This window comes from Narcine bancroftii, chromosome 1 (assembly GCF_036971445.1).
Source record: "Narcine bancroftii isolate sNarBan1 chromosome 1, sNarBan1.hap1, whole genome shotgun sequence".
Lineage (NCBI taxonomy): Eukaryota > Metazoa > Chordata > Chondrichthyes > Torpediniformes > Narcinidae > Narcine > Narcine bancroftii.
The window spans coordinates 437,951,456-438,023,544 of record NC_091469.1 but is presented as its reverse complement, the minus strand read 5'-3'; positions in this window follow the sequence as shown (position 1 = coordinate 438,023,544).

Genomic DNA, 72,089 nt, shown 5'->3' with positions numbered 1-72,089 from the left:
GTTACAAAGGAAAAAAAATGGAGTGGAGGAATAGATCCACAGGTTTAGATCTGTAGGACTAAAATTAACAACACATCACATGGATAGATTTTACCTAACGGCACGAACATTGATTTTTAAATTGAAATGGATGGCCTCTGGGAGATCCACATTATTATGGAGTCAGAGCCAGGGTGCTCATCGAACTGATCTCCCAGTCTGCGTCCAGTCTCTTTGATGTAGATGAGGTCACAACGGGAGCACCGGATGCAGGAGATGACTCCTTCAGATTCACAAAAACAATGTTGCTTCACTTGAAAGGACTGTTTAGGGGCCTGAATAGTGGTGAGGAAGGAGGAAGGAGGTGTGGAGTACCCATTCAAATGCTGATATGTCTGTCCATGGTCTCATGCACTGCCAACAACCCATTTTAATTCCCAGCCCCATTTCCTTACTGACATTTCTGTCTATGGTCTCATGCACTGCCAGCCTAAGACCACCTGCAAATTGGAGGAACAACAACTTGAATACCATCTGAGCATCCTCCAACTGTACAGCACTAACTTCGACTTCTCCGGTTTCCATTAGACCCCCCCCCCCCCACCATCACCCCCATCCTGATTTCGTCTTTGCCTCTGTCTCTTTTTCTCCAGCTCTGCATTCACAAAAACATCTCCTGCCCTGATCAATTCTCTCCTGTCCTGCCCTTATCCATGCCTAGTTATTACCTTTTTTTCTGTTGGTCTGTGCTCTTCCCTTCCTTCTCCCCAGCCTTTTAATTGAAGCACCTACCTCCTTTTCATTCATACCTTGAAGAAGGGTTCAGGCCCAAAACGGTGGTTATATAACATTACCTCCTATGAACGCTGTGAGACATGCTGAATCCCTCCAGCATTTTTGTGTTTTTATTACAATCACAGTGACTGCAGACTTCTGTATTTCACACTTTGGAGGGAAATGCTCAGTTTTAAAATTCTACCCCTCATTTTCATATTTCTCTAAAGACTGTCTTTTCCTACATCTTCAGCCAAATAACTTTCTGAAGTGTGCACCCTTTTCCAGTTTTGGAATTGCCAAATTAAATTATCCTTCCACTGGCAGGTTTGCCTTTAACAATTAAGTTTCAAAATCCTGGAATTTCTTTCCTAAAAATCTCTACTTTTCTACCTTCCCTACCTTTCTTTGAAGACATTATTTAACATCTATCCCTTCAGCCAAGCCTTAAAACAACTTCCAATATATTTCCTTTGATGCATAATTACCAAAGTTTTCCAACATTTTTGTGAAAAATTGCATTGAGAAGCACTCCATAAAATATGAGTTATTTTTTTTTTACTGCTGTGTCCTTTCAGTGAAATTGTAAAAGGGAAATAATCACAGGAACAAATGGAAATTTGGGATAAATTCATCTGCCTCTATTATTATTTTCATTTGCATAGCAAAGCCATCAAAGCTGATGTTACCCGTGACAGATTTGAAGACCAGGAGGAAGTGAACAATGAACCTTCACCAATAATTTAACAAGCCACTTCATTATTTCCTGGCAAGTTATTACCATGTATTGTGACCATCTTTTTGCAAATGGTAGTTATTCCTGGATTGTAGCAGATTAAAAAAAAATCTGTTAATGAAGGTTTGCTTTCTGTTAGACTCCTGTCTTCTGCAGATACTTATGAAACGTTCAACATGTAGTATCTGAGCATCTTACAATCATGGCTGTGTTACCCCTCTGTACATTAAGATGTATTACAATGAAATTGAAGTTGATGTAGCTTTAATGTTTTTTTTTCATGCATGAAATCTGTCTAAGTGATTGTGTGGATAGTATGTGGATGTGAGGTTGGGAATAATTCTTAAATTGTGGTCTTATTTTGTGTTAATGAGAATATACATGTGATAGATCTCCTGCCAATAATAGCTCATTAAGACTGCTTGGTAATATTATATTAAGGCTGCATTTCTCCCAGTAGAACTTTTAAACAGCAATATGTTTTCAAAGCGTGCAGAAATGCAGTAGCTTTCTGTTCTGCTCGCAACTATTCACAGACTCCTTAGCATCAACCCTATCCATACCTTATAGTTAATTTCTACTGAAAATAATGGCACAGAGCGATACCACTGAACAAGGTTCACTTACAAGTACCTATCATGACATAAGAATGGGACCTCTGTACTCCAAAATGCTTATCGCCTTGAATTGGAAAATGCTGCAAACATGATTTTCTTTATTTGTTGGAGTTGAGATTACCACGTGGAGGAAATGTCCCTTCTGTGTTTGTGAAGGAAAGTATTAGCATCCTGAACAATGTAAAGAAACTGGATGTTTTGTAATAAACATACCATTGATTACACATAGAATGAAACGAGAAAGTCTGCATACACTGTGATTGTAGTGCAATACCCAAAGATGCTGGACAAACTCTGCGGGTAATGCAGCATCCAGAGGAAATAAAGGGGAAACACTGTTTAGGGCCTGAGCCATTTGTCAAGGTATAAGCAAAAAGCAGGCAGGTGTCCAACTAAAAATGTAGGGGGAGGAGAGGAGGGAGGAAGGGGCAGGAGGAGGAGTGCAGGCTAACAGGTATAAGGTGGATGTGGAAGGGTAGAAGAGAAAAATGTTGCAAAGTGATGGGGAAGAAAGAGAAGGGGTTAGGGAACTGGAAGAAAAGAGACAGAGGGATAGGGAAAGAGAGATAGTTGTGGCAGGGGATAACAGAAGCTGGAGAAGACTGTGTTAATGCCGTCTGATTGGAGATTGCTCAGATAAGTGTTTGTGATAGGGAACTGAGCAAAGGCGAGGCTGTCAGTAGGTTAACTTCGATTTTTGATTGTTCACTGGAATCTCAGTTTTGCAACTATACCCTTCATAGCCAGCTTAAACAATACTGTTTAGCAAAACACAAAATAATGGACTTTGAAGATTTAGTGTCTTTTTGCTTTCAGGAAGTGTTTGACATTGAAGAGAATCATTTTTATTTTGAGTATTTTAGAAATTTTCATCCATGTAATTATAATTATACAGAGTCAGTACTTAATTAAATTTAAAAATTACATTGTTTGCATAGTATTAACCCCTCCCGCTTACCCACCCTCCCTTCCCTCTAACCCCCAACTATTATAAAAGTTATAATAATAACAATAGATACAATATATGGTTATATAAAAAAAAGAAAAGTATAAAAAGAAAATAATATCAATCTGGATTGCTCAAAAGGTTGGCTCACACATTGGAATCTTACAGTATTTATATTAAACAACTTTAGGAAAGAAGATTGTACAGGCTGAAAGAACATACTACACATTTAACCCTAAACTTTGTATATATTGGCTCTATATTTGTACAAAAGTTTAATATTTATTTCTCAAATTATATGTAATTTTCTCCAAGGATATAAAACTTTGAATTTCTGAGAGCCAAATTTCCATGCCCAAATGCACATCTCGGCACTGCAATATTCTTCCTCGCCTCCCTTTAAGCTATTTTAATACATTTAGTGATAAAATGATAGTTTTCAATCGGGTCTTGTTCTTTCTACATTTCCCAACAAATATAAATGTGGATTTTGTGGAATTACACTTCCAATAATCTGTTTCAAATAATTTCCTAAATCCGTCCAAAAAGTTCTAACTTTAGAACATGACCAAGTAGAATGCAAAATGTTCCTACTTCTTCATCAGATCTAAAACATTTATCTGATAATTCCAATTTTTTTTTGTGGTGTTAAATATAATTGATGTTGGAGGAGACGGCATCCAGTGGAGGAGGGGTGTGCAGAGAGTGAATGGATTAATTGGTCGAGGGCCAATAAAAGAGAGGGTAAGGTAAAAGAACAGCCCAGCGAATGAGTGGCACAGCGAAAGAGTGGGGTATTGAGGCTTTGGCTCGAAAGGCTTCGGCGAGCCGAGGCTGAGGTCGAGTTCGTCCGGATTAAGGTAGGCCTGAATATTTGTCTCTTTATTCTCTTATTTTATTTTTTTCTCATTTTGAGGTGAGGGGGGGTGAGAGGAAATGAACATTTTACTGTTCTCAGTGCCAGATGTGAGAGGTCCTGGAGTCTTCTAGCTTCCCGGATGTCCATGTCTGCACTAAGTGTGATGAGCTGCAGCTTCTCAGGGACCGTGTTAGAGAACTGGAGCTGCAGCTCGACGACCTCACCCTGGTCAGAGAGAGTGAAGAAGTCATAGACGGGAGTTGTAGCCAGGTGGTCACACCAGGGCCACGGGAGGAAGATGAGTGGGTTATGGTTAGGAAGGGGAAAGAGAAGAATAAGATGTTAGAGAGGATTCCTGTGACTGTAACCCTCAACAGTAGGTACTCCTCCTTCAGTACTTTTTGAGGGGGGGGGAACAGTCATACTGGGTAAAGCATCAGTGGCTTTATCTCTGGCATGAGGTCAGCCTCTGTAGCTTAGAAGGGTAGGGAAAGGAAAAGGAGGGCAGTAGTTATAGGAGATTCAATAGTTAGGAGGACAGATAGGAGATTCTGTGGACACGCTCCCTGGTGGTCTGCCTCCCTGGTGCCAGGATCGGGATGTAGCTTCCTGTGTCAAAGACATCCTAAGGGGAAAGGAAATGAGCCAGAGGTTGTGGTACATGTTAGTACCAATGACATAGGGAGGAAGGAGGAAATGGTCCTAAAAAATGAGTGTAGGGAGTTAGGTAAGGAGCTAAATGATGGAGTACATAGGGAGTAATCTCTGGATTACTACCGGTGCCAAGCGACAGTGAGGACAGGAATAGTGTAAGGTGGAGGATGAATGCATTGCTGAAGCAGTGGGCAGGGATTTTTTGGGGGAGGTGGGAACTGTACGAAATGAATGGGTTGCATCTGAATCGCAGAGGGACCAGGATCCTGGTGGGGGCATTTGCTAGGGTTACTCAGGTGGCTTTAAACTAGAATGCTTGGGGGAAGGGAACCAAATAAAGGAGAACAACAGGGAGAAGGTTAGACTGAAAACAGAGAAGGCTTGTAGACAATGTTTGGAGGTGGATAGACAGGAAAATGATCAGTACAGTGATGGAGAAGATCAAAGTAATAGATTTGACTGTAAAGATAAGGACAAACATGTGAGAGAGAAAGATATGAGAAATCTTTGAAATGCATTTACTTTACTGTTAGGACTGAAGCTGAAGGAGTGGATAGACATTTGGCAGTATGAGGTGGTATTGATTAGTGAGACATGGTTGCAGGAGGGTTGTGACCGGCAGCTAAATATTCCTGGATTTCTCTGCTTTAGGTGTGATAGAATTGGAGGGGTAAGAGGGGGTGATATAGCTTTGCTTATCAGGGAAAATGTTACAGCGGGGCTTAGGCGAGATAGATTGGAGGGCTCGTCTTGGAAGGATGTTTGGGTGGAATTGAGAAATGGGACAAGGGTAGTTACACTTATAGGTGTGTTTCATCTTGTTAGTACTTAGACAACACATGGATGAAGGAAAAGGTTCTTTACTTTAACGTTGATGCAAACAGCACATGAGGCATGTCATGAGTCTGCTAGCTTCCATTACAAATCGGAATACCTTGTGTCTCCTGCTCTGTGCCAGCCCCTGGTGGCAACCAGGTCTAATCAAATGGTAAGCATTGCTAGTTGCATTGCAACCACGATCTCTATCATTACATCTCCCTTTCTTAAAACAAGAGGAACTAACATGTTTTCTTTATATAACTCTGCAATTTTAACTTTAATACCAAGACATTTTCATTATTATCAACATTGTTAACATTTTTTAAATGTTTTGTGTGTTCACATTTACATACACTAAAACTTGAAGAGTGAATAAGATAGCACTACCTCATTCTATAACAGGAGCCTTTAAATTTGCTCAATGAGTCTCTTATGAGGATTCACATGAGTTGTTGCCTCAGATGGTGCACATCCAGGTTGTTCAACAGTATCTGTCTTTCCATCTACTGTGTCTGGTCCCATTTGAATGTCTCGACGATTTCTTCACAGAACATCACCTTCATCTGTCTGAAAGGTGTATATGATCTTGGTTGGACTTCACTAAGGCCAGTTCCTTCTGAGTCCATAAGTTTGTTTTGGTTTTTTTTAGCCTTACTTGGTCACCAGTGTTGAGTTCCGGTAGTTTTTTTTTGTTCCTCTGTCAAAGTAATACTTTTGATTTTCTCTCTGTTGTTCTTTGAATTTCTCCACATCCTCCCCTTCTTTTGTTTTTAGGAGGTTCTCCTGAATGGGTAGGTTTGATCTTAGCCTATGTCCCATAAGGAGTTGTGCTTGTGACATACCACACTTGAGCGGTGTTGTGCAGTTTACTAGCATGCTCTGGTAGAAGTCCGTTCCACTGTCTTTTACCTTGTTCATCAGTCTTTTCACTGTCTGTACTGATTTTTCCATTAGACTATTGGACTGTGGAGAATGAGGACCTGACATGGTGTGTACAAAGTCTCACTCTTTGACAAACTGTCAGAAATTTAAATTGCAAAACTGGTGTCCTATGTCTGTAAAGACATTGCTTGCCATGCCTTGACTGGAGAATATGGTTTTCATACCTGTTATTACCATGTCTGTAGTGGTGGTGTTCAGTTTACACACCCCTGGATACAGAGAGTAATAGTATGTAACATTTGAATAAGTCAACACCCACCTTCTGGTAAGGTCTATATGGTGCTGGGTGTGGCTTTAGTGGTTCTGCAGGATTGCTTGCTTGATATTTCCAGCATATTTTACAGTTTTACACTTCATTTGTTGTATCTTTGTTGATTCTTGGCCAGTACATCACCTCTTGTGCTCTTTTCTACACTTTTTGATTCTAAGATATCCTCCATGGATCCTTTTCATTATCTCTTTCCTCAGACTCTTTGGGATAAGGATTTTACTTCCTTTGTAGATTATGTCTTCAACCACTAATTCCAGTACTCTGCAATGTCAGGTGAGCAGATCTGCTTCATGTTGGGCCATCCATCCAAGATGTTTTTTTCTCAGTTGTCTCAGTGTTTCATCTTTGTTTGTATCTGACTTTGAGCTCCATTTTTGCATCTGATATGGACAGTGAACTTGTGATCGTATCCACGAAAGCGTTCATGTCTTCATCCACTTTGGTGTTTGTGGGCTCTCTTGTCTCAACAGCTCTAGACAACGTGTCTGCTGTGTACATGAGCTTAGCCAGCGTGTACACTACATTCAGTGTATAGAATTGCTGCCTAATCATCATTCTTTGTATTTTAAATGGACATTCATTTAATGGTTTTTGGAACAATGCAATCAAGGGTTTATGGTCAGTCCCTACACTGATTGTTTGTCCTGACACAAACTGATTAAATCTTGCACAGGCGTATGTGATGCTGAGCAGCTCCTTTTCAATTTGAGCGTATCGCGTCTCCGTGTCTGTCATTGAGCGTGATGCATACGCAGTGGGTTGCCAATCATTATATTTCTGCAGAAGAACTGCACCGAGCCCACTATATGATGCAACTGATGATTTCTTGATGGGTCTCGCTGGGTCGTAAAACCTCAGAACTGGTTCCTCTGTGAGCAGTTTCTTTAGTTCCCTCCATGACTTTTCATGCTTGTGATTCCACTCCCATTCAATGTTCTTTTCTGTTAGTCTTCTCAATGGAGCCATCTTTTCTGAGAGGTTGGATATGAAGGTACCCACATAGTTGACTATTCCATTAAACCTCTACATATCCTTTTTGCATTGTGGCCTTGGCATGTCCCCAATGGTGGACACCTTTCTGGGATCTGGCCTTGTTCCCTCACTGCCAATAATATCTCCTACAAATGTTAGTTCTGTCTCCCCAAGCTGGCATTTCTCTCTATTCAGCTTCAGGTTTGCTTTCCTTGTCACTTCCATCACTTTCCTTAGTCTCTCATGTTCCATTCTCATGATTCCCCATACTATGATGTCATCCATTGAGGTATCAACTCTGTCCAGGTGCTCATAGACCTTATGGATAGTTTTGTGATACACTTCAGGAACTGAGGCCAAAACCATGATGATACATCTACCTTGCTGAAAAACGTTGCATTTGCAAACTGTGAATTGATTTCTTCACACTTTGGAAGCTTAAAGTGTTCTCTTTTTATTGTTCTGTTTAGATCTCTTGGATCCAAGAAAATTCTAAGCTTTTCATTTTTTTTTGTCCATAACAATGAGTGAACTCACCCACTCCATTGGCTCATCTATCTTCTAAATAATGTTCAGGCTTTCAATCCTGTCCAACTCTGCCTTTAGTTGCTTTTGAAGTGCAAATGGAAATTTTCTGTATGGGTGTATTATCAGTGGCACTCGTTTATCTACTCTGATCGGGTGTTCTCCGAGAAGGCAGCCTAGACCCTGAAATAGGTCATTGTACTATTTCATGATTTCATAACAGATTGTTTCTCCTTCGCTTTCCACAATGAGGACTCTTTTTACCAGGTTATTTCTCACAGGCTGTTAAACCTAGTCTGACTTTTACATCCTTTGGTACTGTGACAAAATATAGAATAGAGAGAAATGCCAGCTTGGAGAGACAGAACTAACATTTGTAGGAGAAATTATTGGCAGTGAAGGAACAAGGCCAGATCCCAGAAAGGTGTCCACAAAATATAGATATGTTTCTAAGAGATAAATTGGGGCAGTGTTTGTAGTTTGTAGCAAACACTTTAAAACAGATCTTATTTAAAATACTGGAGCTCTGCTCATGCTAGACATGTCGGGGCCGATAGTCTCTGCAAAAGCTTTGGAGAGTGCCAAAGAGTCCACAAATGATTTGTTGCTTACAAGAAGGCAACAGATGAAAGAACTTGTCAGAGCTGCAGACTGTCTGGAGTTGAACTTGCTGTCAAAGAGGGTCATGTGATTTTACAAGCAGAGAGACACAAACTGGCTGTGTGTGTGTGTGTGTGTGTGTGTGAGAGAGAGGGAGATCAGTTCTGCAGTTCCACGGTCAACAGCAGCAGCTGGTACTGGAACAGGACAAGCTGGCAAGCTTGTGGAAACCCCCATTTTGAAGATTCAGCCTCATCAAACCCTTTGTGGTCCAATCGAGTGAAGATGACTGGCTGCATAATGTTCACTTGAAATAAGGGAAGCAAAAAGGAATTCTGTGGTGACCTGAAAGAAAGAGGTTTTCATCTGGAAAACTCTGATGTGGCAAGTTTGTTCGGCAAGACACTAATGTGGCTCAGTAAAGGGATAATTTTTGTGTCCAGGAACAACAAATCTCTCTCTGAAAACTGACAAGGACCTTCTTGAGCTGTAACCATTTACCTTTCAAACACCAAAGCCTGGTGAATTTCATAAATGTTAAATTCCGTGCACAGTATAAGAATTGCCTGCAACCAGTGAACTTGGAGGAATGAGAAGTGAGATTGGACTGTGAATTAAAGAACTTTTCTGAACTTACACACACATTATATGCATGTGTGCTTAGAATTAGAAAGGGGTTAAGTCAATATTGGTAAGTTAAAGTTTGATCCTGTTTTCATGTTTAAAGATGATTAAAAGCAATTTTTGTTTAAATAACCATTTGTCTTGGTGAATATCTATTGCTGTTGGGTTTGGGGTCCTCTGGGCTTGTAACAGATATTACATTAATTTGTGCTCCAGTATCCAATTTAACTGAAATGTGTATGTCATTCACTTTTAATCTCAACATCCAATCTCTGTTTTCTTTCTTGTTTTCAGTCTCCCTTGTTTCTTGTTTTCTATCTCCCTTTCATCTCCTGCATGGACCTTGCTTTGTTGCACTTGGTTCCTGTAGCAACGGGCAGAATGGTTGCTTTTGTTGCACATATAGCATGTTTTACCATATGCTGGACACTTATTGGGTTGGTGTTGTGCCTTTCGATTGTCCCTTTCATTTTTGTTTATTGGCCACGCCTCTCTTTCCACTTTGTGGCATTTTTTGTGAAACGGTTTATGTCTTTTCTTGCTCACTGCATCCACGTTGCAGCTGGTTTCAGCTGGTTTCACTGAATAGTTCTATTCCCTGCATTTTTACAGTTTCTGTAGCCCTACAGAGTGGTATGGCTTTTTCCAGGTCTAGATTTTGCTCTCTTAGCAGTCTTTCCCTTGGACTATTATCTGGAATACCACACATTAGTCTGTCCTTTATCAGCGAGTCAGTTAGTCCACCAAATTTACATGTTTTGCTTCTGTTTCTCAATTCAGTCACATACTGATCAATACTTCTGTTTTTTTGTATAAATGTGAAAAAAATCTGTGCCTCTCAAATGTCATGTTATGTTTAATGCCTCAATCTGTTCCATTATTTTTTCCAGTTTCATTTTGTCTCCTTCAGCAGCAAATGTGAAGTTATAATACACCTTCAGGGCTTCTAAATACAATCCAAAATGCTATTTAAATCTGTTTCAATTTTCAGCCACATTACCTGTCAGCTGAAGTTTCGCTGTTGGGTGTAATGCTTGCATTTTTCACTGTGTTAGCTTCTCTTCACTGATCAGTTGCTGACTTTAGATTTTACCTTTTTAAAATTTTTTATTTTTTTTAAATTTTTCACACTGTGAACCATGTCAATCAAAATACTTACAAACATTTCCTTCTTAAATCTACACAGTGGCATTTTCTTCCCTTTTCCCCCCCTATCTTCCCTCCCTCCTTCCCACCACCCTCCAAACCCATTAAACGTTCAACATATACAATGCAATAGAACCATTAAACCATGTTATCACACAATGAAAATAAACAAGAAAATTGTGTCCTCTACTTTTACACACTGGATCAAGACATTTTGTCTTCTTATCATTTTATCATTTTAGGGGGTGGAGGTCCGAGGCAAGCCCTCTCTGTTGTGTTCCATGTACAGTTCCCAAATTTGTTCAAATAAAGTGACTTTATTTTTTAAATTATATGTTATTTTTTCCAATGGAATACATTTATTCATTTCCATGTACCATTGCTGTACTCTCAGGCTCTCTTCTGATTTCCAAGTTGACATTATACATTTTTTTGCTACAGCAAAGGCTATCATAATAAATCTTTTTTGCACTTCAAGATTTTACCTTTTAAAGTATTTCTTTCTAATTTCCTTCATCCCACTTCTGACACCATATTTCATCTTGTATTCATATGTGTGAGTTCTTAGACAACATATGGATGAAGGAAAACGTTCTTTACTTTGAATTTGTTGTAAACAGCACATGAGGCTGGCCATGAGGCTGCAAGTCTCCATTACAGATCTGCATACTGAGTGTCTCCTGCTTTGTTTCAGCCCCTGATAGCAGCCACGTCTAATCAAACAGTCTTCTTCTTTGGCTTGGCTTCGCGGACGAAGATTTATGGAGGGGGTAAAAAGTCCACGTCAGCTGCAGGCTCGTTTGTGGCTGACAAGTCCGATGCGGGACAGGCAGACACGATTGCAGCGGTTGCAAGGGAATATTGGTTGGTTGGGGTTGGGTGTTGGGTTTTTCCTCCTTTGCCTTTTGTCAGTGAGGTGGGCTCTGCGGTCTTCTTCAAAGGAGGTTGCTGCCCGCCAAACTGTGAGGCGCCAAGATGCACGGTTTGAGGCGTTATCAGCCCACTGGCGGTGGTCAATGTGGCAGGCACCAAGAGATTTCTTTAGGCAGTCCTTGTACCTTTTCTTTGGTGCACCTCTGTCACGGTGGCCAGTGGAGAGCTCGCCATATAACACGATCTTGGGAAGGCGATGGTCCTCCATTCTGGAGATGTGACCCACCCAGCGCAGCTGGATCTTCAGCAGCGTGGACTCGATGCTGTCGACCTCTGCCATCTCGAGTACTTCGACGTTAGGGATGAAAGCGCTCCAATGGATGTTGAGGATGGAGCGGAGACAACGCTGGTGGAAGCGTTCTAGGAGCCGTAGGTGGTGCCGGTAGAGGACCCATGATTCGGAGCCGAACAGGAGTGTGGGTATGACAACGGCTCTGTATACGCTGATCTTTGTGTGTTTCTTCAGGTGGTTGTTTTTCCAGACTCTTTTGTGTAGTCTTCCAAAGGCGCTATTTGCCTTGGCGAGTCTGTTGTCTATCTCATTGTCGATCCTTGCATCTGATGAAATGGTGCAGCCGAGATAGGTAAACTGGTTGACCGTTTTGAGTTTTGTGTGCCCGATGGAGATGTGGGGGGGCTGGTAGTCATGGTGGGGAGCTGGCTGATGGAGGACCTCAGTTTTCTTCAGGCTGACTTCCAGGCCAAACATTTTGGCAGTTTCCGCAAAGCAGGACGTCAAGCGCTGAAGAGCTGGCTCTGAATGGCTATTTGCATTGCAACCACAATCTCTATCATTACAGGGGTTATTTCACACCACCTTGTGGGGAGCGGGAAATAGAGGAGTAAATTTGTAAGGAAAAAAGCAGATATATTTGTATTCAGCACAGGGATGTGTTAGTGGGGGATTTTAATTTTCCTAATATAGATTGAGAAACATGTTCTGTGAAAGGGCTGGATTGATTAGAATTTGTAAAATGTCTGCAGGATAGTTTTTTTGCAGCAATATGTTGAGGTACCAACTAGAGAAAGGGCAGTATTGAATCTACTGTTGGGGAATGAGGTAGGGCAGGTGATGGAGGCATGTGTTGGGGAGGACTTTGGATCCAGTGATCATATTAGCATTGGTTTCAATATAATTTTGGAAAGGGATAGGTCTCGTACAAAGATTGACGTTTTTGAGTGGGGATAAGAAAGGACTTGGAAGGAATGGTTTGGGATAATTTGTTTTATGGGAAGGATGTAGAGAAGAATTTGAGGTCTTTTAACGGTGAGATTTTGAGAGTACAGAATCTTTATGTTCCTCTTAGGGTAAAAGGCAGAGCCAAAAGTTCGAGAGAATCTTGATTTTCAAGGAATATTAGAAATTTGGTTCGAATCAAAAGCGAAGTCTATATGAAATATAAGAAACAAGGTGTAAATGAGTTGCTTGGAAAATACATTGAATGTAAAAAGAATCTTAAGATAGATATTATGAAAGCGTAAAGAAGGTACGAAGTGGCTATAGCAAACAGGGTGAAAATAAATCCAAAGGGATTTTACAAATATGTAAATAGAAAAATGGAGTGAAGGATAAAATTGGTCCCTTAGAGTATCAGACCGGACAACTGAATGCAGAGTCAAATGAGATGGGGGAGATATTGAAAAAGTTATTTTCTTCGGTGTTCATTTGAGAAAAGGATATTGAATTGTGAAGGTTAGGGGAAACAAAAGAGGTAATTAAGGAAACTGTAGGGATTAGGAAAGAGGGGGCATTGGGGCTTTTTAAGCATAGATAAATGAGGATAAGTCTCTGGGACCCGATGTGATTTTCCCTAGGACCTTTTTTTTTAAACTTTATTTAAGATTTTATAACATGAATAAAATATAAGATTACATTTAAAAAAATTAAGAATAAGATAATGAAATTACAATACAGCACCAGTAATCTAAATAAACTATACCCCCCCCATAATTATTACACAACATTAATAACCCAACTCAAATTAGTCCAACCCATCCCCCTTCCCCCCAAAATAAAGAGTGAAGAATTAATAAAGTTAGTAATATATGTAAGAAAAAAACCCACTTACAAAAAAAACAAAAACATAACAGATTAAAATACTAATAAAAGCAAAAGTAATTAATACTAAGACTAAGATATCACACTTAAAAAACATATTTAAATCAAACTTAAATGCATATATTTAACAAACGGAGTCAAGATAAAACATAACAAATAAAAATACTAACAAAATGAAAAGTTATCAATACTAAGATATCAAAAAAATAACAAATAAAAATACTAATAAAAAAATTATCCAATCTAAAATATCACACTTAAGAAACGTATTTAACTCAAACTTAATATAAAAAATTAGTAAAATTAATAATATTATCTATCAAAAATTCTTAAACAATAATCAATTCTTAAAAAAAGAATTGCAGCATGAAAAAAAACTTTCTCTATAGAAATGAACCTTCACCAAATATCACATCTATCATCATATTAGTCACATAAACCACCATCTTAAAACAAAATTCAAACCTCATTAAGCATTGTACAATTCAATTTTAGTACTCTTCCACCATTTTTCCCTTTTACTCTTAAATACTTATCCAATAAAAGCTCCAATACCACATTTAAATATCCCCAATCATTACATTAAAATTCACATATCCAAATAATAAAAACATATCTACAACAAAAACTATATCTTCAACAAATGGAGCATAAACCACAAACAAGATTCAAGCCTCATTAAGAATTGTACAATTCAATTTATAACTTTCACCATTATTCCCTTCGTTCTATAACTAAAATAATAAAATAATATACACCAGAATTACCACTCCTTTCACCTTGAAGTTGAAGAAAAAATAAAAAGCTTATCCATTCCATTCACATTTAAATTTCAAATATTCCTTATCTACTAAATAAACTTTACAAAAAAAAGCACGTCAACTTTTAATTTTTTAAACAATCAAATACTTTCTTATGCTTAATAAAGTTATTAAAACCGTAAATATTAAAAAAAAACAAATTTAAATTTAAACATTACTTAAAAGAACACAAAAAAAGGAGAAAAAGAAGGAAAAAGAGAGATAAAAAAACACCCTCCCCTTATCCCCTCCTAGAACTACAAAAAAGAAAAAAAAATATTAAAAAAATTTTAAAAATAGAAAAAACCCTTCACTCCTCAATCCAAAAATTAATAAGAAAAAAAAACTAGGCAGGAGGCAACTGCTACCTCCTCCTGGGTCAACCGCTCATTGCGGTAAGTCCCACAAAATATTGGGTGTGAGATAACTCACACGTAGCTGATGACTTCTGGAAAATAGTGCCCACCCAGCTCCCTCTCCCAACTCACGTTTCACTTAAACTATCATCATTATTTAAAATTTTCTCAAAGAAAAAAAAATATTTTTATTATTATTTTTTTTAATCAACTTTATCACTTCGACCACCATTATTTCCATTTCTCCTTGGAATTTGATTCCCATCTTGTGTCTTCACTCTCTTTGGGGACCGTGGAGGACTACGTCTTTCCTGAAATTGTGTAATTGGTAACGATTGAGCAAAATCCATGGCTTCCTTAGGATCATCAAAAAATTTTGGTTGGTAACCATCTTGAAAAATCTTCAATATCGCAGGATATCTAAATGTTGCTTTATAACCTTTTTTCCACAACACTTCTTTCACAAAATTAAATTCACGTCATTGAGACATAACTTCTTGACTCAAATCCGGATAAAAAAAAAACATGATTATTCTGAACCATCAAAGGAGATCTTCTTTGTTGTGCACTTCTTATGGCCACACCCAAATTGTCTCTCTATCATAATAATATAAAAAACGAACCAAAACAGGTCGTGGCTTTTGTCCAAAAGAAGGTTTTCTTCTCAAATCTCTATGAGCACGTTCCAGTATTAAGCCTTCCGGGAACTTATCTTGTCCTAATACTTGTGGAATCCACTCAGTAAAAAATTTTCTTGGATCTGATCCTTCCATATCTTCTGGTAAACCAACAATTTTTATATTATTTCGTCTGGATTGATTCTTCAAATAATCAACCTTTTTCACTAAATTTTTATTCTGAATTTGTAAAGTTTCAATTGTTTTATTGACATCTTGTAATTTATCTTGTACCTCAACTAAACCTTGGTCACAAAAATCAAGTCTTTCACTCGTTTTAAGCTTAAAAGCTCCATAATCAGCCATCTGTTGAGTATTAATATCCACCAAGGTATTAAGTTTAGTATCAAGTTGATCTAAAGTTTTAGCGAATTCTTTCAATGTAACAGCTAACTTAGATTCAAGACTCTTAAGAAACTTATCCACTGAAGTAGATACAGACACAATAGGGTCCTGTTGTTTCTGAATAGCCAAAGGATCTTGTATTCCCTCCCTTAATTTAACTGCTTTTCTTGCAGTGTGACTTCGTGTAGAAACCCTTGCCATAATCTCCCCAGTAATATCTGGAGGTTGATGGCGTGGGTTATCCCCAAGCTATATTCTGTCAAGCATCTCCGACACATTGAAGTCTGTAGAAATCTTCATTACAGGTGATGCACTTCGCAGCGCCACCGCTACATCAGTCAATGGACATCCCTTTAACTCCAAGCCTTCAGCTGGCGGCTTCCCAGCTGATTCAGCTGTCAAAGGCTCTGTAACAGCGCTCAAAGTGGGCGTTGATTGAAATACACGTGCCCAGCTAGCCCTTTGTTTTAAGGGCTGCCGGGTGCCATTTTTAAAGAGCCCTACCGGCAAAGAACAGAGCTCCACTGCTGATTCCTGTGCTTCTCCTCCAGGATCCATTCCACGCTGAGTCCTGGCTTCTTGTAAACAGGTAGGCTCTGATATCTTTGGAAAATGTAATTTCTGAACGATCTGTTGCCGTTTTTTCTTGCTCTTTTTTAACAATTGTACCATTTGAAACTAGTTTAACAGCTCTAACTATATCTAACCTTTAAAAGGTTTTAACGGGCATTTAAAGACAAAACAATACCAAAGAGTCGGGAGAGGGCTGGAAGGCACGTCTATTCCTTACACCATCTTGCCACGCCCCTTCCCTAGGACCTTGAAGGAAGTCAGGGAAAATAGCAGAGGCTCTGACAGTGATTTTTCAAAAGTCATTAAGGAGGGGCATAGTGCCGGAGGATTGGTGTATCACACATGTGGTTCCCTTCTTTAAAAAGGGTTCAAAGAGTAAGACTCACATTTATAGGCCTGTATGTTTGATGTTGGTGGTTGGTAAGTATTCTTAGAGATAATATATACATGTATCTAGAGAGATGAGGTCCGATCAGGAATACGAAAAATGGGTTTGTGTGGGAAAGGTCATGTTTGCAAATCTTGTTGAATTTTTTGATGAGGTGACTAGGAATGTTGATGAGGGTAGAGCAGTAGATGTTGCCTATATGGATTTCAGTGAGGTCTTGATAAGGTTCCACCTTGATAAGGTTGGTGAGGAAGGCTCAGGCGCTAGATATTAATTTTGAGATAGTCAAATGGGTTAAACAGTGGTTAGAAGGTAGATGCCAGAGAGTCATGCTGGTTAACTGTCTGTCAGAATGGAGGCCGATATCAAGCGGTGTATCTCAGGGATCAGTATTGTTATTTGTCATTTACATTAATGATTTGGATGATGGAGTGGTAAACTGGATTAGTAAATATGCAGATGATACAGAAGTAGGTGGAGTAATGGAGAGTTAAGAAGGTTTTCAGAGATGGCAGAGGGACTTGAGCTGAAAGGTGGCAGATGGAATTTAATACTGAAAAGTTTGAAATGCTTCATTTTGGGAAGAATAATCAAAACAGGACATAGGCAGTAAAGGGGAGGACATTGAAGAATGCAGAAGAAAAGAAAGATCTAAGAATAATGGTTCATCATTCTTTGAAGGTGGAATCTCATGTGGATAGAGTGGTGAAGAAAGCTTTTGGTATGCTGGCCTTTATAAATCAAAGCATAGAATATAGGAGTTGGGAAGTGATGTTGAGACTATTCAAGGCATTGGTGAGGCCAAATTTAGAATACTGTGTACAGTTCTGGTCACCAAATTAAAGGAAGGATGTTAATAAGGTAGAGAGGGTGCAGAGAAGATTTACTAAAATGCTACCTGGATTTCAGAATCTAGATTTCAAAGAAAGTTTGAGTAGATGAGGAGCGTTATTCATTGGAGCTTAGAAGGTTGAGGGGGGGATTTGATAGAGGCATTTAAAATTATGGGAGGGATAGATAGGGTAGATGTGAATAGGCTCTTTTCCTTGAGGATGGGTGCGATTCAAACAAGAGATCACGAGTTAAGAGTTAGGGGGCAAACATTTAGAAGTAACATGAGGGGGAACTTCTTCACTCAGAGAGTGGTGGCTGAGTGGAATGACATTCCGGAAGAGGTGGTCGCAGCAATGTTAATTTTGTCAGTTAAGGTAAAGTTGGATAGGTATATGGATTGGAGGGTTATGGGCAAAGTACAGGTGTGGGACTAGAGGAGATCACTTTGATCAGTATGGAGTAGAGGGGCAGAGATGGCCTGTTTCTGACCTGTAATTGTTATATGGTTTTAAATTGTCTCTGATATTTATAATATTTCTCATACAATCTTGAGAGAGTTCTGCCTATCTTTTCTCACCAATTGTCATACTTAAATCAACCTCCCATTTCTGTCTAGATTTATATATTCCCTTTTTAATAGTACCTGAATGTTATAAAAGGTGCATTGCAGTAATAAATTTCATATGGTAACCTCTCCTAATAAGAACCTCCAAATCACTACAAGCCAGCAAATACATTGTTGGACCAAATTCTTCCTGCAGGTGCCCTCTCAGTTGATGATAGCAAAAATGTATGTTATGAGTCATTCCATATTTATTTCTTAACTGTTGAAATGACATCAGTTGACCTTGTTCATAGCAATCTTCTATATTTTTAATACCATTATGAAACCAATGGTTTAAAAAGGGTTATTTATAGTAAAGCGTACAAGTTATTTTGAATCAAAAATGTTTTAGGTGATAAACTTCCTTTTGCTCCTATTTCATTATATATCTTATTTCATATAGTAATCAGATGTTAAGCAAAGGTGCTTCCTTCACACCAGTTATTAAGTTTGAAACCCATTAATAAATAAATCCCTCTGCTAATTTCTCACCTATTTTATCCTTCTCTATTTTGACCCATGCTAGTTTTCCTGATCCCTCAAATAAAGAAGTAGCCTTAAATGAGCCACTTGATTATAATTCTAAAATTTGGAAGTTGCAAACCTCCTAATTCATTTTCCATGTTAGTTTTTCTTGAGAAACTCTTGACCTTTTACCTTTCCAAAGAAATGTTCTTTTATGTTTATTTAATTATTGAAAGAATTTTTGTGGTTAACCCTGTAAGTAAAATTTGAAAAAGATATTGTATTCGTGGAAATAATACTAATTTTAATACAATTTATCTACTGATGTTATCGGCAAAATCATCCACTTTTTCAAATCTTCAACTTATTTAAGCAAAGATAAGTAATTCAATTCATTTAAATTGAATATTTCTTCAGCAAACAGTTTAATCTCCTTGTATGAGGGACATAACTTCATTTTTATTCTAATATTCTTTATAACCTGAAATCTTACCATATTCTTCAAAATTTAAATATAATTGATGTAAAGAAGTCTCTGGCTCAGTCAAATAGATCAAAACATCATTTGGAAATAATATCTCAGCCAATGGTTCTATAGCTAAAATAAACAAAGCTAGAGATGAAAGACCACCTTGTCTGCTAGATCTCAGCAAATAGAATAAATCTGAGATATTTTCCTTAGTTACTACATTTTTATATAATGACTTGATTCAATTTATAAAATTAGATCAATTTCCAAACCCAAGTTTACCTTTTACTTTAAATAAAAAGTTCCATTCCAATCTATCAAAGGCCTTTTCGGCTTCACTTAAATCTTTCCTCTTTTGTGCAAGATGAATGATTCTGATTAATTTGGCTACATTATCTCCTGATGGTCTCTTTTTAACAAATTCTGTCTAATCCATGTTTATACAATAATTTGTAGCTCTATTCACCAAAATTTTAGCCAATATAATCTGCATTCAATAATGAAATGGGTTTCAAAGGATTTCTTTTTTTTTGGTATGACAGTATTACTGCTGTTGAAAAAGAATCTGGAAGAGTATAAATTCTTGATGCTTGATCCAACATTTCCATAAAGATAGGAATCAATTGATCTTTAAATTCTTTCTAATTTTCAGCTGGAAACCATCTTCTCCCATAGATTTATTATTTTGTAATGAACATTGCTTCCTTTACCTTTGACTGTATAATTTTTTGCACGTATTTCTATTTGTTCTTCCAAATCCAAGGTGTGTAAATTTATTCTTGATAAATATCTATCTATTTTATTATTGTCTTTTAAAGATTCTGGGCTATATAATTCAGAATAAAAAATTTTGAAAGTTTTATTTGTTTCTCGAGGCTTGTAGCTAATAATATTCAAATGATTTTTAACTGCATTAATTGTTCTTGAGGCCTGCTCAGATTTCAATTGCCATGCAAGTATTTTATGTGTTAATTCACCCCATTCATAATATGTCTGTTCAGTTCTTGTAATAATTTTTTAGGTACTATATGTTTGTAATATATTATACTGTAATTTTTTATTAATCAATTGCCTACGATGAGCAAGGTAGCCTTCACGAGGGCATCTTTCATGGCTTCGAATGCCCTGCTGGCCTCTGGAGTCCAGGCGAGTGTCTTGTCTTTGGCCGCGATGAGAGCGAAGAGCAGCTGCATGATGTGTGCAGCACCTGGAATGAAATTGACTATACCCGCGAACTCCTGTAGCCCCTTGAGGTTGTCTGAGTGTAGGAACTCCCTGACTGCAGCGACCTTCTTAGCAGCAGGTGTAGCTCCTTCGGCCATGATGGTATGGCCCAGGAACTGCATGGACTCTTTCCCGAACTGGCATTTGGCCAGATTGATCATTGGTCCAAAGTTGGCCAGTTGGGAGAAGTGTGTGCGCAGGTAAAAATTGTGTTGTACCTGGTCTCTGCTGGCGACAAGGATGTCATCCAGGTAAATGAATATGAAATTCAGATCCCTGCCCACTCTGTTCATGAGGTGCTGAAAGGTCTGGGCTGCATTCTTGAGCCTGAACGGCATGCGTAGGAACTCTAACAAGCCAAAGGGGGTGATGATAACTGTTTTGGGTATGTCCTCGGGGTGCACCAGGATTTGGTGATACCCGCACACCAGGTGGTCCTTGGAGAATACCCTCGTGCCATGCAGGTTGGCGATAAAGTCCTGGATGTGAAGGCTCGGGTAACGGTCAGGTACTGTTGCGTTGTTAGGCTGTTGATAGTCTCCGCAGGGGTGCCAGCCGCCTGAGGCTTTCGGGACCAGGTGGAGTGGTAAGGCCCAAGGACTGTTGGAGTGATCCCCAGCTCCTGCAGATGCGAGAACTCTTCTTTCCCTATCTGGAGCTTATCCAGTGGGAGCCGACGTGCCTTGGTGTGAACCGGTGGGCTTTGGGTGGGGATGTAATGAAACACCCCATGGCGTGGTGAGGCAGCGGAGAACTGCGGCTTGAGGAGGGATGGGAACTCATCCAGGATACGCTGAAACTCGTCCTTGGGCGTGCTGACCGTGGCCATCTGCGGCTGCTCTGTGTGGGAGGTGTTGAGGTGAATGGATTGGAAGGTACGGGCATTTACCAGTCACCTACCTCGAATGTCGACCAGGAGTCCATGGGCGAGGAAGAAGTCGACACCCAGGTTGGCGGATGGTTGGAACGAAATGGTGAACCTCCACAAGAACTTCTGCTGGTCGATCTGGAAGTGGACGGTCTTGTCTCCATACGTTCGGATCTCCGTTGAATTGGGAGGCCCTCGAGGCCGGTACCGGGTCTCGATGGCTGTGACCAGGATGATGCTGATTTGGGCCTCAATGTCGATGAGGAAGCATCGGCCGCTGACTGAATCCCTCAGGTAGAGAATGCTGTGTTGTTGGCCAGCTGCTGCAGCTATTAACAGCGGCCAGCCTGCTCGTTTTCCTGCAACGGCCAGCCTGCTCGTTTTCCTCTAATGAGCAGGGCTGACGACATTTCTGAGTCTTGGCTCCCCAGTGCTGGTGGAAGAAGCAGAGGCCTGAAGTGGATGGCTTGCTTCTGGCTATTCAGGAGCCGGGTGTTCCACCACAGTGATAGAGGAAGGCTTGGCGTGGTCATGCCTGTGACTCGTAACCTGCTGGACTGCTGAGCCCTCCGGGAATTGTTCGAGCCATAGCTCCTGAGCCTTTTGAGTGACCTTCCTTGGGACAACTAAGTTCTCCTGGGACACCAATGGCCGGATGTCTTCAGGCAGATGGTCAAGGAAGATGCGCTCGAAGAGTGGGCAGTTGATGTGATCACCCATGAGTGCCAGCATCTCGTCCATTAACTCGATTGGAGTTCTGTCCCCCAAGGCGTTGAGGCACAGCATCCGAGTGGCACGCTGGCGCCTGGAGAGGCCGAGGGAGCCGGTGAGCATCCGCTTGATGGTCCCGTACTTATCTTCTGCGGGTGGGTGCTGAACGAGGTGCAGCACTCATTTGGCGGTGGCCTGGTCCAGGGCAGCGACCACATGGTAGAACTTGGTCGAATCCGATGAAATCTGGCCGAGGTGAAACTGAGCCTCTGTGTGGCTGAACCAGGTCTCCAGCTCCTGAACCCAGAAGTCAGGAAGCTTGATGGCTATAGCGTTGATCGAAGGGTCATTCATGTCAGGTTCAAAGATGTTTGAACCTGTTGGGGTCACCAATTGTAGTGGCGGCTGCATCGCTAACTGAAGGATCGCACAACCAGACAGGTTGAGTTCAGTGAGCAAAACTGATTTATTGCAGGCTGCCTGGCTGGTCTTATACTCCCAGCCCGGACCTGGCTGAGAACCATGCTGGGGTCCCCGACATCACTGGGGCATCACATGGGTAGCCAAGCACGGGCTTCTGAGCCCAGTGCTGTGGGCGGTAGGAAACCCCCGACAGCGCCATTTTGGCCCACTGCCCCGCCGTGTGCATGACAAGCAGGGCCAGTTTGCCTGCCTAATGGCGTACCGCCACAAGACAAACTTTATCAATGCCCATTCCATCACCAATTTTGCTATCATTCGCAAACTAATTATAACTCCTCAATTCTCATATAAATCATTCATATATATGACAAACAACAGGGGATACCAGTGGCTAGAGGTTTCCAATCTGAAAAGCATCTGTCCATAGCCACACTATGATTCCAATTAAATTTACCCTGGATCTCATTTTATATGATGACCTACTGCTCTTATGAACTAGAGTTTGACATCAAGGCACATCAGAAGTAATTGACAGAGCTTTGCATCCTCATTAGTGAACTCCCAGAGGACAAGAGAGCCGCTAATGTCACATCTTTGTCAAGAAGGGAAAAATAGATAATCTGGGAAATTATAGGCCATTAAGGCTCACCTCTGTGGGAGGGAAAGTATTTAGAAAAATACACACTTTTTTTCCTCCCTTCATTTTTTCTTTAATGTTGGTCATATATAGCACCTGGCAATACTGTTAGGGAGGGGTATTGATTTTTTTTGCCTCTCCTTTTTGTTATTTTCCTTTTTTATCTTTTTCTTTTTTTCTTTTTTTATTTCCTTTTTTCTATTATTAGTTTTCTTTTTTTTAAATATTATTTGTTCTGTGAATTATGGGTATGTTTTACAATTTACATTTGCTTTTGATATACTGATCATTTTATTAATTACATGTAACTATCCATATTTTATTGTATTAGTATTATAATTTATTTATTAAAATTAATAAAAATATTTTAAAAAGAAAAGAAAGGAATAGGATTTATCCACATTTGGAAAATCATGGTGAGGTAAGGGACAGCCAACATGACCTTGTGAGGGTACTTCATGTCTTACCAATTTGATTGAGTTTTTTGAGGAGCTGACAAAGGTGGTTGATGAGGCTGATGTAGTGGATATTGTGGACATGAACTTTACTAAGGCATATGACAAGATCCTTTTTAGTAGGCTGATTCAGAAGGTGCAGATGAATGGGATTCATGGTGAGCTGATTTGGAAATAAAATTGGGTTTCCTATAAAAAGAAAGAGGGTAGTGATGGCAAGGTGTTATTTGGGCTGAAGACCGGTGACTTGTCGTGTTTTGAAGGGATTGGTGTTGGGACTCAAATTTGTGAATATTAATTACCTGGATGAAAAAGTAGGTGGGTGGGTTAGTAGGTATGTGCATGACACTAAGATTGCTGGAATTATGGACAGTGCAGAGGGATATCAAAGGATACAATAGGATATAGATCAATTGTAGAGAAAGGCAGAGAAATGGCAGATGGTGTTTAATATGGTCAAGTATGAGTGTTGCATTTTTGGAGATCAAATGTCAGATTTGGACATCCTGTTGTCACAGACACGTGGGCTGATGGGCCTGTTCTTGTGCTCTACTGTTCTATATGTGTTCTGTGTTTGAGTCAAATGTTTGTGTGAAGGAGAAGACTGCAGTGAACTGGGATTCACTGATAGGGTGTTGTGCAAATGGTTGGCCCCGCCTCCCAGCTCAACCCCCATCTGTTCACTTATAACCCTGGTTTCCCGCCTAAACCCAGAACCCTTCTTAAGACTACTATGAGACCCTACCCTTAGTTATAAGCTAATAAAAAGCATTATACTAATGCTCCAGTCCTGAGAGCTTTTATTCTCGCTACAATTTTATTTGCTTATTCCCTAAACCATGGAAGCACTACTCAAGCCAGGTATGCTACTGATAGACCCTCTGTCCCCCGACATGACTGAGGAGTTCACATACTGCCTAAATTGCTTCCAGGCCTATCTGAATGTGACCAGAGGTGTCTTTCACACCAATGAACTCAAGGACTGCTCTACATATGACGCTGCTATTGAGGCATTGAACGCTAGTTACCTGAGCGTCTACGTTGCCCAATGGCCAGGAGAGACCATCGATGACTACCTGCTGGATCTGTAGATGCTTGCCAAGAGGTGTAGGTCTGAGCGGCTATGAGCCACATTTGTGAGGAAGAATAGAACAGATCTAGGACATTCTCGTCGCAGGGGTCCTCTCGAGGTACATGAGGCAGCAACTGCTCGAGTTGGGAAAGAAGGATCTGGCTAGCCAAGTCAAGTCCTTCTCAGGAAGCACGCCAATAGAAGCAAGACCGACCACCCCCCCTCCCCCCTCCAACCCCTGGGTTGAAAGGGTGAAACTGCTCCACTCCAATCCCACATACGCCTAAGTGGAATACCCAGATGGCAGGGAGGACAACGTCTCCATCAGGGACCTGGCACCCACCGAAAGATAGGGTCCATTGCCTCAGGTGCCCTGCGAGCCACGGAGATAATTCTCATCACCCCCAGTCAGGGCTTCGGGGCATCTAATTCAGGAGGAAAGTGCATGCCCCTCCACCTTTGAGCTGGAGACCAGGCCCGCCTCTCCCTCACAAGGGGATCAGGAGACCCAAGAAGTCCAATGCTCCCTGGTGCTAAGGCGCACCACCAGGATCTCCAGACCCCCGGACCACTTAAATCTGTAAATTTTTAAGTAATAGTACATTTTTCAACCATTTTTTTCTGAACCCATGTTTTCTGTCTTCATTCACAGACCCTAAATTCTACAGGAAGGGGTGAATGCAGTGAACTGGGATTCATTGGTAGGGTGTGTGCTGATGGCTGGCTCCACCCCCATCTGTTCACATTTAACCCTAGTTTCCCACCTAAACCCAGAAGCCCTCTGAAGATACTGTGAGGCCATAGCCTTAGTTATAAGCTAATAAAAGTGTTTGTTCTCCGTCCAGTCGTGATAGCTTTTATTCACGCTACAATGACTCTAACAACTTTGCAAAGAAATACAGAATACCAAAGACATTTAAGAGAGAATTTTGCAACTACAGCCCAGTCTTCTGAAGATACAGCAACCTGTGATGTAACATTTAAAATGTCTGGTTGTGTAAGTTGCCTGGAGAAGGGCATTTTGAGAATTTCACAACACTACAGAGGGGTGAAGACATGGAGAAGCTCAAAATTAAGGTTAGGGAATGTAGAAAACGACCATGTCCATTAAGTGGATGGACAATAGAATTTCTGTCGCAGATTGTGCAGAGTTCAGGTTCACATAATAATCATGTATGTTTTTCTATTGTTAATTAATCAAACAACATTGGGAAAACTATCTTTTTACTAGGGCGAGTCTGAAATGTTGGATAACAACAAAGTGCTCCTTTTGATTGAGAGTTTAAGTTGAATTTATTTGCAGTGGTTTACTACTTGCAAAAACATTTAAATTATGAAAACTCTTTACTGTGATTTTATTTTAGAGTCCAATCCATCAATATTTTATTGTTCAATAATGGGATATGGGTATTGCTAGAAGGTTCCATATATCACCCATCCAAAAGAAATTGAGGTGGCAATCTGCCTTCTTGATTTGCAGTTAGCCTTCTGATGTAGGTGTTTCTGACGTGTTGTTGAACAGAGATTTTCAGCATAAAGAATAAGCTGCAAATATTGGTGCTTTCATGCATGTAGTGACTTATTTTTCATGCTTGCTGCAAGTTGTATGTTTCGCTGACGTAACAACCCATTTCAGCTTACGAGTTTGTGCTGCCCAATTTACACCCCATTAACCTACACCCAGCTACGTTTTGAATGGTGGGAGGAAATTGGAGCCCCCAGAGAAAACCCACTCAGAATGTCCAAACTCCTTACAGACAGCGCGGGACTCGAACCCTGGTCCGGTTCCAATCGCTGGCGCTGTAAAGATGATGCGCCAACTCCTACGCTTTGTGAGCAGCTGCAGTATAAATTCAGGATTGAAGGGCGTCCACTTACAACAAAGATGTGTAGGAATTTCTTCAGTAAGAGGGTGGTAAATTTTTGGAAGCTGTTGCCCCAGGTGGTTTTGAACTCCAGCACAATGAGTGTATTTAATGCAGAAATTGGTAGATTCTTGATTATCCAAGGCCTCAAAGGTTATGGGGAGAAGGCTGGGCAGTGGCGTTGAGTGGAAAATTGGATCAGCTCGTAATTAAATGGTGGGACAGACTCAATGGTCTGATTTGCTTATTTCTGCTCCTTTGACTTATGGTCTTCATGGTCTAATTTAGAGATAGCACACAATGCAGCCAGAGGAAGCCACTGGTTTAGGAAATGAGTAATTCATGGGATGGCAAGCAAGTTGACTACTTGGTGTTGAGATTCTTGAGCATGTTTTTTTTACATCCAGGGAAGTGTGGAAGATATTAATGAAGTAGGAGAGTAGGTAGATGGTTGTCAGGAAGTGCAATGTAGGTAAATTTGGAGGTCACTAATGTTGTCAAGGTGAGATCTCAGAGTACAAGTACACTGATCAATCAAAGTTGTAACACAAGACAGCATAGCTTTAAACAAATTCAAAGCAAGTACAAAGAAAGACTTGAAAATTATGTTAAACCGAGGTAAACCTGGATAGAAGTAAATAAGAAGTTAAGAAACAGGTGAAGGAGTAGGCTCCCAAAGCCTTTTTCACCAATTTTGACCTTGACATCACTTAGAATCAGAATTCTACACCATGGAAATGGGTCCATGGCCCAACGTACAATCTGACCAAATTGATCCCATTTGCCTGTGTGGTGAACTGCTATACACTCATTTATCTGGCTCCACCTCATTCTGTGACTGTATTCATGGTCCCTTCCTCTTGACCTTGTATAAAGGCTCCAACACCATAAGCCCTCCCCAGAAAGTCTGGGTCACAGCCCAGGATGATCTTCATATTTATTTTAAATAAAAACCTATTGTTCTAAACCCCAATCTTTTGAGTTATTGATAGCACATCAATTTTATTTACAATATTTTTTTACAACGATGGAACAACTCTTGAAGCCTGATAAGCTGGAGATTGACCCACAATCGCCAGAAGCCTCAGGCTGCTTTGAACTCTGGCTACTCTACTTTGAGGTCTTTCTGCAAAATTAATCCGGAATTGTGGCCACAGAGGCAAATGAGTTGTATCTACTCTTCTCCTGGGTTGGATATTGAGTATATCCGATCATCAGGGATGCCTCAATGTACAGGGAGGCCCCAACTGCACGTGCACACTGCTAGAGCTTCCCCTTCCCCCTCAGCCTCAAGGCCCCCAAAAAGTGCCTGGGGTTCTTTTTTTTTACTATGCCCAGTGGGTCCCTAATTATGCAGACAAAGCCTGCCCCCTAATCGTCCACATCCTTCTCCCTGAAAAGAGAGGCCCAGCAACCTTCTGTTGCATAAAGGAAGACATGGCTAAGGCTGCGACGTATGCAGTGGATAAATCTGCCCCATTTCAGGTGGAGAGCGTCCGGTCCGATTTCGCCCTGGCTGCCACCCTTAAGCAGGCAGGTCGGCCCGTGGCCTTCTTCTCTCGCACCCTCCATGGGCCCAAAGTTCGACAATCCTCCATTGCGAAGGAGGCTCAGTTGAGGTGGTGCAGCACTGGAGCCATTAGCTGGCCAGCAGATGTTTTACCCTACTCAAGAATCAGCGGGCTGTTGCATTCATGTTAAACAACAAACAGCGGGGTAAGAAAGAATTATAAAATTTTGAGGTGGAGGATTGAACTCTTCACCTATAACTATGAGATCCTGCATCAGCTGGGGAAGCTCAACAAGGTCCCAGCTGCCCTGTTCTGAGGAACATGTGAGGGACATCTGTCATGAGATTTTTCCACTCCATCAAATCTAGTAATCTGCCGTACTCCATCGGGGATGTCAGAGAAATGATTAAGGAATGCTAGGTCTGCTCAGAGTGCAAATTGCACATCCACCAACCAGATAGGGTGTACCTGATAAAAGCTACATGGTCTTTCAAACGGCTGAGTATGGCCCTCAAAGGCCCCCTTCCCTCCACTAACTACAACATGTATTTCCTCACAGTCATTGATGAGTATTCATGTTTCCCCTTTGCCACCCTTGCCCAAACATGGCCGCCACCACTATCAGGGCATTGCGCAACTTGTTCACCCTGTTAAGGTACCCTTCATAGGTCTGCAGCGACTGGGGGTCCTTGTTCATAAGCAACAAGCTGCGCCAATACCTGCTGGCCAGAGGTATCGTCACTAGCAGGACCACCAATTATAACTCCCAACGGAACAGCCAGGTGGAGAGGGAGAACTCCACCGTGTGGAAGGCCATCCTCTTTGCCCTCAAGTCCAGAGGGCTGCCAGTCTCACACTGACTTGAGGTCCTTCCCGAGGTGCTCCATGCTATCAGGTCATTGTTATGTACTGCCGCCAAAGCTACCCTTCATGAACAAATATTCTACTTCCCCAGGGTCCACTTTGGGGACCACCCTGCCATCCTGGTTGACGTCCTTAGGGCCAGTCCTGTTACAGAAACACCAAACCTCTGGTCGAAAGGGTCCAGCTCCTCCATACATAGCCTACCCTGATGGGTATGAGGAAAATGTTTCCATCCAGGACCTCACGCATGCGGGGCACCCAAACTGTATACGCACCAAACAACACCCCTCTCCCCCTTTCATGGGCACCTATCACATCCCATCGCTCCCTAACCACACCCTCGCCCCAGTCACTCTGGTCGAGTTGTCACACCCCCAGCAGGTTGATACAGAGCTGGAGGTCCAGGACTCAACAACGGCTACAGCACAACAACTGGCTCTCCACCAGTCACAATGGAAGACCACGCTGTCGGACAGACTTAACCTGTAAGACTTTGTGCCCCACGTCACCCAGCTAGACAAAATTAAAAAAAAAACAAGGGGTGAATGTAGATAAGTTGTACACTTATTATTCTAGCTTGGCCCCATTGTGTGACTGTAACCTTGGCTCCTCCCTCTTGACCCTGAATAAAGGCTCCAACACCATAACCCCTCCCCAGAAAGCCTGGGTCACAGCACAGGATGATCTTTAAGTTTATTGTAAATAAAAGCCTACAGTTCCGTAACTCTAATCTTTTTAGTTATTGATAGTACAGCAACCTGCATTTATCCTATATCCCTATTAACCTTCCTATTGCATTTACCTGTCTCAATGTTTTCTGAACCTCATAATTGTCCCTCCTTTTACGACTTCTTCTGGCATCTCATTCTAGATACTCACCACCCTCTGTGAAGAAGGTGTCCTTTGAGTCCCTTTTAAATCTTTCCTTTCTCACCTTTAAACAATGGCCTTCAGTTTTAAATCCCGTAACCCAGGAAAAAAACTTTAACTATTTATCTTATCTATACCACTCATGATTTTATAATTCTCAGTGAGGTCTCCCTTAGTCTCCGAGCGTCATGGAGAAAAATACCAGCCTTTCCTTCTAATTCAAACCAACCTGTGTCAATAACATTCTCATGAATCTTTTCAGACTTTTTCCATCTTGATGATAACTTTCCTATAATTCAATGACTAAAACTGAACTATGCATAATACTCCAAATGCAGTCTCTTGTTAGAATCTTGTGTGGTTATAACTGTGCATCCCTTTTCCTGTATTCATTGCACTGACCAACAAAGGCAAATGTGCCAAATGCGTTCTTCATCACTCTATCTGCATCACTGCTTTCATGTACCTATACCCCAATTCTCTTTGTTCTACAGAACTCCCCAGGCCACTTCCCCTGTACAAATTCTTCCCTGGTTTAACCTTCCAAAGTGTAACAATTCGCATTTGCCTGAGTAAAATTCTCTCTGCTATTCCTTGGCTCACTTTCCCAGTTCATCTTGATTCTGTTGTAATCTTAAATAATCTTCACTGTCCACTATACCATCAACTCTCACGTCATCCAAAAACTTGCTAACCATGCTGGCTAGACAACTACTTTGTCATCAATGCTTTTTTTTAATATAACTTTATTTAAAATTTAAAACTATAAAAGAAACATTTACAATATATCAAATTCAACCCCAATGCATGTGGTGTGTGTAAAAATAAATAAAGTAAAATATCCCCCTCCATCCCCCTACAAATGCAAGAAAGAAGGAAAGAACAGGACAAGAGAACCACATCAGGAATATTTCACTTTATGATATCTTATGGAGACCTCGAAGAGAAAGGGAACGGTTGAGATTCATTTAAATATTAATGCCCACAATTTGTAAATATTGGCACCATATTTTCCAAAATATATAGTATTTATCTCTTAAATTATAAGGAATTTTATTAAATGGGATGTAACTCCGAACTTCCGCATGCCATCTATCCATTCCCAAGTCAATATCCGATTTCCAAGTTATAACAATACATTTTCTAGCTATTTCCAAAGCAATTTGAACAACTTTCACTTGATACATATTTAGTTTTAATTTAGGTTTAATCTCTCTAATATCTCCCAGTAAAAATAGCATTGGATCCTGTGGGAATTTTACTCCCGTTGTTCTTTTTAATAAATTACCTATTCCAAATCAAAAAGGTTTAACTGTGGAACACTGCCAAGTTGAATGAAGAAATGTACCAACTTCTTGTCCACATCTAAAACATAAATCCAAATAAGTATGGTAATTATTGTGGTGTAAAATGTAACTAATGAATAAAATTATACTGAACTAACCTATATCTCACATTTATTGTACTTCTCATACTTTCTCTACATATCTCAGTCCATTTATAATCATCTGTCTGCTTATTCCCATCTATATCTTGATTTATAAACCCCTTCCTTCTGAGCTTTCTTTTGTAATAATTTATACATACTTGAAATACATTTCTTTATATTTCCAGTACATAACAATAACTCTACCTCCATTTCTGCTGGTAATACTAATTCATGACCAAGACTTTCAGGTAAAAATCCCAATTTGATAATAACAAAATCAAGTTTTTTCTAATACCTTAAACTTTTTCTTCATTCTACTAAATGTAATACATTTCCCAGCTTCAAAACAATTTTTAGTTTTCTTAATACCATAATTTTGCCAAATCTTTAAAAATTGATTTCCCATAGAAAATGGAGTAACTCCATTTTGAAATAAAGGCGTTTTTCTTGACATTAACTCTTCTCCTCCAATCTCTTTATCAGCCTTATTCCAAAGCTCAATTAAATGTTTCAGTATGGGTTCAGTTTTCTGTTTCAACCAGCTTCTCCTGCTTGTTTCAGCTGTCTATTCCTCTCTCTCTCTCTCTCCCTCTCCAACTGCCAGAAAGCCCATATGACTCTATTCGCTATTAACAATCTTGTATTCCAAGTCATTAATATTGATGAATGGGACCCAGCATCAACTGCTATGGTACATCGCTGGTCACAGGTCTCCAATCAAACAACCATCCATTGCCACCCCCTGTCTAATGCCATGAAGCCAATTCTGTATCCAGTTGATCAGCTCACCCTGGATCCCATGTATTTTGACCTTCCAGGTCACCCTACCATGTTGTCCTTGCCAAAGTGTTTATTTGTCACAAAAAAGGTGAGAAGAGTCATTCTGAGTGTAGATTTACATGTATCTAACGTTCACCCAACCATGTAGAGTTCAATATGCAGAGTGTAGAATTGCAATAAAAATAATCAATTAACACTAAGGAAAGGTAGCATAATAGCACTATTATGGGGTTCATTTAGGAGCCTGATGGTTGCAGCTGTCTTTAAGCCTATTGGTGCATGATTTAATACTCTTGAGTTTTCCTGATGGGAAAAGAGAGTGTGTCTGATATGTGATGGGTCCTTTAGGATATTGGCCGTAGACAATATCTACTGTCCTGCTCTTATCAATCTTCTTGGTCACCTCAAAAAAAAACCTCAGTTATATTAATGAGACATGATTTCTCAATCACAAAGCTATGATGACTAATCTGTCTTTGTCTTTCAAAATGGAGGTTGATCCTGTCTCTCAGAATACACTCCAGTAACTGCACTTGACTAATTTTAAACTCACCAGCCAGAGGTTCATTGGCTTATCCCTACAGTCTCAAATACTTTCTCAATGATTATTAGCTGGTGGCACTTATGTCCACTGTGATAATGGCTTGAGAGCTTGCTTACAGAGTAGATTAACTGCTGTCTCAGGAAGGACATGGACCAACTTTAATTTGCCTCTCCTCACAACGTGGCAGATACCATGCTGCAGGCCCTCCCCTTTGCGTTAGATCACCTGGACCACAAGAATACCGATGTCAGGCTGTTATTCATTGACTACAGCTTGATGTTCAACGCTACCACATCAAGAAAACATATGACCAAATGAAAGGATCTGGGACTCCGTTCATCTGTCTGCAACTGGATCTTCAGTGGATCCAATCATTGCACATCAGTAATGTCACCTCCTTGCTGACGACCGACATGCGTATCTTAAGGCAATGTGCTTAGTCCTCTGCTCTATTCCCAAGACAGTCGTGATGGAGTAGCCATGTTTGGCTTCAACTCAGTCAAGAAATCCACTCTTGTTGGTTAAAAAAAGGAAAATGATGAATCAGAAAACAGAGTGGAAATCACTGTTACGAGCCCAAAGGACCCCCAAAACCCAGCAGCAATAGACATTCACCAAGACAAGTAATTACTTAAACAAAAGCTGTTTTTAATTATCTTTAAACATGAAAACAGAATCAAACTTTAACATATCTCTATTAACTTAACTAAACCCAACTTAACCCCCTTCTAATTCTAAGTGCTCATGATGGTAATGTGTGTGTAAATTTAAGAAAAGTTATTTGGTTCACAGTTCAATCTCACTTCTCATTTTTCCAAGTTCTCTGGTTGCAGGTAATGCTTAAACTGTGCACAGAATTTAACATGTATAATGTTCACCAGGTTTTGGTGCTCGAAAGGTATATGTTTACTGCTCAGGAAGGTTCTCGTAGGGTTTGCAGAGAGAGATTTGTTGTTCCAGGATTTCCACAAGTGAGGTACCACCATTAGTCACCTCAATGTCTTGCTCATGAAACTTGCCTCATCAGAGTTCTCCAGGTGATAACCTTTTTCTTTCAGGCTACACAGAGTTCCTTTCTGTTCCACTTATTCCAAGAGAAACATCAGACAGAGATCACTTCCAGCCATCCACCACTCTGGAGTTTTCTGTTTCAACCAGCTTCTCCTGCTTGTTTCAGCTGTCTGTTCCTATCTCTCTCTCCCTCTCCAACTGCCAGAAAGCCCATATGACTCTTTCACTTGCAAAACCCCTGACCTTGTCCAGCAAACAATAGGAGTTAGTCTTCTTGGTCAAGCTGTTGTCTTTAGGTAAAAAAAAACCCAGGAGTGACCTTTCTGTTCACTCTGTAAAAACTCTTGCAAAGAGCTTTTAACAGCCAGGGCATCTCCTGCTTGATGCTTTAATGACATCATCTCAATTAGCACCTACTTGTGAAATGTGCACAGCATTCTCCATAGGTTCTGTAAAGTTACTGAATATGAATTCTTAAATATTTCAAGTAAGATCTGTTTTAAAATGTGCGTATGTATGTAACCTACTCTAATTTGACCAATTTATCTCCCAAATATTCCATTACATCACGATCACGCTTGGCTGGTGCCAGAACAACAATCTTGTTCTCAACATCACCAAGATCAAGGAGCTTGTTGGATTTTATGAAGGGGAGACCAAGAAACTGCACACATATCTGCATTAATGGGACAACAGTGGAGAGGATTCGAAAGGTTGGCATAGCAGTTAGTGTCACACCTTTATAGTGCCAGCGATCAGGATGGGTTTGAATCACATGCTGTTTGTAAGGAGTTTGTACGTTCTCTCTGTGTCTGTATGGGTTTTTCCCGGGGGCTCAGGTTTCCTTCCACCGTTCAAAACGTCCCTGAGGTGTAGGTTAATTGGGTGTAAATTGACGGCATGGATTTCTGGATCGAAATGGCCTGTTACCCGTGTTGTATGTCTACAGTTAATTTCAAGTTCCTGGGAGGCCACTTGTCAGAGAACCTCTCCTAGAGCCAGAACATCGAAGTAACCATGAATAAGGCAAACTAATGCTTCTTTCTAAGAAGTTGGGAGATTTGGCACATTGTAGAATACTCTTATCAAAATTCCAGGGTGTACTGTGAAAAGTCTACTGACTGGTCTTATGGCCTAGTTTGGTTATTCAAATGCCCAGAAACACAGAAAGCTGTAGATGGTAGCAACCATAAATAGTCCATTATGGAGACTGATCTCTCTTAATTGAAGAAAACTAGGTGAGCATCTTAAAGGACCCCCATCACCATGGTCACAAACTACTCTTGCTGTAAACTTTGGGACACAGAAGCCTGAAGATCGGCATGTTCAGATTCAAGCAAGGTCTTCAGCTATCAGGTACTTTTGCAGAGCCATCCCTCCTCCTCCAACTTGCTGGTGTACCCTCCCTCCCTTATCCACCTATTACCTCCTGCGTTTAGGACTGTGCTCCTCCCATGCCCATCTCCACCTCACTATTTTGTTCGTGCACCTGCCTTCATTTTTTCATACCTCGATGAAGGGCTCAAGCCGAAACATTGATTATGTATCTTTGCTATATAAAGTATACTATTTGACCTGATGAGTTTCTCCAGCAATGTGTTTTTACTTAATATTTACTATCGATCATTTATAGTTATTATCTCTCTCTGTACTGGGGTAATTTAATGTATATAATTATTGTTGTTTTTCTCACAAAAAGTACCAGTTAGACTTCAGAAAAGAAGTATTTTTATGCATACATACATCCTCACGGTCTTATTAAAATTAAATTAGCCACTTTCCAGTCTTCTGTCACCTCACCCACGCTCAAGGATGATGTAAGTATCTCTGCCAGAGCTTCTGTAATTTCTTCCCGAGCGTTTAAGGATTCTCTTAACCAGGGTCTAGGATTTAGCTTCCATTGTGCTTTACAGAGCCTACATCACCCTCCCGTCTGTCATCTGGACTTTCTTGAGGCACACAGGAATCTGCTGGAGGAACTCAGTCAAAATGAGGGAAGTTGAAATCCCTGATTATTATGGTCCTGTTGTTCCTGCAATTGTCTGTGATTTCACTCAGCAAACATGTGGCACCTGCACCTCTCTTATCTCCACTTCTATCTTGCCTGTAACATTTGCACGCTGGAACATTGAGGTGCCAGTCTGCCCCTCTCTGAACCGTGTTTCTGTTATAGCTATAATATCCCAGTTCCATGCCCTGAGTTTATCCTCCTCTTGTGTTTTAAAGTTATGCAATTAAGCCTGTTAAACTTACAATCTTTAACTTGCCCCTCCCTTTCCTGTTGACAAAACTTGCTCACTTTAACATCCAAGTTAAAATCATCTGAAATGTCCTCCTTCAAAAAATGTGCCTTCCTCTCTACCATCATCAACTTCACCATCACCTGCATCTCCCCTATATCCCCCATGTCTGCCCTGGCCTCTTCTGCCTCATGGTGCAATAAGGGCAGGATTCCCCTTATCCTCACCTACCAGCGCACCCGCCGCTGCATCCCATCTATTAATCCTCTGTAATTTTCGCCACCTGTAATATGATCTCACCATCAGACACATCCTTCCTTCTCCTCCCTCTCCACCTTCTGCAGGGACTCCCTTGTCAATTCATCCTTTCCCACAAATCACCCCCTTGGAACCTCCCTAGTAACCACAGGAAGTGCTACACTTCCACCTGCACCTCCTTCCTCACCACCATTCAGGGCCCTAATCAGTCCTTCAAAGTGAGGGGGCGCCACGGTTGGCATCGCAGTTAGCGCACATACCTTTATAGCAACAGCAATTGAGATCAGGGTTCGAATCCCACACTGTCTGTAAGGAGTTTGTATGTTCTCCCCATGTCTGTGTGGGTTTTCCTCAGGGGCTCTGTAGGTTAATTGGGTGTAAAATTTGGGCAGCACGGACTCGTGGGCTGAAATGGCCTGTTATCATGATGTATGTCTAAATTTAAAGTTTGAAGCAACACTTCACTTGTGAATCTGCCGGGATCATACACTGCATCCAGTACTCTCGCTGTGGCCTCCTCTACATCAGAGAGACTGGTCACGTCGATGTCCCATTGGCCAACCATACCAAATGTGCGCCCTATTCCCACACCGGCATATCTGTTCATGGCCTCATGCAAACTGAGACCATCTGCAAATTGGAGGAACAACACTAATATACTGTCTGGCCACTTTCTAACCAGCTGGCATTAAAATTAACTTCTTTGGTTTCAGTTAGGCCCCTCCCATCTCTCTCCCTTTGATTCCTTTCGTCCTCCCCACCCCTTCCCTCTCCATTCAGACCTGTCCTCTCCCCCATCACCTCAGCCTTTTCTCTTTTTCTGTCCCACCCATATCCACCTCTTGCCTGTGGGTCTTTGCTCCTCCCCCTCCCCCCACCTTTTTAATTCAGGCACCTGCCTGCTTTTTGCTCATATCTTGACGAAGGGCTCAGGCCCAATAAGTTGGTTATGTACCTTTGCTACCAAAAATGCTGCACGACCTGTATAGTTTCTCCAGCACTTTTGTGTTTCAACTTAACATCAGCCTGCTCATCTGCAATATAGCTGCTATTTTAAATTCCCTCCATGAACACAAGCAAATCTCACCCCTCTCTCCCCTTACCTCTTGATGTCTGTCCATGAATATCTTCAAATGCCCTGCTGCTATTGTTCTCTGAGGTGGAAGATTCCAAAGATTAAGGACTTCTGAAAGAATAAATTTCTTTTTCTCCATCTGAAATGGGTGGCCCTTATTCTCCATCTGTGCCTCCTTGTAGCAGAAGCATCTTCTATACCTGTCAGTTGCCATCACAATCTGATATGTTTCACAAACACGTATACTTAAATGAATTTGGCTTGGCTTGCTTAACCCTTCTTCCTATGAGGAATCAAATATTGAACCCAAGTAGAACTTTAATCATCATTTTCTACAAATAGTCAGAGCTTTTGGAGAGGATGCAGGGGAAACGTACATGAATTATGAAGGAAAAAGTGCACAGGTTCTGTCACTTTTGCCTTGGATAAGCTGACTCAGCGATGATCTTGTGGAAGATTTCGTCAATGCGAGAAACTTTGATGTGAGAATGGGGAAGGGTATCATAAGAACCTACTGTTATATATGATACAAGATGAGTTATAGTTATATCACAGTGTGCAGGTGTACCAACATGATCTCTTACTGCAGATGCACAGGTGCGTAAGATAATCCAACAAGAATATTAAAGATGAAATTATAGGTGCTCTCCTATGTAAGGTGGTCCAACTTACGATTTTTCGACATTAGGATGGTTCAAATCCAATTTCAAATTCCACTCTGTAGCTGCACTTGCCATATGCGGTACGCTACTCTGAAGAAGACTATGCCTGTTAAACCATCAAGCCTCGATGCTCCAGTGCCTTCAGAAAGCGTTGATGATGCAGTAGGAACTATTCTTGGACACCATTAGAAGAGAGTGAAACTGATGACCCTGTCTCTTTAGTATCCTCATCATCCAGCAACTAATTTTAGTTCAATGCTTCAAACATTCTTCATGCCCAATGTGCTGTCAGCTGTTTTCAGTAATGTCTTTTTCAGTGTGGAATAAAGGTATTCCAAATTTAATTATATTTAAAAAAATGATTCTTTATCGACACGATTTTTCCAACTTTCACTGGGTTTTCCGGAATGTAACACCATTGTAAGTTGAGAAGTACCTGTACCACAGTGTGCCATGAAACAAAAAAAAAGATAATAAATATAAAAATAACAATGAATGTGATGTTTCTTCTTGGTGGTCCTGAGTAATATGGTAATAGTTAGGGTAGAATAGGCAGAGTTATGATCCTGATAGTTGTTGGGGGAAAAAAAAATTCTTGAACCTACAGGTACTGGGCCTAAGGATTCTGTACATTCTGCCTGAAGATAGTAGTGAGAAGAGGTTGCGACAAGGGTGATAGGGAGTCTTTATGATGTTGGCTTCCTTCTTGAGGCATTACATGGATAAATGTGTCCGATGGATGGAAGATCTTGGCCTGTGATGGTTAGGTTTGCTGCATTTTGCACTCCTAGGTCCTTGCCTTTATAAACCAGCCCGTGGTGAAACCAGTCAATCAACCAGTTACATGATGGTCACCAAAATATCCTATGCATAATTAAAAAGAAATATCATCACCCAAAAATGGTGAACATGAAAAATTCTGGATAGATTTAAAATTGATGCATTTAGACGAGGATTAAAAGGAGGATGCTGGGATGGACTATCGGATCAAATGGCCTATTTCTTTGTGATGCCTGGTAGTGTTGGCATGAATTTTTATTTCCTAAATATCAGCTTTTACCTGAATGTTTTCAAAGTCTTTCTGCAAACAGACATAAATGTTTTCATTTTCTGACTTCAGCTGCAATTAAACTTTGAGGAATCATCTTTGAACATCATGAATTCTGGCTTCTTAATGGAAGGAAAGTCATTGATGAAACACTGAAGGTATATGGGACTTGGGCATAGCCTTGAAGAAATCCTCCAGCGCTGTCTAAGGTTGGAGCTGATTAACATTGCATAACTACCATCATCTCCCTTTGAGGTGTGACTTTACTTCAGCCACTAGAAAATTTTCCCATTTGCTTCATTTGAGCCTAGTGGTTCTGGGAAAACACAAGCTGAGTGTTGATGAATAGTTACTGCTTGATGGTACTTTTTGACAGCACTTTTTCTAATGATTTGGATTCATCAGATAGGATATACAGTGGGACATTTCGCTTCACAGGTGTTTGTGAGTACTCAGGTATGTTTAAGTGCTTCATTGGTGCAGGTATGCTAGGCTTCCTCCTAACATGTTTACCTTTGGAGTCTGTTGTTGCTATTTTGCAATATCAGGACCAGAGTTAAGCCAATGAAAGTCAAAGAACCCATTATGAGATTGAAAAAGAATAAAACAGTAAGAGATATTGGCCAAACGTTAGGATTACCAGAATCAACAGTTTGGAACATCATTAAGAAGAAAGAGTGTACTAGTGAGCACAGTAATCGCAAAGGGCCTGGTCGACCAAGGAAGATCTCCACTGCTGATGACAAAAGAATTCTCATCACACTGAAGAAAAATCCCCAATCACCTGAACGACAGATCAGAAACACTCTTCAGGAAGCAGGTGTGATGTGTCATTGATTACTGTGTGCAGAAGACGTAATGAACAGAAATAAAGAGGTTATATGGCAAGATGAAAACCATGGCAAAGGAGGTGTGCTTTGGATCTTGGGCAGTTTCTTTATGCCTCCACACTTCGCTCTTGATACAGGTTAATCTTGCTATCATCTGTCCATAAGTCCTTTTTCCAGAATTCTGCAGGCTCTTTTCAATACTTTTTGGCAAACTGTAATCTGGCCATCTTGTTTCTGTGGCTAACTCATGGTTTGCACTAGTCTTTTTCAGCCTCAAAATGGCTTTTTTTGACTTTCATTGGTACAGGGTGGCACGGTTGGCACTGTCTGTAAAGAGTTTGTACGTTCTCTCCATGGCTTTTACCTTGTGACTCTGGTTTCCTCCCATCATTCCAAATGTACTGGGGGTGAGATTAATTGAGTGTAAATTGGGCGGCACAGTCTCGTGGGCTAAAATAGCCTGTACCATGCTGGATGTCTCAATTTTAAAAAATTAAATCTAAATCTCAGGTCCTGAAGTTGAAAAATACAACACCAAAGGTGATCAAAAGCTTAGAAGCAAGCCTAGCTCTCTTATACCTGCACCAATGAAGCAATTAAACATACCTGAGTACTCACAAACACCTGTAAAACCAAATGTCTCAAACATTATGGTGCCCTGAAATGAGGGGGCGATGAATAAAAAGTGCTGTAATTTCTACATGGTCAAACCAAAATGTATACAAAATCTGGAATGTGCACTTTAATTACACGTGAATTATTTGATTACAAATTTAAAACTGTGGCACACGGGCAAATAGAGGAAAAAGTGTCTTTGACCCATACATTATGGAGGGCACTATATCTGGGAAATTTTCTTTATTGAGTAAATGCTTGGTTTGTTAATACATGAGAGCACCTTGGGAAAGTGGCATAGGGCTTCGGCAGTATATTATGTACCTGGTTCTATGGCCTTTGCTGTATCCTTTGCCAGTCGATAAAATATAGAGTGAATCACATTGGCTGAAGGTTCTCTTCTATTATAGTGAAGCCTCAGGAAATTGACAAGATAGATTCGTTCAGCAAATCAGGCTGAAGAAGATTGCAAATGTTTCAGCCTTGCCTTTGGCATTCAAATACTAGGCTTTGCAATTATTGAGATGGAAATGTTCTTGGAGCTGCCTCCTCTCATTAGATATTTAATTCTTTACAGGTATTCATGACTAGATGTGTCAAGTCTGCTGAGCTTTCATGTAGTTTGTTGGATTGTGAAACTTTAGACCTTACCTACTGTTTTTGATGTTGACAATGGTTGTTGTCTTGTGTGGCAGTTTCACTAGGCTGGCATTTCGTGACATATATGACATCACATACATCCCCGAGATTCCTTTTTCCTGCAGGCACAGCAGAATTACCACTAATTGGTGGTGCAAAAAATGAACTGTACATAGTGTAAACATGTAAACAATAAAAGAACTGTAAATAGATAATGAATGTAAATAAACTGACTGCAATACAAAAGAATATCTATAAATTGTGCAATAAAGGGTCCTTAAATGAGTCCCTGATTGAGTTTGTTGTTGAGGAGTCTAATGATGGAGTGGAAGCAGCTGTTTCTGAACTTGGAGGTGTGAGTCTTATGTCAGCTATACCTCTTTCCTTATGGCAGCATCGAGAACAGAGTTGTACTGGGTGGTGTGGGTCTTTGGTGATTGATGATCTTAAGCTTTGCTCAATTGGCATGTTTAGTTGTAACAGAAATGTAAGGGATATTCTGGGCACAAGGTATGTTCTTCTGCTTATGACACATCTTTGGCATAGATGCGAAGGGCTGAAATGTTTCTGTGCTGTACCACTCTATGACTCTATTTCATGGATGTCCATGGATGTCCAGCTTAGAACCTTCAGATCTATTTTCAACTTATGGTGGTAAACAAGAAAATATGCATATGCTGGCATCGAGTGCAGTGGTGTCTAGGCCTGTGACATCTAATGCAGTGGTGTCTAGTGCTGCAACATCTAGTGCAGTGGTGTCTAGTGCTATGACATCTAGTGCAGTGGTGTCTAGTGCTGTGACATCTAGTGCAGTGGTGTCTAGTGCTGTGACATCTAATGCAGTGGTGTCTAGTGCTATGACATCTATTGCAGTGGTGTCTAGTGCTATGACATCTATTGCAGTGGTGTCTAGTGCTATGACATCTAATGCAGTGGTGTCTAGTGCTGTCACATCTAGTGCAGTGGTGTCTAGTGCTGTGACATCTAGTGCAGTGGTGTCTAGTGCTGTGACATCTAATGCAGTGGTGTCTAGTGCTATGACATCTATTGCAGTGGTGTCTAGTGCTGTGACATCTAATCCAGTGGTGTCTAGTACTGTGACATCTAATGCAGTGGTGTCTAGTGCTGTGACATCTAATGCAGTGGTGTCTAGTGCTGTGACATCTAATCCAGTGGTGTCTAGTGCTATGACATCTAATGCAGTGGTGTCTCGTGCTATGACATCTAGTGCAGTGGTGTCTCGTGCTGTGACATCTAATGCAGTGGTATCTCGTGCTGTGACATCTAATGCAGTGGTGTCTTGTGCTGTGACATATAATGCAGTGGTGTCTAGTGCTGTGATGTCTAATGCAGTGATGTCTAGTGCTATGACATCTAATGCAGTGGTGTCTACTGCTATGACATCTAATGCAGTGGTGTCTACTGCTATGACATCTAATGCAGTGGTGTCTAATGCTATAACATCTAATGCAGTGGTGTCTAGTGCTATGACATCTAATGGAGTGGTGTCTAGTGCTATGACATCTAATGGAGTGGTGTTTAGTGCTATGATATCTAATGGAGTGGAATGCAGTGGTGCCTCGCGCTGTGACATCTAATGCAGTGGTGTCTAGTGCTGTGACATCTAATGCAGTGGTGTCTAGTGCTATGACATCTATTGCAATGGTGTCTAGTGCTATGACATCTAATGGAGTGGTGTCTAGTGCTATGACATCTAATGCAGTGGTGTCTAGTGCTCTGACATCTAATGCAGTGGTGTCTCGTGCTATGACATCTAATGCAGTGGTGTCTTGTGCTGTGACATCTAATGCAGTGATGTCCAGTGCTGTGACGTCTAATGCAGTGGTGTCTAGTGCTATGACATCTAATGCAGTGGTGTCTAGTGCTATGACATCTAATGCAGTGGTGTCTAATGGTCTAACATCTAATGCAGTGGTGTCTAGTGCTATGACATCTAATGGAGTGGTGTCTAGTGCTATGACATCTAATGGAGTGGTGTCTAGTGCTATGACATCTCATGGAGTGGTGTCTTGTGCTGTGACATCTAATGCAGTGGTGCCTCGCGCTGTGACATCTAATGCAGTGGTGTCTAGTGCTGTGACATCTAATGCAGTGGTGTCTTGTGCTGTGACATCTAATGCAGTGGTGTCTAGTGCTGTGACATCTAATGCAGTGGTGTCTAAATTTGTGACATCTAGTGCAGTGGTGTCTCGTGCTGTGACATCTAATGCAGTGGTGTCTAGTGCCATGACATCTAATGGAGTGGTGTCTCGTGCTGTGACATCTAATGCAGTGGTGCCTCGCGCTGTGACATCTAATGCAGTGGTGTCTAGTGCTATGACATCTAATGCAGTGGTGTCTAGTGCTGTGACATCTAATGCAGTGGTGTCTAGTGCTGTGACATCTAATGCAGTGGTGTCTAGTGCTATGACATCTAATGCAGTGGTGTCTAGTGCTGTGACATCTAATGCAGTGGTGTCTAGTGCTATGACATCTAATGCAGTGGTGTCTAGTGCTATGATATCTAGTGCAGTGGTGTCTAGTGCTATGACATCTAATGCAGTGGTGTCTAGTGCTATGACATCTAATGCAGTGGTGTCTAGTGCTGTGACATCTAATGCAGTGGTGTCTAGTGCTATGACATCTAATGCAGTGGTGTCTAGTGCTATGATATCTAGTGCAGTGGTGTCTAGTGCTATGACATCTAATGCAGTGGTGTCTAGTGCTATGACATCTAATGCAGTGGTGTCTAGTGCTGTGACATCTAATGCAGTGGTGTCTCGTGCTATGACATCTAATGCAGTGGTGTCTAGTGCTATGATATCTAGTGCAGTGGTGTCTAGTGCTATGACATCTAATGCAGTGGTGTCTAGTGCTATGACATCTAATGCAGTGGTGTCTAGTGCTATGACATCTAATGCAGTGGTGTCTAGTGCTATGATATCTAGTGCAGTGGTGTCTAGTGCTATGACATCTAATGCAGTGGTGTCTAGTGCTATGACATCTAATGCAGTGGTGTCTTGTGCTATGACATCTAATGCAGTGGTGTCTAGTGCTATGACATCTAATGCAGTGGTGTCTATTGCTATGACATCTAATCCAGTGGTGTCTAGTGCTATGACATCTAATCCAGTGGTGTCTTGTGCTATGACATCTAATGCAGTGGTGTCTAGTGCTATGATATCTAGTGCAGTGGTGTCTAGTGCTGTGCAAAACTGTGCTGCAGATACTCATCGTGTTGTGCACATAGATGACACTTTCCAAGTTCTCATATTTCCCAATTTCAAAGCATGTCATTTTCACAGAAACATAAGCAACAATATTCCAAATTACTATCTTAATATTCTAAATAAATCAAACTTCGTATTTGCAGCTGTAAGTAGCTTTTATTCATTGATAAAATATTTTGCATAACTTTGCATTGAAATTTTCATGCAATGAGTAACAAATGATACTGTATAATAATAATGATATTCAACTTTAAACAGATATAAAAGAAATGAGCAAAATAAGATGAATTCAAAGAAAAGTATCTCGAGAGCTTAGATCTCTGAAATGATTCTTCGAAGAACGAAAACAAGCTCCCATACACCCAGACATTATGACATATGACATCATAGTAACTATAATACTACAAACAACAATCTTTCTTAAAGGGATAGTCACAAAATTAACTACAAATCAAAAACACAAGGTTTTAACCTTTACATTCCAGCCCCTAATTATTATAGTAGATATTAATGACTAATATATAATAATTACTCTTACAGATTCAAAAGTAAATATGGTAAATATAAGATTAGAAATCAAAACTTTCTGTTTCTTGTAACTGACAGATTTTATTGATGGATTGATTTAGGTAACCAGTCTTGGTTTTAATCTGCACTTGCAGTACGAAACTTTTCTTGTCCGGAATTGTAGCCATGATTCTCCCCAGCAACCAAGAATTTCTTGGTGCAGAATCATTACAATGTCTCTGCAGACAAAATTGCATTTAGCTTTAGACTATTTTTGTCTTCCTTGTAATAATGAAAGATATTCTTTAACCCATCTTTTCCAAAATAAATTCCCAATAAACTGCACTTGTCTCCATCTGAGACTTGCATAAATATCTTCTTTCTGAAGTTGTCTCGGAGACATTAAAGGTTTAGATTTAAGAAGTAAGCGATAATCCAGTGTAAGTGTCTCGATGTCATTTGAATCAACAGAAATTTTTATTTTTGAACGACTATTTAAAACAGCTTCATATTGTTTTTCAACACTTCTTCCTCGTTTTACTTGAAAAGGACCAAAATAATCAACTCCCATGTATGTAAATGGGGTTCATTAGGTGAAACTGTCTTGTCGCCATTTTATTGTTGTCCAGGTTTAGCATTCGCACGTTGACAATTAACACATTTTGATATTGAGATGGATAATGTTATATTTTATATTGTAGGTGATAGATTGTGGGGGTAGTGTAGGTCATGAACAAACACAAACACTTCACAAAACAGATCTCATTTAAAATGCCAGAGCTCTGCTCAAGCCAGATAGTTCAGGCTCTGAGTGCCTTTGCAAAAACTTTGAAGATTGCTCATAGAGACTTCACAAGTAGATGTTAATTGACCATGCTGTGGAGTAATGGATTATTGTTTTGGAAAGCAACAGATGAACAGACTCAGAAGATTGGGTCCAGTGCCACAATCTGTTTTAATGCAGTTTGCTGTTAAGAAGGTCATGCAATTTTGCAAGCAGAGAGAGTCGAGACCAAACAGGCTTTCTTTGAGAGAGAGAGAGGGAGAGAGAAATGGTTTCTGCAAATCATGGCAAGCTGGCAGCTTATTTAAAACCCCATTTTGAAGAGAGATTGTGAGTTCTGAGGTCAGCCTTTTGAAACCCTTGCGGTCCAAACAAGAGGAAATGGCTGGCTAGAGTGTTTCACCTGAAATAAGGGAAACAAAAAGGAACTCTAGTGACCTGCAGAAGAAGGGGTTATCATTTGGAAAACCCTGATGGGGCAAGTTTTTTCAGCAAGACACTGAAGTGGCTGATCAGAGGGGATCAGATTGTGTGTATCCAATGAGCAACGAATCTCTTCCCAAGTGGAAACCAATTACTTTTAAACAACAGAGCTTTGTGAAAATACATAAATGTTAAATTCTGGGCACAGTATAAGAATTGCCTGATACTGGTGAACTTGGAGGAATGAGAAGTGAGATTGGACTATGAATCAAATAACTTTTCTGACTTATACACACATTACTTGCACGTGTGCTTAGAATTAGAAAGGGGTAAAATTAGGTTAAGTTAAATTAATAGTAATAAGTTAAAGTTTGATCCTGTTTTTTTATACTACTTTTGTTTAAGTAACCATTTGTCTTGATGAATTTCTATTGCTGCTGGGTTTTTGGGTCCTCTGGGCCCATAATATTATAATTCTTTTATCAATGTTGAAGCACCGAGTATCCAATATTTCTGGCACAATTCTGACAACACGTGATTACAAGCACCATGACCTGTTTTCTCATGTATTTGTCGAACAACCAATTAATATGAAATTCCTTAGCTAATATAATTGGATATTTCACTTCATCTGGCATTATTGCTTTTTCCAATCTTCCTCCTACTCTCAATATGTTATTTACAAGAATAGGATTCTTGCCTTTGTAACTTTCAGATTCTTCTTCATTTTTGATATCTCATTAACAAATGCCTTTCTCTGACAAAAACGAATTATCTCGAATTCAGCATTCGACAATTCATCAACTGTTGAGTAATGGCTCTTTTGAGACTTTGGATTCTCTTTCTTGAAATGATGTAAAAACATAGTTTTTAATCTCAGAATCCATGCTACTGCCTTTTTCAAATGAAACCATGGAGAATAATAGTAAATTAATTGAATAATTGGATCATACTCTTTAGATGTTTGAATAGTATTCACATTAATGATTTGGATTTCAGGAACCTCCATAGAAATTTCCTTTAACTATTCTGGATTTTGAGGCCAATCTTGAGATTGCAAAATAAATTGAGGACCGAATACCCAAGTGTTGGCTCTTTTAAGAAATGATTGAACTTTTAATCCACTGTTTTAACATATCTCCATTGATTAGCATGCAAAACCTTCTCAATCTCATTAATTCTGTTAGTCAAAATGGAATGAATCCTCATGGTTTTGATATTAATGTATTTAAGCACTGATATACTATCAGACCAAACGTAGAATCTGGTATCTCCATCTGTAATTCTCTTCTTAACACAGTGCCCATTTTGCTCCCCATAGTAGTGGCAGTCGTTTCCATTTGAGCTATGGTGACTGGCTTTAAAGGAACTACTCTAGCTTTTCCCATTACAAATCCACAATGTACTCACTCTTGGTGATTTCGCAATACTAAATAACTGACAGTACCAAAACCACCTTCGCTTGCATCAGTGAAAATGGTGTAACTGAGCAAATGTGGCAATTCCAAAGTCTGTAGGTTTAAAACACCTGTTGACTTCAAAACTTTCTGACATTTCAAGACTCTCAATCCAATCTTGTGCAATGGATTCTGATATAGTTTCATCCCTTCCAAATTTTCTTCTGCACAATTCTTGCAGAATTTTCTTGGCTATTAATACTACTGGTGCCAGTATTCCCAAAGGATCATATATTGAGCTTACGATTGAAAGAATATCTCTTCTTGTCAAAAATCATTTTATCAAACAAATTTGAATTTGAAAACATCAGATTGAACACACCATTGCACTCCTAGAATTCTTTCGACAGGGAGAACGTCACAATCCAAGTCAAGATGTTTTATCCCCTTTGCTCTTTCTGCCTCAGGAATAACAGCCAACACATCTTAACTGTTGCTAATCCATTTCATAAGGAAGAAACCCCCTTTATTACAGATCTCTTTTAACTCATGATAAAGATTTATTGCTTCTTTTTCTGCATTTCCTGAAGCAAAATTTGCACAACTCAGTGATGAAGTTGCTCCAAATAAATGAACGGTCATATCTTCTGATGGTACTTTCACTTCATGAAACATCGCTTCAATATCTGCAGCAATTACAATAGACTCTTCACAAAATCTTATCAGAACACCTTTTAAAGTACTGGTTAAATCTGGACCTTGTAAAAGTTGAGAATTCACTGAAACTCCTTGAAATGATGCTCTACAATCAAATACTACATGTAGTTTCTCCTGTTGTGGATGTATCACTGAATGATGAGGTAAATGCCATTTTCTACCATCTTTACATTCCAAGATATCTTCTTATAGCTTTTCCACATAACCCTTGGTTATCATATCTGACATGACATTGGTATATTCCAAATGAAAGAAAAAAATTCTCTTGAATTCTCTCTTCAAAGTCAGCATAGCCTGTTCTGCAATTATTTTGTTATCTGGCATACAAATTTCTCCTTTCTTCAAAAGTAATGCGATACAGTAATGACCATCAACAAGTTTAACAGAATTTGAAAAATCCTCCTTTGAAAGTTCTTGAATATCCTTGCGATATTCATGGAAATCAATCTTAAACTGTTGTTCCCACAGATCATTAAGTTTGACAACTGAAATTATGTTGACATTTACATTTCTCCTCCTAATGGTCCATTAATTGTCCATCCAAGCAATGTTCTCATGGCATAAGGTCCGTTATTTTGACTCCTTATGACTTCTAGAGGTTCGAGAACTTTTGGTACATCTAATCCAATTAACATCTCGATCTTAGCATCAATCTTGGGTAAGCAAATTCTTTTATATGATCCCACTATTTGATGTCATCCTGATTAGGAATATTCTTTTTACTTTCAGGTATAGTCTTCTGAGTATATACACTTGGAAGGACGCAAAATTCATTGCTATTTAATCCAGCAATCTGTAAACCTGAAACGATATTAGTTTAAATGTTCCTTTCATCATTCATTGCCTTCAACAAGACGTGATCTTTTACCATGAAGATTAAGTTTATTCATCAATTCAACAGTACAAAATGATGCAGTAGTTCCTGGATCAAGAAATGCATAGGTCTTCAGTATGAAGCTCCCTTTTTTAGCATTAACCTGTAGAGGAACTATTGAGAGACCTTTGTCACTGGCCCCAGTAAGAATGTTTGTCTGAACCGAAGCTGAAGCATCCTCTTTGGTTGTGTCTTTAGTCTTGGATTTAGATTGTTTGATTTCCTTCTCAACTTTACTTGTTGAGTCTGCAGTAACTTGAGATGTTTTAAACTGCATATATTACATCTGAATTCCTTATTACAAGTTTTAGTGATGTGTCCTTTACACAAGCAACCAAAACATATTCCATTCTTCTTTATAAAGGTTAATTTATCATCATACGGTTTTTTTTTCCAGTCGTGAACATTTTTCTAAAGCATGTTTATCTTTGCAAAATAGCAACTTTCCTGAACAGTCTGATCTTCTTTTTCCTTTGTTTCCTTGTTTTTTGTTGTGCTTGTATCTGACACAGCAGTAACAAAGGTACTTGACTTTGGTTTCTGTTGAGACGATGATCTAGACTTCTTTACATCTTTGAACTATTGAAGTATCCTTAATATTTCCAAATGCTGGTACAATGTTAACATGCACATGCTATCCCAAAAATTGTACAACATTTTATACAAAAGTGGCGTCCCTCTCAGGAAGAATCTGAAGCTCTGCAACTTTAGTTCTCCTTAAGTCCCTCTGCTTATAAGGTAATTTATTGTCAATAATCGACAAATGGGGGGGGGGGGCAGGGGGCGTGCCATGTGATAACATGGGGCTAGACTGCAAATCCCTACTCTCCTCGAAAAAAAGTAAAATAAATTAGAAAAACTGAAGAAAGATAGAAGAAAAAAGTATTGGAAGACCTGCAGAACATTTTAAAATGGCACCAAAGAAAGAAAAGCCAGCTGTTACAGTACAAGAAACTGAGCAAGAAAAAGATTGAGATAAGGATGAAAGGCCTACCTTGTGGAAGGATCCAGGAGCTGTTTGTAAAGTACTGCCCAGGAGAGATATGCCAGACCTTGGAATCTGCAGTACTTGGTCTCTCCAGACAATGGCCACCCAAAGTGGGTGAATATGTGATTCTGCACATGTGTGTCTCGCATGTGCGGAGCATTTAAAAAAAAACAGAGGTAATTTTTTTTAAAAACCAGACAGAATTCTAGCTCCAGTGAGCAAGAAAAGGAACAGGAAGAACAGGAGTTTTTGTTTACTCGAAGTCACAAGGCCACACAGCTGGAGAATCATTCATTTCTGCAGCAGAAATGGAAAAAATACATGGAATCTTCCCAACAAGATAGGAAGTTTATTTTGGCAGAAATGAAAAGATATGGAGAGATTGTAGCTGAAACCAAGTCCTTGAAGGAGAAAGTTGAAAAAAAATGATGCAGCAGGTGGATAAAAGATTTGAAGTTATGGATGAGAAAATTAAAGGTAATGAACTTGAAATTCAAGGCATTAAGGAGCAAATGAAAGTGGCACAAGCAGAAGCAGCTGCAACAAAAGATCATTTAATGGAGAAAATGAGAACTCCAGCAGAAGAAACAAGATAAAGATTATTGGACTTAAAGGAGGTGATGAAGGACAAGTTTTTACAGTGTTGGATTCCACAATCTTTGGGAGTGACTGAATTTCAAGGAGACATTGAAATTGAGAGAGCACATAGAGCATTGAGACCAAAGCAATAGCTGGACCAGAAGCCGTGCCCGATAGTAGTCAGATTTCTTCAATATGAAGTACAAGAGAAGATGTTAGAGTTGGTGGTGACACAAGCAAAAGAACGACAGTCACCCATAATTTATAATGGGAATAAGATTTTTTCTATCCTGATATAAGTTTTGAGTTGTTGAAAAATGGGAAAGAATTCAATGCAGTTAAAAATGTGTTATGGAATAAAGGTTATTCCTTTGTCTTAAGGTATCTGGCAGTTTTGAAGGTCTTTGTTCCAGAAGGGAGAAGTAGGTTTTTCACAGAACCTAATGAGGCAAAGGTGGATGCCGATTCATTGCCTGAAAAAGCAAGATAGGTGGATGCTGATACTTGAATGTATTATCAGATGGAAAAGATTTTGCTGTAATGGGGGATAAAAGTAATATTTAAAGAGAGCTTATGAGGAGGTGGGTTTAAACTTTAAGTGATCTATATATATTTTAAAAGATCTATTTGAGAATTAGAATCTATGATAACAAATAGAATAAGGGATTGTTTGGTATATCGAGTGAGTTAGTGGGGACCATGAGCCTAACCACTGCGAAGTCATGTGGATGAATGTGATTTGGATCGGATCCCGAATAGATCAGGGGAATAGAGACATAACATCACGTGCCCTTGTGGTGGGGGGGGGGGGGAGGGGGGAGGTGGGTTATTTTCTAGTTCTTATTTCCTTCTTTTCTTATTTTATGCCTGGATTGACTAAGATTATTGTAACATATGCTGTTATTTTAGTAGATGAGAGAGGGGTGGGAAAGGGATGATCAATGCACAAAAGATTTAATATTGGTACATAATGGCAGGAAAATTGAATTTTATTAGTATTAATATTAATGGAATTCAGAATCCAATAAAATGAATTTTTTTTTTAATTATATGAAAAAGATTAAAGTAAATATAGCTTTTTGCAGGAAGCTCATTTGACTGAAATAGAACATGGGAAGTTAAAAAGAGATTGGGTTGGATATGTATTGGCTTCTTCATTTAATTCCAAGGACAGAGGAGTAGCTATATTAATAAATAAAAAAATACCATTTAAAATATTGGATACAACTATAGATAAAGCAGGGAGATAGGTAATAATTAATTGTTAAATGTATTCACACTATTGGACATTAATGTGTGTGTATATATATATATGCACCAAACGTGGATGATGCAAAATTTATACAAGATACTTTTATGCAATTATTGTGTCCAAGGGAAAATAATAAAGTGTGGAGATTTTAATGTTACTTTTGATTCAAAACCAGATCAAGTTGAAATATTGTTAAAAATAAAGTAGTTAAAATCATGACAAATTTAATGAATGAGATGAGACTTGTTGATAGTTGAAGGAAAATTCATCCTAATGATAGGGACTATTCTTTTTATTCTTTTAGACATAGGACATATTCACGTTGTGATGAAATATTTAGGAATATTTTTGGGAGATAAATTGGTAAAATCGGAGAAGTTTACATGCATACACACAGTTTAATTCAGATCTTATTTGAAATACTGGGGATTTAATATTTACAGTGACTTTACAGAAACTATGGAGAATGCTATGGAAATTTCACAAGGGTCTGTTAATTGAAGTGAATGAATGGCCTATTGTCATTAAAGCCATAGCAAGAGACAGGCTGTCTCCTAATACCTCTTCACAGAAAGTTCATTGGAAGCTATTATTTACCTAAAACAACAGATTAACTAAAAGACAAACTCCTATTGTTTGCTGCAGAAGGTCAGGGGTTTTGCAAGTGAGAGAGAGAAGGACATGCTGTTTTCAGTTTGAGTTTCAGAAAGAGAGAGACAGAAGGGAGTCTTGGACTGTGTGTGACACAGAAAGCTGTAGGAAGCCAGGAGAAGCTTGTTGGAACTGAAACAGAAGCTCCAGAGTGGCAGATAGCTGGAAGTGCTATCTGTCTGATGTTTCTCTTGGAATAAGTGGAACAGAAAAGAACTCTGTGGTAGCCTGAAAGAAAGAGGTTATCATCTGGAGAACATTGATGGGGCAAGTTTAATCAGCAAAACACTGAGGTGACTAATGGTGGTACCTAACTTGTGGAAATCCTGGAACCACACACCTCTCTCTTCAAACCTACAAGAACCTTCCTGAGCGGTAACCATTTACCTTTCGAACATTATAAATGTTAAATTCTGTTCACAGTATAAGAATTTCCTGCAACCAGTGAGCTTGGAAAAATGAACTGTGAACCAAAGAACTTTTCTTAAATTTACACATACCTTACATATGTGCTCCTAGAATTAGAAGGGGGTTAAGTTGGGTTAGTTAAGTTAATAGTGATATGTTAAAGTTTGATTCTGTTTTCATGTTAAAAGATAATTAAAAACAACTTTGGTTTAAGTAACCATTTGTCATGGTGAATATCTATTGCTGCTGGGGTTTTGGGGTCCTTTAGGCTCGTAACAACGTATTGATATGCACAAGCTGGAGTTCAGAAGATTGAATATCAAGCAAGAATACTATCAGATCATTCACCCTTAGAGATGTCAATTGTATTGAAAGAAGAACAAAATGTAGGTGATAGATGGAGATTTAATAAAGTAGTTTTAAAGAGGAAGGACTTTTTGAATTTATGAGACAAAAGATAATTTTTTTTCTAGAAATTAATGAACACTCAGTAGCAAATAAATTTATTATATGGGACTCTATGAAAGCCTATTTAATAAGACAAATAACAAGTTGCTCATCTAAAATAAAGAAGGAATATATGAAAGAAGTAGATCAATTTGACAAAGATATATTGTATTTAAAAAAGGGCATGTTCTTTAAAATGAAGAGAAACGATGATACTGGAATAAAAAAAATTGAAACTTAATACAATATAATCTTATAAAGTAGAAAGAGAGGTACTGTGCACACAACAGAAATATTATGACGGAGCCCATAAAGTTTTAGCATGGCAACTCAAAGCAGAGAAATTATCAAGAACAATAGTAGCAGCTAAAAAAGAAACAGGTCTAATTACATATAAAATGCAAGAAGTTAATAATGATTTTAGGAATTTTTATAAGCAATTATATCAATCTGAATCTTTAAAAGGATGAGAAAAAAAATAGATCTTAATATTCCAAATAAATCAAACTTTGTATTTGCAGCTGTAAATAGCTTTAATTCATTGATAAATCATTTTGCATAACTTTGCATTGAGATTTTCATACGATAAGTAACAAAGCATACTGTATAATAATAATGATATTCAACTTTAAACAAATATAAAAGAAATCAACAAAATAAATGAAATTAAGATGAATTTAAAGAAAAGCATCTTGAGAGCTTACATCTCTGTCATTATTCTTTGAAGAATGAAAACAAGCTTCCCGTAAGCCCGGATATTATGAATTATGACAACATAGTAACTATGGTTACAGTACAAACAACAAATTTTCATAAAGGGTTAGTCATAAAATTAACTACAAATCAAAAACACAAAGTTTTAACCTTTACACAGCATAATAGGAAGAAAAAGGCAATCAATGTTTTGGGTCCGAGCCTTTCATCAGGAATGTGGAAAATTAGGAAATGCCTGAATAAAAAGGTGGGAGGAGAATCTCATTATAAGGCGGAGAAGTCTTGATTGGCCAGATGACCTACTCCTGCTCCTATTTCTTATGTTTTTATGGGGGGGGGGGGAACGGGAGAAGCACAGGTCGTCAGGTAAGGTTTAATTCGTGGATACAAGAGGTAAAGGTGAGAGATAATGGGTGAATACAGGAGAAAGGAGTTTCGAATATCCCATTGAGTTTCATGGTAGTGATATATGACAGAATGAGGGATGTCCTCAATGTGATTATGGAACTTCCTTTCCAGAAGAACACTGCAGAGTCACTATTGGTCATACTGCAGGTGCATCCATAGAGTGTGAATTTTTGGGAAAGAGGCCAGAATTTACTATTTGTGGTTGTTCACTCATCTTCTGCTCCAGTGTGTAGATTATCATCTTGGAATTAAATGAGACAACTTCCTTCATTGACAGAGCCAGGGAATACTAGGACAGGGAGGTTACAATGGGATTGTATGAAATATTAGTTGGGTCACCAATTACAGGACAATGTATGGTACTGTTGACCATGGTACAGAAAGGATATGACTTCACTAGAGCCAATGTAAGAGGATATTACCAGGGCTAAAGAACTATCATTATGAACAAATTAGATAGACCAGCATTATTTTATTTGTAAACTTGAATCTGTTTTTTCCATTCAAGGATTAGAATGGTGTTAAAAGTAATTCAATATAATGAGGAGTGAAAGTGGTGACTTGGCTGGACAGGAAAGTGAAAAGGGCATTTGTCACGCTTGCAGAATACTCAGTATCTCTTGGTGCCTGCCACATTGACCACCGCCAGTGGGCTGATATCGCCTCAAACCGTGCATCTTGGCGCCTCACAGTTTGGCGGGCAGCAACCTCCTTTGAAGAAGACCGCAGAGCCCACCTCACTGACAAAAGACAAAGGAGGAAAAACCCAAATCCCAACCCCAACCAACCAATTTTCCCCTGCAACCGCTCCAACCGTGTCTGCCTGTCCCGCATTGGACTTTTCAGCCACAAACGAGTCTGCAGCTGACGTGGACATTACCCCTCCATAAATCTTCATCCGCGAAGCCAAGCCAAAGAAGAAAGAAAGAAAAAGGAATACTCAGTAAAGTTTGGGACCTCATGATATAATTGTACAAGGTGATGGTGAGATCCCACTTGCAGTACTGTGTGCAGTTTTGGGTGCCCATTTGGAGGAAAGATACCAGTAAGTTGGAATAGGTGCAGAGGATATTTAGCAGAATGTTGCAAGGACTGGTGGGCTTGAGTGAAAGGGAGAGGTTGGATAGGCTGGGTCTTTATTCCCTAGAGTGTAGGAGGCTGAGGAGTGACCTTGTAGAGTTTTATAAAATCATAAGGGGAGAGTTAAAGTGAGAAGTCACAGTCTGTTTCCTAGCAGAGATAATTCTAGAATGAGGGCACTGTTTTAAGATGAGAGGGGAGAGGTTTACAAGTAGCCAGAGGAGGATCTGGAGCCAGAGGGCTTCAGAATAAAAATATGTCTCTTTAGAACAGAGATGAGGAGAAATTTCTTTAGTCAGAGACACTGTGGAGGCCATATCATTGATATATTTAAAACGGAAGCTGATAGGTCTTGAGTAGTCGGAGCATTAAAGGTTATGTAGAGAAAACTGGAAAATGTGATTGAGAGGAAAAGTATATCAGCCATTATTCAAATGGAAGAGTAGACTTGATGGTCCAAAGAGCCTGATTTTGCTCCTACATCTTAATGCCATGAAGGTTTGGAGAAACATTGTACAAACGCCAGAGTAAAAGAGGACAGAGTAACAGAGGAATGGCACTGAAGGCTCAAAGGGGAGGTGAAACAGGTAGAGGTGAAACATGATAGACGGAGAAAGTAGATTAGCAGATGTCAGTCAAGGGAAGAGAGAGACAAGAAAAACAAAGGGATCCACTGGATGGAGTGGGTGATTGGGAGACAAAGGCTACCAGTGCTAAAGAGGGTAGTTGAGAATGGTAGAAAGAGAGATTGGATTGAATCCAGAGGTGGTAGGGGAGGGTAATTGAGAGGAGGGAGTGTAACCATCTAGTTGGTAGAAAACAAAGAGGAAGGAAGTTTAGAATGCATGAGGGGGGGTCATTGGGATGGGTGGGAAAGGGGCTAAACTGAAGAGCAGAAGGGGTACTGAAGAAGCAAGAGAGGACTGATTACCTGAAATTAGAATATTCTATGTTTATATTTTCTTTAATTTTTAAAATTTAGACGTACAACATGGTACGGGCCCATGAGCCCGTGCTGTCCAAATACCGCAGAGGAAACCAGAGCACCTGGAGTAAACCCATGCAAATTCGAACCTGGGTCATTGGAGCTGAGATAATGTTGTGCTAACCACTAAACTAAACATACTACTCTTTTTGTTTCAATTGTAGTGCTATCAATTAGACCCGAGAGGCCAGAAGTCAAGATTAAAAGGCTTTAATCGCTATTAACATACAGTCATATCTTACATGATATTGGCCCTATTCCAAGGCAGTACTGAAGGAGGGGATTGGATGATACTGCCTTTAATAGGGATCCTGGAGGGGGAAGAGTTACAGTATCGGGAGCAGGGCAACCAGTACAATGACTGCAACACAGTGTTCCACCATACATGGGTTCACTCACTGGAAGGCCAATCTGATTTCTGTGGTTGTGACTTTGAGTAATCAAGTTTGAAGTGTGTGCCACTGGCTTGCTGGCTTTCTGCTCGAACCCAATATAGAATTCACTTAGCTCAACCAAGAGGGATGTGCTGCTCTTTTCTATTTAGTCTAGTCTGTGATGGCATGCTTGCCTATTGTCTGAGAGGTTGGAGTGAGATGAAATTTGGTTCGATACTGCCTCTTGGCCTTGTGCAGCTTGTACCTGGATTTCTTTATAGGGCCTGGTTTCTCATTACTGGGCTTCAGCAGCGAGTGGACCACCTCACTGACAAAAGACAAAGGAGGAAAAACCCAACACCCAACCCCAACCAACCAATTTTCCCCTGCAACCGCTGCAACCGTGTCTGCCTGTCCCGCATCGGACTTGTCAGCCACAAACGAGCCTGCAGCTGACGTGGACATTTACCCCTCCATAAATCTTCGTCTGCGAAGCCAAGCCAAAGAGAGAGAAAAGAGAAAAAGGGTGATTTGTTACAATCTTAAAGATTTTGTTGAATATTCAGAACACAAAAATTAGGTGGAGGAGGCCATTCATCCTTCAAACACCCCAAAGCTGATGTTTCCATCTCAGCACCTACTTCTAGCAATATTCTCATCTGCCTATATCGTTGTGGTAATTTAGGAAACATGTTCCTTGACAGAAATATACTAGTTCTTTGAGTATACACATGCCTGTTTGGTCAAACTGATAATGGCTCAAAGTCAAAATCTTTAAAATTCTTTTCTTTAACAGACTAATTAGCTTTTATGTTCTTTAGGGCTACTTTTCCTCTACATTCGTAATGTGGACATTTCAGTAAATGGTTATGTAAAACCATGCCTATACCCATGGTTGTTTCAAAGTTTAATGGTTTTATTTAATCATAGACATAAATTTCATGATGTTTTATCTCAAGATGATATCAGCCTCAGATTTAATCTAAATTTTGTCCTTGATTACCAGCTGCCATTGCCTGACAGATGATGAGTGCTCAAGTTCCTGTTTTCTTTTCCTACTTAATGAGATTTTGCATTCATTAAAATTCCTTTAATATAATGTATTACATAGGAAGTAGGAACAGGAGTAGGTCAAAAATGGCCCATTGAGCCTGCTCTGCCATTCAATACGATCATGTCTGATCTAATTTATGACCTATCTCCACCTACCTGCCTTCTCCCCATATCCCCTAATTCCTCTATCATGTAAAAAATTATCTAACCGAATTTTAAATATGTTTAATGAGGCAGCCTCAACCACTTCCCTGGTTAGAGAATTCCAAACATTCACTACTCTCCGGGAAAAACTATTTTTCCTCATCTCTGTCCTAAGTTTACTCCCTCGAATCTTGAGACTGTGTCCTGTCATTTTAGTTTCTCCAGCTAGCTCAAAAGACCTTCCTACATCTATCTTATCCATACCCTTCATAATCCTATATGTTTCTATAAGATCTCATCTCATTCTTCTGAACTCGAGTGAATACAATCCTAGACGATTTAATCTTTCATCATAAGTCAACCCCTTCATCCCAGGGATCAACCTAGTAAACCTATTATTTGGTTTCTAGTTGGCCCAGGACATGGTTTTGTCATAGAGGTTTATCCAGTTAAGGATGTTTAAAGCATATTTTCCTTTAGTACCTGATAAAGTGTATTGAAAGCAGCTCTGACTCGCACTTATATTTTTCATATCCAGTATATGCCTTGCTACCAGATATTTAGATCAGAACAGTGGTTTTCAAACTGCTCCCCTGTGATAGTACAGATTCTATCACCAATGTGTATATGTACACATGTACAGATGGTAGTGTAGGATGACTGTGATTAGCTGAGAGTGTAGCCACACCTACTGGCAGGTCTTAAAGGATTGCTCCGAGCCAGACCAGGTCATTCTGGACTGGTCGACCTACTTGTGATATGCTCCAGTCTTTACATTAATAAAAGCCTTGGTTTGGATCAACAAGTCTTTGGTTCTTTTGATGCACATTGCAATTTTATTAACTGAAAATAAATTTTGAAGGGATGGAGTGTATACTATGCCTGGAATGCCTCGACATCGACCCACAATCAGCTACAGCCTTGAATGACTTTAAGCACTGGGTGAGGTGCTTCGAAACATACTTACAGCTCTCTGATCCTGCCGTGATAGAGGACAGCTATCGACTACTAATAACAATGACTATGGTGTCCCCAAAAGTCTACCAGAGTGTCCAGGATGCGACCACTTATGCCGCAGCTACGAAGGTGCTGAAAGGGGTCTACGAGTGACCAGTGAACAGGGTCTATGCTCGGTACAAACTTGCTACAAGGAGGAAACAGCCCAGTGAGTCCCGTAAAGCTTATATTCAGGCACTAAGAGCAATGGGCAGGGACTGTGCCTGCACAGACAGAACTGCTGCAGAGACCACAGACGATCTCATTCGGGATGCCTGTGTGGCCGGGGTTCGATCGAATCAGGTGAGGCAGCGCCTGCTAGAGTACGGGTGAGAAAGCCTAGAGGACGTGATCCAGATCGCAGAGACGATGGAGGCTGACTAAGAGTCTTTTAAATGTCCCTTTTGTAACAGACTCTACCACCACTCCTGGAAATGCATTCCAAGAGCTCAGTACTCTCTATGTAAAAAAGAGTGTATCCCTGATATTTCCCCTAAACATTCTTCCCCTCATGTTGTACAGATGTCCTCTGCTCCTCTCACCCCAGAAAAAAAGTGCTTGCTGTCCACCATATCAATGCCTCTCATAACCTTTAAGAAATGTATTAGTCACCTCTTATTGTTCTTTGCTCCAAAGAGAAACACCCTAGCTCCCTTAACTTTGCCTCATAAGGAACATTCTCCAATCCAGACATCATCCTCGTAAATCTTTTCTGTACCCTCTCCATAACTTCCACATTCTTCCTATAATGAGATGACTAGAATTGAACACAACATTCCAAGTGTGGTCTAATCAAGGTTTTATAGAGTTGTAACATTACCTAGTGACTCTTGAACTCAGTCTCCCTACTAATGAAGGCCAGGGTACAAGCCTTTTAACAATCCTATCAACCTGAATGGCAGCCTTGAGAGAGCTATGGATTTGGACCTAAGGTCCATCTATTCTTCCACACTGTTAAGAATCCTCCCATTAACCATGTAATCTGCCTTTAAGTTTGACCTGCCAAAATACATCACTTCACATTTATCTGGATTGAACTCCATATGTCACTTTTACACCAAACTTTGCATCTTGTCTATATCCTATTATAACCTACAACAATCTTCTCATGTCAAACTCTGGCCCGCGGGCCAAATTTGGCCCGCGATATAATTATATTTGGCCCGCAAGATCATTTCAAAAATGTATTAGAGGTGGCCCACTGGCTGCCGTGCCAGTATTGCGCATGCACAGTAATACTACAAATTCCAGAATGCATTGGCGTCAGCCCGCTAATCGCTGCCACCTCCTCTGTTTACGTTGCAGGGTCTCACCGTGGACTCTGGTTTTGGGGCCTGGCCTGTATCAGGGGAAGCCAAGGCCGCTTCCCAGCGCCCGGAACCGGAGGCCTCGGGCTTGACCTCGCCAGGACCGTTGCCCACTCCCCCTCCCTGCCGCAGGCCGACCCGCGACTCACGGTGACGGGGCCGCTGATCCCCCGAGATGCCGCCCTGCAGCGAGAGCCGATGCCCCCGCAATGTCGTGTCCCCCCGCCTGCCCCCCCATTGCAGCGCGGCCTGGCTGGTGTCAAGATGCCTCCGCACTGTCGTTGTCCAACCCGATCGCCCGCAAACCCCGCCCTCCCACACACAGGCCTGAGTAAGGATTATGAACTTTAATCTCAGGATAAAACGATCTTCCAATAGTTTCATGTCACAGTGATAAATATATTCCTGGTTTAAAATGGTCCTGCACCTGGATACAAGCTCATTAGACATAAAACTTGAAAAGTGTGTAAATCAAAGGATATCTGTACCAATGGAAAAAGGGCATGGCAAATAACCCTGCTGGAGTTCATGCCCACAATCAGTCATCCATTTGATTGTTTCAGGAATCATGTTATTCTCCCACATTCTCAATAGCCCTCAGATTTTACTATTCGACAGCACACTAGCAACATTTGACAAATCCTCTATAGAGAAATATTATTTATTGAATATTTTATTTCTCATTTGTTAATGCTTCTGTAAAGAGTTTATCCAAAACTATTATTAAACATTTATTTTAATAAGAAAAAGTTTAACATTACATATGTTGAAAGAAGAGAAAACATGCAGATGTTGTTGAAAATTTTCAATAAATATTTAGTTCGGCCCTCGACTTAGTCCAAGTTTTTAATTTTGGCCCTCCGTGAATTTGAGTTTGACACCCCTGTTCTACACTATCCACAATACCTTGTGTCATCTGCAAACTTATAGACTCATCCCTCATCTAGGTTATTTATAAAAATCACAAAGAGTAGGGGTCCCAGTACAAATCCTTGCAGAATTTCACTTGTCACTGACAATTCTGAATCCACACAGCCAAGGTTCTATGGTTCCCATGCCTCATGACTTTCTGAATGAGTCTACCATGGGGGACCTTATCAAATGCCTTACTAAAATCCATATACATCACATATAACATCTTACCTTCAATTACTTTTGTGACTTGGTCAAAAAATTGAATTAGACTTGTGAAGCATGACTGACCCCTCGCATAGCCATTCTGAATATCCCTGAGAAGACTACACTTCTCTAAGAGTTCGTAAATCCTGTCCCTAAGAATCCTCTCCAATAGTTTGCAAACGTAAAACTCACATCTATAATTCCCAGGGGTTTCCCTATTACCTAATTTGAACAAGGGGCCAAGATTTGGCATTCTCCAATCCTCCGCTACCCCCCCTGTGGCCAGGAAGGATGCAAAGATTATTGCCAATGGCCCAACAATATCCTCCCTCGTTTCTTGTAGTAATCTAGAATATACCTTGTTCGTTCCCAGGGATTTATCAATCCTAATGTTTTTAACAAGATCCAGCACTTCCTCTTTCATAACCTCAACATGTACCACCTTCAATTGCTTTTGTGACTTGGTCAAAAAATGGAATTAGACATATGAGGCATGACTGACCCCTCACATTGCCATGCTGAATATCCCTGAGAAGATTACACTTCTCTAAATGCTTATAAATCCTGTCCCAGGTAAGCTTTTTCTATATTGACTTCACATTGACCAAGGTCCCTCTCTCTGGTGACCATTGAAGCAAAGTATTCATTTATAATCTGTCTTATCTCCTCTGCCTCCAGGCATATTTCGCCTCCTTTATCCTTGTGACCCTACTTTCACCCTCATCTTCCTTCCTCTCTTGACTGTCAGATTTCAGATTTATTGTCAGCATTCATACACATCACCACATACAACCCTGAGATTCCTTTATCTTGCAAAAATATGCTACACACATCGTAAGCATATAAACAAATAAAATAACTATAAACAAATAATTAATGTAAGCATCTGACTGTGCAGTGCAGAGAGAACAAAAGAAAATCAATAAAGTGCCCAAGTAAGAGTCCTTAAATGAGTCTCTGATTCTCTGATTGAGTTCGTCGTTGAAGAGTCTGATGGTGGAGAGGTAGCATCTGACCTGAACCTAGTGGGGTGAGCTTTCTATACCTCTTTCCGGATGGCAGCAGCGAGAACCGAGCGTGGAGTGGATCCTTGACGATTGATTATCTGAATTGGCCTGTTACAGTGCTGTATGTTTAATGGTGATATCAATTATTGTATAGCATTATTATATAATATTTATCTATGGCTTGGCTTGGCTTCGCGGACGAAGATTTATGGAGGGGGTAAAAAGTCCACGTCAGCTGCAGGCTCGTTTGTGGCTGACAAGTCCGATGCGGGACAGGCAGACACGATTGCAGCGGTTGCAGGGGAAAATTGGTGGGTTGGGGTTGGGTGTTGGGTTTTTCCTCCTTTGCCACTATCTATATTGTTTTTATAAATTATCCAGCTTGTAAAGATTTCCTTGTTATTTTAGCATGATCATCATTTATAAAGAATGACCTTAAACTACAATAGTTTTTATTTTCAGTTTTTAGACTTTGCATTATTTTAGTTTGATCTTAGTTGATTCTTACATTCAATGGAAAGAATAAGTATTGTAATCAAAATTACTAAACACACACAAATAGACAAGGATTTTCTGATTGTTTGAGTGCTCAGAAAACTTACCAGCATTTTTGTTTCTGTGCTGTATATGGTTGTATGGTTATATATTTAGAGTCAGGGTCACACAGCAGAAAAACAGGCCATTCAGCCCACCATGTCTATGCTGATTGAGGAGAAGGGACCCATTTGTAATTACTTTATACTTCGGTATATAAGTCAACCTTCAGATAAGTCAGGTCCCTACTTGCAGCCTCAATTTCAGCCCCAATTTTAAGGCAAGGAACATGCCGGAGACTTGCGTCTGGGCCTCCCAGCCACAAGTCAAACTTTGTTACCACACCCCAGTCGCCAAGTAACCAATCTGTAAATTAAGCAAGCAAGTAAAGAAAAACAGTAAAATGGTGCTGGGTCCAAGTCTTCGGCATCGGCCGCAGCTGGAGTTGGCGACATCGGTATGGTGCCCTCCTCATCGAAGACGTTGCCTCCCTGCCCACATGTGCTCGATGCAGGAACCACGGCTACTTGTCAGCTCCCAGGCAGGAGTGGGACCTTGGCTTCCTGGGACCTCGTGCTCCCGGGCGGGAGTGGTGATCTCAGGCTCCACCATTGTCTGGGTGGGTTATGGCAGTGCCCAGCGGTGGGGAGGTTTTGGGGAGCTGCAACGCCGGTGGTGGGGAGATGCATCTACATCGAGCGTTTTTTATAGTTGAATTTAAGGTCTCATTTTTGTTTCTGCCATATAAGCCCACCCTGATTTTTTAGTGATTTTTGAGGGTTTCAAGACTCAACTGACACGCCAAAATGTATGGTAATTGCTTTTGCCTTCTGTGCCAAGACAATTCAAGGGCTTTTCTTCCGAAATGCTATCAGTGGCTCTGCTTTTATCACTCTCTCAGGCATTCAGATACACACCTTTCAAATGTGAAATAAATGCAAATTTCTGCAGCACTTGTATTTTAAGAAGGTGTTCCACAAGCCTTTCTGACTACCGGCGAAAAAGGCATTATTGATTCACCTGAGTAGATCCCAGGATTGACTGCTTTTTGCTAAAAGTGGCGACTAAATGCGGTAGATCTTTCTCCATTCATGACAATACAGTCTGCGATTGTGTCCATGTGGAGCTGACTCTCTTAATGGAGTTGAAATTTTAATTTTAATTTTGACTGACTGCTGTGACGTTTGTGCCTGGTGAGATGAAATACTTGTCATGTTTTTGCTGCGAATTTCATTGCAAACTTGCAGGTTGAATAAAAGTGTGGATGCTCATGCCAAACAACCCATCGTGGATCTGGTTATCAATTCAGTCAGAATGAAAATTGTACTGTGGGATATGGTTTAAAAGTACTAGAACAGTCAATGTCTGGAGGCCCAATTCAATGTTGTGGTATATAATTGTGACTATCCTGTGCTTTTACTCCTTGTGTCAAATTCATGGACCTCAACTTTCTCAAATCACAACTGAAATAATCCTCCAATTTTTGCGTCACTTTGGAGAGGGTCTTTCTTTGAGGTTGCTAGATAAATAAGCCAATCTTTCTCAACATAACAGATTTTTTACAGATCCTTACAGCAGTGTTCAGTGAAAAGTGTGTTCTTGATATTATTTTAAACCTTGAGAAGATTGTTAATGAGAAAAAGACCATTTCCATACATTCTTTGTAAACTCTAATTCATATGCTGCAACTACCCAGATAGGCTGCCTGCACTAGAATTGTTATGATGTACTTTTCCTGGACCAAATGTGACTCTGTTCCACTTACATTTCCTGCATGTTTAGTTTTTTTTCATAAATAACATTTTTGTCTATGCTACAGATGACCACTGCATATCCTTTTTGGTTTACTTAATGCATCTTGTGCAGATTCACCAAGTCCCATACAAGCATATCAAATTCCAACCTTGCACATCCTTATCTGTATCCTTTTCTAAGACCATTAATTAGCACTTTGACTGTCTAAAAATGCATTTTATGCATAAAATATATACAAAGGAAGGAAATTCTAATAGGTTAAGCAGAAAGCTGCAGTTTGCCATTCATTTCTTATGCCCTCAATCGCTCCCTGTCATTCAATATCACACAGTAATTATTGTTTCAAGTTCCTTGGAAGAGCATTACTGTTCAATGCATTATACCCATAATGTACTTAGGGCACAGATCAATTGATCATATATTGTCCATGTTAATAATTGTATTTTCACTGCTTATTCTTTATTTTACATCTCCTAAGTAGCCAAAATATTGTATCCAATTTAATTCTATTGTATCAAAACTATCCAAAATCCAAGCATCATTTTTATAGGTTTTTTATGGGTGTAAAGATATTGTGCAGTTCCTTGTGCTTCGTTGCTCTGCCCTCTCCTTGAGGAAGGTGGGGGGAGGAAAGAGGGGATCCATCCATTTATCCATTCATCTTAATCAGGTTGAGTCACAAAAATTCTAAGACCTACAGGCCAATGGTGGGGTCCAGATGAATCCTAGGACTATGGTTTTCTCTTTGATTTTGCTTTTACTCTTTTGTAAGATATTTTTTAAGTGTAATTGTTTTGTTTTATTTTTTGGTCCTTAAATTTTCAGGAAGATAAAGGGATACTGAAAAATGTTACAGGAATAAGGACGAGGGATAATTTATTGCTTTTTTTTAAGGTGACTGTCTATTAAATTTTGTCTTTGGATGTATTAATTGGGATGCGGGGATTAGAGGGGGGGGAATTGAGCTCGACGGTGAAGCTTGTAGATAATTGGAGAATGTAGTGTGTTTATTTATTATAATGGAGCAATGCACATGCTTGTGGCGAACTGGCTCCACTTGTCATGCGTGGTCGGCAGGGCAGCCACGGCAAGGATGGCGTCGAGGGACTGTCTCTTCCGGTCCAGACGAGAAGGTCACATATGTGATTGCATCATTGGGACGCAAGCCCCGGGACGTGGGGAGTGGAACCGAGATGGGGTTAAAGGGTGCAGCGAGATTCAAATTAAAGCAGTTGTTGTGATACCAGAACTCACAGCCTGTTGTCTCAGTCCCTTCGCTGCACTCGCTCACAACACGCTGCTTTGGATTATTATAGATTGTTGACACTATAAATAAAATATTTGTTTAAATCAGCATTTTTATCGTCTTATTGGGAAGTAAGATAGAAAGTAATAATAGTCTCAAAAAAGCTCTTGTTAACACAAGACTATTCAGAACTAGAGATCATTCTTTTCATGAATCAATATATGTACCAGCTTAGCCAAGACAAATCCACACCCATAATCTCCATGCAAGTGATTTATTTTGTGATAATCGACTGTTTTGCCAGTTTAAAATTTCTGGTTGCTTTTTACTTCCAAAGGTTAGATGAGCTGGGAAATAATATTTATAACTGAGATCATGAAAGGTGCTGTGTACATGGGAGCTTTTCTTTTCCTCTGGAAGGTCTTCATATTCGGAGCATATATTTTTTTCTTACTTTTTATTTCTGTTTGCTATAATCCATACACCCAAAGATATGCCTGACTTGTCCAATAAACTTTTTTTAATTGAAAATCTACATACCACCTCATTGATTTACTCAAACAAAATATTAATTTGTCTTGATCTAAACTCAAACAAATGCTGCCAACTTTATTATGATATTCCACAAACACAACTGGTACATCCCAATAATGGATTGTATGGAGGGAGAGACAATAATCAGATAATGTTAAGTGAAAAGCCTTAAGAGGTTTGTGTGAATGTTAAGCACCAGGATTCACCAGTTGTGCCGAATGGTCTAATGCCACCAAATATCTGTCACATAATTGTTATATATTTTCCATATTGTGAAAGAGCTGTACAAGTAGCTTTGGTCTAGGTTATAACAAATGGTATCAACCAAAATGGTTGTTATATTAAGAGATTTTAAAAATCAGTGTTCAGATTTATTGTCAGAGTCCACTCGAATACAACTTTGACATTCTTTTTTCTTCAGGCTAGACAGAATTTTTACTTTTCAGTAGTACAAAAAACTGTACTTAAGAAAATATATATATATACAAAAGAGAACTATAAACAAACTGCAAAACATAAAATAAATAATCAATAATAAATAATGTGCAAATTTAGTGTCATTCAATGAGTCCCTGATTGAGTTTGTTGTTGAGGAGTCTGATGGAGGAGGGGTAGCAGCTGTTCCTGAAACCTGGTGGTGTGAGTCTTGTAGCACCTATACCTCTTTCCTGCTCTTTGATGGCAGTATTCCATGTAGATTTACTTGATGGTGGAGAGAGTTTTGCCTGTGATATACTGGCTGTGTTCACTGCCTATTACAGGGCTTTTTGCTCAGAATTATTGGTGCCTCATAACTGGCCACGATGCAGCTGGTCAGCACACTTTGAACTACATACATTATCTGGTGAAGTTTGCCAAAGTTTTTGAGGTCATACCAAACCTCCACAAAGTCCATAAAAGTTACTCCAAGATAGAAACTCCCAAGAATTTAAATTTACTCACCATCCCCACCTTTGATCCCTCAATGAACACAGGATTGTACACATCTGGTTTTACCCTCCTAAAGTCAACCATCAGCTCTTTGGTTCCGGTGACATTGAGTGCAAGGTTGTTGTTAGTATATCATTCAGCCAAGTTTTATAAATTACATTGTATTACAAAATAAGAATATAAATTGTGGATGTTATTATTTAAACACGCCCCATATATCATAAATGCGACTTCAGATGTTACAGTTACTTGTTTTAAGGGCAGGTACAAAATTATTGTCAATAAGAGACCAGAGGGATTTTGATCAGATGATGAAAGATTGTATTAAAAGCATGTTAAACTTGATCCCTTCTGCTAGTTGTTCACTAGACTCCCTGAATACTGTCATTGTTGTCAAACAAAGAGATTTGTGAGAAAGATAATGTGCCCTTAGACACCATGAACTGGCAGATGTATCTGTAATATTGCTGTTGGCATACAGCAACATTTCCAATTGGAATGGATTTTTGGACTATCGTTGGCATATTTGCATATTAAGTATGCCATTAAATGTGAGAGTATATTAAGAATTATTATGTCTTTTTTTATAGTTAATTATTACTGAGAAATGCTAACATTATCACATAAGACAAGGAAAGGAGAAGTAATCAATTCTGTATGTTATTAAATAATTAAGATGCTTTGTAATATATCATCTCTCCATCTGAAATGTTTTATTCCTTCCCATAGGCTTTTGTACTTGGTTCTGTGGTTACTGGATGCAATCATTATCCCCACCAGCTTGCTAATATTGTTAGAGTTTCCATAAGAGATAAATTGGGAAAAGTATTTTGTCCAATTCTGCATGTGAATCACAGAGAACCAAAAATGAATATTTGGGACATTGTCGTCTTTTTAAGTCAAATGTCAAAATAGTGCTCTGTGGTATATGACATAATAAATTACCACCTCTGAGAAATATACATTCATCATTGATGTTTCCTCCTTCTTCCATCCAGGTGATTTTTTTTTTTTGCCTGGACAGTTAACCATGGGTGTGATATTTGGAACCACGAGTCAAATCAAGTGCAAGTCACCCATGATGAGAGTGCGAGTCTGGCACATTGTATCAGTCACAGTTGTTAAAATGTATTAACTAAGTTTAGCTTTGAATTAATATGTGTTATTACACTGCATGCTGCTCACCAGAGCATTTGGTAGATTATTATACAGTAGAATCTCTATATTCCAGAATTCAATCAACCAGAAACTCAAACAACCAGCAAAAAACCCCCCCGAGGATATAAAAAATAAATAAAATTCAAATAATTAAGAGTGAACGGATGGACCCAGTGGGGGAGCACTGATACATCTTTGGACGCGCAGGTCTGCCCCACTGAACAAGCAATACCCCTCAATGTGCAAGCATTCTTTTAGCTTTCTCCACTTGTGTGGAGATGAGCTGGGTTGTCAGCACGAGGAACATGCTCATGTAAAATTAAATGTTTTCCAAAGCAACTCACAACCCCTTGGTGAAGATGGGAGCAAACATTCACACTTTTAGGCGACTGCATTCAGATGGCTGGGGAAGCCACTGTGCTGCGGGGATTATCCATCTCAGAGGAGGGTTACCAAACTCACCTTGCAGACGCCTTCTGCACATTCACGTGGCCTTCCCACAGCTGCATTTTGCCAAAATATGCTGCTTTACAAGAGGGCCAAGTGGGCACCTAAAAGTGCCTTTTATCAGTATTAGATATTCTTGTAAGGCTTTATTTGTAACCTTGGGGGAGGGGGTTACATAAATATTCATGTATAATGCATTTCGTGTATAATGCGACCCCCCCCCCCCCATTTTTGAGGGGGAAAAAGGAGAAAATTTTTTACCCTCGTTTATAATATGACCCCCCTTTTTATTGTCCCAAAATCATCATGGAAGTCTTACTTTGACAGGTTTGTTTTGAATGGTGGCCACCATTACCGCACTGCATTGTGGGAGAAAAGTGGTGTTGTGCTGAATGAAATTACAAAATGATCATAGTAAAACATAATCAATTTATTGTTCGAAATATATATGTAAGTAAAAAGAAAAACATTATTTATTTTAAAATCTTTCAAAATCAGACTCATCATCATCATCTGATGCTCCAAAAAGCACTTCCCATTCTTCTCTGTTGATCTTCTCATCTGTGACCCAGCCTGTTGTGTCTGTTATTTCATCTTCAGATTCATGTTCCTAGTCTGTAGTGCTGGTACTTGCATCGGCCCATAAAACATCATCTTCAGTCCTATCCATTTTGTTGCTGATTCCTGTCTTTAAAAAAACTCAGGGAGACCATATTGCTTGGAAGTGAATCCCAGGCAAGCTTCACTCAATGAAGGCCTGGTTTCTTGAGATTTCCCCCTGCTGTTTTCTCCACTTGGTCTGAGGCCATCCAGGAAATCCAGACTTTTCTAACATGGCCCTTAAATGGCTTATTAAGCATGACATCAAGGGGTTGCAGTACACTTGTCAAGCCACCAGGAATAACAGCTTGGTGTGTCTTGAATCGCTTGAGCTGCTTCTTTACTGGTTCTGCAAGATGGGTTTGAAACTGGTCCCATACTAACATTGATGGTCTCTTAAAAAGAGATCCAGGTCTTCTATTCCACACCTTCTCCAACCACAGTTTGACACCCTCTTCATCCATCCACCCTTTGGGATGGCAGTGTGCAAGAACATCTGGTGGGAACTTTTTTCCTTTTGGAATGGTCTTAAGCTTAAAGATCACCATTGGCTGGAACTTGGACCCATCAGCTAAGCAGCACAAAACTACAGTGAAATGGGTCCTTTCATGACCTGTTGTCCTTAACTGTCTTACTATCCACTTTGTCAATAGTTCTGTTGCCAATTCATTGTTGAACCCAGTAGGATTCAACTATGAATTTCTTTCAGGCATCAAATATTCCTTCATCCTCTACAATTTCTTCATGGAATCTTGTTCTTTCTCTGTGCTGCTCGTATTCTGTATTTATATCACATTTTCTCTCCATCTGGATGGTTTCATTTTCAATCTGTTTGAATTGAGATTCATACTCATTTAACATGGTTTTGCATCTTTTTCAAAAAGCTGAATCAAATGAGAAGCCGTTACCAGACCTTGACTACTTATCTGTAAATATGTAGATACATTGAAAGCCTTGTCTCGTACTTTACTCCAGACTATAAGAACAAGTACAGAGTGTTTCCAGGATACCTTTTGCCTCAGTGAGCAGTAGTTTTTGTTAATCTCACAATCCAGATTTCTTTGCAGAGCAACTGCTAGTGTTAATAAATTCTGCAAGACGGCCTCAACTGTTGACTTTCTGATCGCCCATCTAGTATCACAACGTTTCTTTAGTCGGTGCGATAGTTTTGATATGATTGTGATGTTCTTTCAGTACTGAAAGATGATGTAAACTGCCAGTAAATAAGGTATGGACACTTTCTAGAATTCCAAAAAAACAACTTGGTTTGAATATTGGAGCTTACTGCATCAATTAGGACCAAATTTAAATTATATGCACAGCAGTGCGTAAAAGAGTGCATGTGGAGCAACTTCCCTAACCTTTGAAGACCAGATATTTCACCCGACATGGACTGACTAACACATAGTTATTGACACTCCTAAGTTTTTGATTGCTGGAAGAAGGCGGCTGAAAAAAATCTTCAGCCTTTGCTCCAGGTAATTTGCTTAATTGTATAAACCACTCCACTGCATCACTGTTTACTGTTACATATCACAAGGATAGAGAAAATTGATCAGTTCTGCCGATATCAATAGTAGAGACATCAATTATTGCAAAAATTCCTTGATTTCAGATATTAACTTTGATAGAACCTGGGTTGATAAGGACTGTATCAGATAATTTTGTATGTCAAGGCTGGGATATGTTGCACTTCGATCACTCAGTAATGAATGTTTCTCCAGTAATGTATCATTTTTGGCAAACACCTTAATAAGTTCAAAAAAATTGCCTTCATTTGTCCTTGGGGAACCTAAACCTTGATACTCGCGATGACCATGGAATGGCAATCCCTGTTTCCCAACTGGAGAACTGCATCTATAACACAGGTTAGAATCATCCTATTTTTTTCCATCTCTTTCTTTTCTGTCATTTCAAGGCCTGTAAAGACCATTCTATTGTTGAACAAACAAAATTTAAGAAGGAAAAGAGTTTTCTTCGCTTTTTGGTGACTTTCACTTTTTCAATTTTGTGTGTACCTTTAACGAAAATCTTGCAACCAGTTTTTGGATCACTCCAACAATCCAACTGATTTGTAAAAAGCCACAAGCAAAACAAAGCATAGTGTTTGCTCTTGGTTAGTAAACCAGCCAGTGCCCATCCACTTCACAACTACTTTTATCTTGTTTCTTGTACCAAGTGGCATGGAAATGATGTCCAGCTTCATCTTTTGGAAAACTGTCAAATTATCTTTAAGAGGTGGCTGACAAGGGCCTAACTCAAGACCACATACTAAATCAGGTGTTACAGGTGTGCCACAAAGGGTATTCCGTATATGTGTCAATGATCGCACATAGTCTTACTGTGTCATCTTTGTCCTTTGGGCGATAGTCTGCTGAAGTGGTCACGTCTTCCAGGGGCTCCACTTCCACCATCCCTACAGTGGCAGCAACCAGGGTGCTGTCACCAGCCCCTAGGCCGAAAGTAGGTACTAGCAAATCTTTAGAGGGTTTCACCTCAGGTGCAACCACATCAGTCTGGGCACCATCACCTGGTCCTGGGCTGAAGGTTGGTTGCATGTCTTCAGAGGGTTCCACCTCTTCTTTCATCTTCTTTCTGTGCCACCCAAATTGTTTCTTCTTCTTAGTATCTTTCTCCATGGGATTCCTAATCAGAAAAAAAAGATCTATGATAGCACCAAAAGTCAAGAGAATGATGATTGCACCCACAGTAGGAGAGCAAGAAAAGTACATTGACAAGGCTATGGGTGCCAAAGTGTTTTGGATTGTAAGCGACACAAAACTTGCAGGTCGCCTATAATTTGATGTTATGTTCACCCTTCCAACATTATATTAATTTATTGC